The sequence below is a fragment of the Vombatus ursinus genome, unplaced genomic scaffold, assembly GCF_900497805.2.
Source record: "Vombatus ursinus unplaced genomic scaffold, bare-nosed wombat genome assembly UNPS02014789.1, whole genome shotgun sequence".
In the NCBI taxonomy this organism is placed as follows: Eukaryota; Metazoa; Chordata; class Mammalia; order Diprotodontia; family Vombatidae; genus Vombatus; species Vombatus ursinus.
The window spans coordinates 15316131-15388219 of record NW_020954567.1 but is presented as its reverse complement, the minus strand read 5'-3'; positions in this window follow the sequence as shown (position 1 = coordinate 15388219).

The window sequence follows — 72089 nt, the reverse complement described above, 5'->3', positions numbered from 1 at the left end:
TAACACCAGTGAGTATGTGAGTTGTAGTGCACCATAGAGTTGGGTCCCAGGGACTTCATCCTTTCTCATCTCTCCTTCACTGGGGGAGGGGTGGGATAGGGTTAGGAAGACGTGGCAGGATGAAACTTCCAGGTCTGGTGGGGTTGGAGGTAATCACTTAATATGGGATTTTTTCTACCATCCTTACCCTCAATACCTCCTTTCACTCTGGAGATTTGCTCAGTCATACCCTGTGGCAACAATTAGCTTGATTTTTAGCCAAGGAGCAACATGGGAAGAAAAGAAGGAAGGAAGAAAGGAAGGAAGGAAGGAAGGAGGAGGGTGAGAGGGAGAAAAGAAGGATAACTCCTAGTTGAAATGATCTGTTGCCTTTTCCTCCATCTTCTGATAAAACAGGGCTCTTCTTTTTTTTTTTTGGTTCTTTTCAAGTATATGCAAAATATATCAGCCTGAATAATTTTGTCATCCATCATGCAAATTTTTCAGCTCCTGACTGAATGGTTGTATCTTGTTCCTATTATCAGTCCCTCCTTTAGGAGCCATGGGGGATTTCAAACCCAATCTTCTATTTGGAAAACAGACATAAAACATTATCAATCAAGGGGAGTAGAAGAGTAATAAAAGAAATGTGGAAAGTGCCAATCAATCAAACAAACTTATTAGATCATAAGGTCATAGAATCAGAGCTGGAAAAGACCTCAAAGTCGTCTATTACAATATTTTATTTTACAGGTGAGGAAACTGAGGCCAAGAAAAGCTAAGTGATTTGCCCAAAGTCAAACAGTTAGCAGGGAGAAATCTCACCTCCTCTGACTCCAAATCCAGGATTTATTTGTTTGTTTCCTTGCTGGCTTGCATGTTTTTCCCCATTGAAAACACTGGTGAGATTTCTGAACTCCCTAACCTACATGGTGAGGTAGTGAACATTCCTAGGTTTCTGCTGCTTAACTGGGTACCCTACTGAGATACCATTAGATGGTAGAAAGAGTACTGGACTTGAAGTCAGAAGATCTAGGTTCAAGTTTTGGATCTGTCACTAATTGTGTGACCATGGAGAAGGCACTTTACTGAGCTATTTCATCTGCTACCTACTGAAAAGATTATTTATTTGTTTGAAATATAGATCTTCATAAATTTTAAAGCACTGTAGAAATGTAAGTTATCAGTAATGAGAAATCTTTCACTGACCCAAAATTTTATGTTAATGTAGCCTTTGTAAGCTTTTAAGATCCTTATCCCAGATGAATCAGGTCCCTGAGCAATACTACTTCTTCTCTTTAGGGTTCTAGGGTACCTCTAGTGGTTGGAAATCTTCCCTCTAATGCCATTAGCTGGAGTCCCTATTTTGGTATGTTTTCCTCATTATCAATCACCAGTATCATTAAGCCATTTAGTATCATTAGCTTGTACAAAGGAATATTGACTGAGATTTAGCAAGAACAAAATCATCTCCCCCACCAACATCTGAGGGAGGGCCCACTCTTCCCTATACTACCTTGGATATTGGGGAGAGTGAGCTCAAACTTAAAACAGTTATTACAAAGCATTGCCCACCAAGCTCAATTCTGAATACGACTTGGCCAACTCTTGTAGTATCCAGCATCTTGGCTAGGGCGTCAATCCTTTGCTGGGCTGGGTCCTGGTCACTCCTTGGGACTATGCTAGCAGAATGAGAATTCTGACCTGTACTCTGGCTTCTAGACTGGTAGCTCAAAGTGTGAATAGACACAACAGGGACAGAAGCAACGGGGGGGTCATGCACTCATGGTCCACAAGATGGCAGCCTGAGTGGAGGGATAAAGTTCCTTTTCTCACATGGGGCTTACAGTGGTCTTTGCCTCCTCACTTGAATGAAGCCATGTAGGAAAAAGAAAATGCCTTGCATTCCTAGTTCCAACTCAGCAGTCAACTGGGAAAGGCTCTTTTCATTCATGTGGTAAGTGGTCCATAAACAATGTCTGCCCTTGCTCTTTAGTCCACATAGGGATAGAATCAGAAGAGAATGCTTTGCAACCTCTTAAGGACTAGGCTCATTGATCACTCCCAGTCTCTTGTATCATTAGACTTCCAGGAAAGACCTTTGCCTCTGCTGCCTTTGCCTCTGCCGTCAGAGAAAGCTATTGGGAATCAGTGTGGGAAAGGGGAGGAGGTGCCTCTCAGTGAAAAGAAACAAAGCCTTGGGGTTAACTCCTAGGTAGGTTAGGCAGGAATAGAAGGTAGCTCCAGCTACTGGACCAGAGAGGAAATGCTAAAGTAAACTGACTCCTGAAGATGATGGTGACTTCTTGGCACATTAATGTCTCTCCACAAACCTAAATCCTCCTCAACCTCTGAAGTGACTGATGAAGATGTTACATTTTTTCCCACTTTCCCTAGAAGACACCTGAAATAACTAGAAAACAAGAGACAATTTTAGGCCTTCACTGGAGTACTAAGCTGTGTAGACAATAAGTCTCCCAGGTTTATTACTTGATCCCAGAAACATATGTAGCTCAATCTTTTGGGTACTACATGCAGAAGCTTAGCTGTAGACATGGACATGGGTTGGAGAAAGCAGTGAATTTACTCCTAGGGCCCACTTTTTGTCCAGCATTCAAGGTCCTGTATCTTTAGATTTGACCTGGGGATAAACTACCTAGATTGCCACAGACCTTGACCTTGGAGAGAGGAAGGAGAAGTATAAACCCATGGGAATATGGGAAGCATATAAATGGAAAGCAGGAGACCAGCACAAGTAACAGGAAAAAGGTGCTAGAGTAGAGATGTGTTGAGCTAATAAAGGCTACAGTGATTCCTAGGGGAGTACAGTGGAGCATGATCTAAGTGCAAACTACTAACTAGGTGAAAATCTACACTGAAGATCAAGCCTGGGGTGGGGGCGGGGTGGGGGGTGGAGAAGAGAGATGATGATACACTCTTTCCCTCTCTCTCTCTCTCTGTCTGTCTCTCTCTCTCTCATTCTCTTTCTCTCTGCCTCTCTCTGTAAGAGACACCTGGATGTATCTATGGGTTACTTACTTATTTTAACATCATCCCACCGTCTATCACCAGGCTATTTTAAAAAGACACCTGGGAATTTGTAAGTACTGCTTTTCCCTAAATGTTTATTTTTTTATGCCTAAACTTAACATGTGATAAAACCTTATTGACCAACAAAAACTCTAAGCTATATGCTGTATTTTAGTTAATATTTACAAATGTAGAGTAAGAGTTGAGGAAGGTAGAACCCCTTTCTGAAAAGAGATATCTTGCCTAGATGACCTGAACTGGGGGTTTGGATTTCCTATATGACAAGAGCAAAGAGGAGTAACCTATGTTGGACTTCTAAAAGCTTCGCAAAATAATTTGAAACCAAATATACTCCTATACTCTTAGATTCATTTCCTATGAATCTTACCATAGTTTGGGAGCAAGCAAGTTGGGGAGTCATTTTCTTTCCTCAGGAAGGCCCATAAGCTGGGTTTGAAAGGAAAACCATGCCCCAAGAACAAGTTGCCAAGGAGGCACCACCCATGAAAAGGGAGGGGGATTGAGTTCCCCAGGTATGAGTAATCATTCCAGGCAAAATCACAATTCAAACATTTCAGGTCTTTGTCAATCTAACCTGTTTTTCCCACTCCCAATTCACTCACTCCCCTCATGTAAAACTCTCTCAATACCTAAAATAGAAGAGTTCTGAAATTCCTTGAAAGGAGATCCATTCTTTTGACATAAAGCTTCTTATCCTCAGTTAAAATGCAATAGCCCTGGGCAATGTAATCCATTAACCTTTATCGATGTCGAAGAGTGAATGAGTGAGTATATTTGATACTATCTAGGGAGAGAGTTTGCTTGTTTTCTCTTTTGGGGGGTTGGGGAAGGAACGGGAAGAGAGAGAACCCAGGAATACTAGGGACCTGGGACAACAAAGCACACAGAAAGGGGGCAACCAGACATGTCAAAGATACTTAGAATCCTTTATAGATTTGCTTTGGCAGGAAGGGGAAAGGAAGGCAAGAGGGTGAGGAAAGGGGCAAAAAAGCCAGAAAGGGATCCTTCCTAATTGGAGGAACAGAAAGGGAAAGATGACCTCTTTCCAAAAAGGCAAAAATGTAAACTTATATTGCTCCCTATGTGTTCTCATTAAGAGTATTTGGGGGCAACTAGTTATTTAACACCATTTTTTGTCCCTGGCACCAAAATAACCTATCAGAAGAAAGTAAACCTACTATGAGACCTTACAGCTGACAAGCCTAATGATATTCAGTCTTCTTACAATCCAAGAAACAGGGATCTCACGCCAGCCTTGTGCTAGACATGCCCTAGGACTCTTCTTAAGTGAATCGTTGACCTTTCCAGGCTTCAGTGGGGAAAGTACTAGATCTGAAGCCAGAAAACCAGGACTCAAGTGCTGTTTACAATACTTGAACTCATTGTATGACTGTGGATGTGTCTTTGGATGAGGCCTTTTCCAGGCCTCAGTTTCCTCATCTATAAATGGGTGGGGGAGGGGAAGGGAAGGAGGAGGGAAAACAGAGAAGAGGTTAATTATAAGCTCTCACTACCTACCTCACAGAAATGTTTTGAAGAAAGCACTTGTTAAAATATAAAGTACAACATTATTATTTTTGGTGGTGTTATGGCCAAGCAGGAACTATATTAACTTGCCAGCTATAACAAGCCACCTACCTCACAAGAGCATTGAGTAGATCAATATGTTGACGTCTAGAAAATGTTTTAAGATCCTTGGGTGAAAGCCACTAAGTGCAAAGCATGATTTGCCAAGAATATTTTACTCACGGCCCTGCAGACGACTGACTGACTGCCTTTGGGATGTATTTCCATTCATCAGAAGCGTGGAAATTTAGAAACAGAAGGGACCTTGGAGATCACTTTATCTAGACACTTCTCTTTACAATTTATGAAACTGAAACCAAACGAGATTAAGTGACTTCTTAGGATCATCCATTGATCGAGAGATAGAAGGGACTGAAAATGTCATCTAGTACAACCAACTTCATTGTTTTATAGGTGAGGAAACTGAGGCCCAAAGAGGAAAAAAGATCCACCCAGTGGCAGAGGTGGGTCCTCTGATTCTAAATTCAGCACCATTTTCTATTATGCCATTAAGGCAGATAATGGCATAGAGGATAGAGCACAGCCCTTGCAATCTGGAGGTTGTTGTTTAGTCATTTCCAGTCGTGTCTGACTCTTTGTGCCCCATTGGGGTTTTCTTGGCAAAGATACTCCAGTGGTTTGCCATTTCCTTCTCCAGCACATTTTACAGATGAGGAAACTGAGGCAAACAGGATTAAGTGACTTGATCATGGTCACCCAAGTACTAAGTGTCTAAGGCCAGATTTGAACTCAGATCTTCCTGACTCCAGGGACTCTGGCATTTCATCCACTGTGTCCCCTAGCTGTTCAGAGTTAAAAAGACCTGAATTCAAATCCTGCCTCAGACACTGATTAGGTATGTGATGCAGGGCAAGTTACTTAAACTCTCTATGTCTTGATTTCTTGATCTATAAAATAGGTAATAATAACAATCGCCTCCCAGGGTTGTTGGATCAAATGAGATAATCTAATCAAAGCAGTTGCAAATTTTAAAGCACTATATAAATGGTAACTATGATAGATGATGAGATGGTGATGGTGATGATGATGATGATGATGATGATGATGATGACAACGATGATGATGATGATGATGATGATGATGGTATCAAGCTATCTCTAAGCCTCCTGATTCTTAGGCCACTGCACTGCCTCTCAGGCCTCTTTCCTGTCTCTGGATGGTTGTTTGGGCTGCTTTGATAACTTTGATACAGTATGTCAGTTTCCTCCCATCAGCCAAACACTAACTTCAGCCTAATTCCAGACTTCCATATGGGCAGGTTTTTCCTCTTACTTGCCCATATGAGATATAAAAAAGGTTTGGGGTGTGTGTGTGGGTGTGTGTGTGTGTGTGTGTGTGTGTGTGTTTTCTAAATTCTCACTACAGTCTATTACCCACAGTCAATCATTTGCCAAGTGTTGTTAATTCCATATACGCAACATCTGCCCCTTTCTCTCTACTAACACAGCATCCTTCCTAGTTTTGAATTTGCCATTGATGGCCTAGATTATTGTAATAGTCTCCTATGACTCCATTCTCTCCCCACTCCCATCCATCTGCCACATAGCTGCCAAAATGATCTTGCTAAAATATAGATGTGACCATGCCATTCTTCTGCTCACAGTCATCAGTGACTCCCTACCACCTTTAGGATGAAATACAAACTTCTCAACCTGGCATTGAAGGCCCTCTACAATCTGTTTCCAATTACCTTTCCAGACTTATCCTACATTATTTTCCTTCATGGTCTCTATATTAGAACCAAAATGTATTTGTAAGTCTTCTCTTAATTTACATTTCATTTCCCATCCCCATGTTTCTGCACAGGCTGGCCTCAATCTTGAAAAGTAATCAATCTCTCCTCATCTTCACCCCTTAAAGAATTCTTAACTTCCTTATGGCTTATGTCATGTGCTGCTGCCTCCCCTTCTTATTCCAACTGTCAAGGAACTCTCCCTCCACATGCTACCTTGTATTTATACATGTTGTATTTCCTCCAGTAAAGAACCTTACTTCCTCGAGGGCAGGAAATATTTCCATTTTACCTTTGTATCACTAGTGGCTAGTACACAGGAAAAAGCTTAATAAATGTGTGTTGAATTTGATTTTAGACACATACACATACATATATTTTTTATCTGTAAATATATATACACACATATGTGTGTGTGTGTGTATGTGTGTATGTATATATGTGTGTGTGTGTGCATGTATTTGTTGTTCAGTCCTTTCAGTCATGTCAGACTCTTCATGACCCCTTTTGGGGTTTTCTTGTCAGAGATACTGGAATGGTTTGCTGTTTCCTCCCCCAGCTCATTTTACTGATGAGGAAACTGATCAAACAGGGCTAAGTGATTTGCCCAGGGTCACACAGTTAGTAAGTATCTGAGGTCACACTTGGATTTAGGTCTCCCTGACTCCAGGCCTCTAGTTCTATCCATTGTGCCACCTAGCTACTATCTATCTATCTACCTTTCTATCTGTCTATCTATCAATACATATATATATATATATATATATACACACACACACACATATCTATCTATACATATATATATAACATACATATACATATATTGTCATATCCATATATACACATATGTATATTGTGTATGTGTATAAGCATATATACATACATGCTTTAATATATTTTCATATAATAAATATGTATTTTATAAAACAATTAAATATATGCATATGTGTATATAAATATATATGTGTATAATATATATATGTGTATACATACACATACACATACACATATATGGATAGAAAGTAGACTTGTGATTTCATTGGTAAAAGGACCTACCAGGTGAGGAAACTCCCTCTATCAATATAAGCTGAAACCTTCTTTGCAACTTATATTTTTCTTTTTTTTAATTAATTTTTTCAATCAACAAAATCAATCTCCCTCTCACCTGTACCTCTTTGAGATAGCAAGAAAAACAAAACTTCTGCTACAGACATGTATAATTGAGCAAAATTGACCATGTCCAAAGACCATGTCCCTGAGTCTATCACCTCTATCTGAAGGTGGGTAGCATACTTTATCCTGAGTCTTTTGAAATCGTAGTTGGTTGTTGCATAGCAACCATGTAACCTTGGGCAAGTCACTTAATCTCTGTTGCCCTTAGTTTCCTCATATGTTAAATGGATACAATATAGCATCTACCTCCCAGGGTTGTTGGGACGATTAAAAAAAAAAAAAAAGGAAATTAGGAAACTAGCATTTATTATGTGCCAAGCATTGGGCTAAGTGCTTTACAAATATTATCTCACCTGATATCTCATCATAAAATGTGATATTTGTAAAGGACTTTGCAAACCTCAAAGTGCTATATAAGAGTTGTTATTATTATTATTAACAACATTTTTTCATATTGCTATTGAAAGCTTAGACTCCTTGCTCTGAAAATTGTCTATTTATATCCTTTGACCATTTACTAATTGGGGAATGGCTCTTATTTTTATGCATTTGCATCAATTCCCTACATTTCGATGAAATGAGACTTTTATCAGAGAAACTTGTTGCAAAGATTTTTTATCCCATTTATCTGCATCTCTTCTAATTTTAGCTGGATTGGCTTTGATTATGCAAAAACTTTTTAATTGTATGTAATCAAAATTGTCCATTTTACCTTTTGTGTTCCTCTCTATCTCTTGTTTGGTCATGAACTCTTTTCCTGTTGGTAGATCTATCAAGTAATTTCTTCCTTGCTCCTCAATTTGTTTGTTATCACCCTTTATCTCTAAATTACATACCCATTTAGAGCTTGTCTTGGTCTACGTTATGACATATCGGTCTAGGCCTTGTTTCTATCAGACTGCTGCCCAGTTTTCCCAGTAGTTTATGCAGAATATTGCGTTCTTACCCCAATAGCTGGGATCTCTGGGTCTATCACAGACTAGGATACTGTGCTCATTTGCTTCTGTTTATTGTATACCTAATCTGTTCCACCAATCACTCTGTTTCTTAACTAGTATCAAATCATTACACATACTTCAGTAGGAATGTAGGTATTTTTCACCTGAGACTGAGGACTGGGCAAGAGGGTTTTCACAAACTATCAAGAAGAAGAACATAGGTTTCCCTCTCCATCAATAATATATAAATTCCTTAAAGAGAGGGACTATTTCATTTTCTGTCTTTGTATCCCCATCACATGGCAAAGCACCTGTCCCATAGTATGTTTTTTTGTTTTTTTGTTTTAGTAAATGAAAGACCAAGAAAAATGGTACAATCCTTTTTTTTTACATTAATTAGTAAAAGTGTAGGGAATTAAAAAAAAATGCAGGCAACTGTCTTTCAGGAATGGTCCAGTCCTACATACACTAAGAATGATAGACTAATTGACATCTTAATATCCCTTCCATCTCTAAAAAAGTAATAATTAAACCCTATTTTCCATCCTTCTTTAATTCAGATACAGGTTACCCCCCAGAACTGGAAGACCCTAAATCCAATAACGATAATATTCCTCAGACCAACTTTGAACCTCTACTGTTTGTCTCCAAGAAATTCTAGCCCTACCTCCAGCAGGAGACATTCCCAATTAGACATAAATTTTGACATCCCCATGTGTCCAATGGCTCCATCTCCCAGCTGTCATGACATCATTCCCAAGGAAAGAGAAGCAGCTAAGTACCAGGAACTTGAGGAGAATGAGGACCCTCCCCCCAAGAAGGTGCTTTGTCTGGTTTCTTAAAAAAAAAAAATCAAAGCTTAAATCAAACAATGAAATATTCATGGGGTGCTAAAGTAGTGGGCTGGCTAACTGCTTTATTATGGGGATATCGATAATCCTGGAGCCAGTCTTAATTCAATATTCAGAGCTCTCCTCCCCTCTGTCACTTTGGGCACAGACTTATTTTCAGAAACCTCTCTTCCCCTTTCACATTCCTGCTCCATTAGCAGGTTGGCTGAGGGGGGAGGGGAGCTGGTGGGAAGAGGACAGAGTAGGATGGCAAGGACAAGGGGGAGAAACAAAGGCTAAGTGGAAACAACCATCTTGGGTAAAACTAGACTAAAAGGCCACTCATAAAGACCATTTTGAGGACCAAAAGTGAGAAGGAGACAGTTTCACAGGCCAAGACTGCAGGTCACCAGAGGAGAAGGTGTTTCCAAGGGACAGCTCTGGGATGATGGAAAACTTTGAGTCCAGTCATGTGACTGGCGTGAGTGTTTTCGTCTGGTCTATGATTCTAGGTGTATGTAGGATTTTCCTTCTTGGAAAGAGCTACAGGGAGGAGTAGGGAAAGGGGAAAAGGGGGAGGTCACAAGACTAGTCTCACTGGAGAAAATTGCATCAGGGGGAAGAAAGAAAATCTTTTCCACCATCAGTCTGTCCCCAATTGTGAGTGTCCATCCTTCCTATGTGCAGGAAAGGGCATGGAAAGAAGGGCTACAGAGACATTGATTGCTCAGAGGATACCACAGGCAAAGCAATGTCTGCAACAGTATAGCTCCCTGCATGGTTCCCACACTCCACTCCCTGCCTCCACCCCCATCACCACCCCTAACCCCTTATAATACACATGTTTTCCCTAAAGGTGAAGTAGGACCTCACATTCTTCCTTTCCATTCTTGGCATTGTACTTTAGCCTGCCAAGAAGGGGGCCAGTTAAGACAGTGGTTTCCTCGTGTGGGTACCTGTCCCTTAGAACTGGAATGACACCAGCCAACTCATTCCAGGCCTTGCCTCCCCAAAGCAATAGAGCTGCCCTCTCCCCCAAGAGCTGCTCTAAGCCAGGCTAAAAAGCAGAAAGTCATCTGATGCTTCCCTTTCAGGTGCCTCAAATGCTGGGGAGGCTCAGAGACTTCTTGGAGACCGGAGCCTGGAGAAGCAACGCTTGCCAAGCCAAGCCAGAAACCAAGGAGGCCCAGCTGCGGCCCTAGGCAAAGGAGGTAGCTGTGGAGAGAAGGGTTGAGGCAGGGAGCAGGGAGCAGGGAGCAGGGCCCAGGGCCCAGGCTTTCAAGCTGTCATTCATCCAGCCAGAGCTGTGGAGCAACAATGTTCAATCCTTTTCCTGAGAGTTGCTGCCCAGCAACTCTCTGCTTCCCAGATAAAATGAAAATCTGTTGCCCCGATAAAATGCTCTTTGGCCAGGGACGGGAAAAGAAACAGCTCTCATCCTGTTAGCTCCCTAGTTACCTAATGTGCACCCTTTGGGGCCCCCTAGCCTTCCCTTCTTTGCTCTCCTATTCCCTCCCTTCCTCTGTTCTCTTCTTCCCCATCTCTCTTTACTTCCCTTCTTCTCTCCTTCCTTCCCTTTCTCTCCCTTCCCTCCCTCCCTTTCTTTTCTCTTTCATTCAACAATGATTTAGTATATACTAAATATTTGAATAGAGGAGGGGAGAGGGATAATTAAGGCAGACTTCCTGCCTTCACAGAGTTTATCATTGAGCAAAAGGGAAGCAGAAGTTATTATGATAGACTTATTATGATAGTTACTATGATAGCTCATTTTCAGTTGTGTCAGAATCTTTAGGTTTTCTTGGCAAAGATACTAGAGTGGTTTGCCGTTTCCTTCTTCAGCTCATTTGACAGATGAGGAAACTGAGGCCAGCAGGGTTAAGTGGCTTGCCCAGGGTCACACAGCTAGTAAGTATCTGAGGCCAGATTTGAATTCTTCCTGAATTTAAAGATGAGTCTTCTTGACTCCCAGCCCAGCACTCCATACACTGTGCCACCTAGCTGCCCCAAGGGAAAGAGAACATATGTCCAAATACACAGCATTATAGTGTAGAACAGAGTTGTCAGACATACAGCCCTCAGACACATGCAGTCCACGACACACAGAACCAGATAAAAATGCAATTGGGGAATATTTAACAAAATAAATATATAATGCAACATAGATAATGTTAATTTGAGGTTTTCTAAGTCAATCTGCTACCTGCAGGAATCCATTTCTATTTGAGTTTGACAACATCAGGGTAGGGTAGAACATATTTGTAATAATTCTGTCATCTAATTAGGCCAAGGATGGAGGAAGAGAAGATAATTTCTGTTTGGAGAGATCATAGAAGACTTCATGGAAGATAGTGCTATTTGAACTAGTCCTTAAAAAAAGAGTAGAACTTCAAAGAAAAAATGGTTGCAAGCACTCTGGACAGTTTATACAGAGGAGTCACATGAGCAAGCCACTATGGCAGGCAAATGCTAGGTATATTCAAGAGAAAGCAAGTAGTGTGATTTTACTGGAGAAGTTCATATGTACAGGAAAGCAGTGTGGGGTCAGGTTGAAAAGTCAAGAGCATCAAATACAGTAGCATATTATTGAATAAGTCCAAGGACACCAAAGTCAGGGGTAAGGACTCCCTAATTGGCAAAACCTACAGGGAAAACAAATTAGGGTTAAAGACCAACATCTTACACTATATGCCATAACAAGCTCCAAAAGGATATATGACCTAAATATAAAAAGTTGTATTATTAATAAAAATAGAGAAGAGATGTTTCACAGCTATTGTCAGGGAAAGGATTTAAAACTAAACAAGGTCTCAGGTAATCATAAAAGACAACCAATTAATTTGAGAGCTAAAATAGTTCCTGCCCTCAAGCAGCTTACAGTATAGTTGGGAGCAACACATACATGTAAAATAGATACAAATTTGACATAAGATGATTGAGGGCAGGAGAAGCACTAGCACCTGGGAGAATCCAGATAAAATGGACAATTTCAATTATATAAAATAAAAACCTTTTGTACACATAAAATGAACATATTTTTAATTGGAAGAGAAGCAGTTAACTGGGAACACATCTTCATAGTAAATTACTCAGATAAAATTCTTCTGTCCAAGATATATAGGAAATGGATGCAAATATACAAGAACAAGGGCAATTGTCCAATAGATATAATGGTCATATGATATGAACAGGTAGTTTTCAAGTGAAAAAATGAGAACAAATGACAACTTTATAAAACTATTCCAAATAACTAATAATAAATGCATATTAAAATAACTCTAAGTTTCCATGCTGTACTCCTCATATTGGCAAAGTTGACCAAAAAAAAAAATGAAAATGGAGATCATTGCAGGGGATATACAAGCACAAACATGACACACTAATATCGGATAGGTGGGGCTGTCAATTGTTCCCACTATTCTGGAAAACAATTTGGAGCTGTACCCCTAAATTCACTGAAGTCTATTTGCCCTTTGATCCAGAAATACCACTATTGGATAAAACTCCAAAGAGATTAAAGATGTAGGGAAAGGACCCATACATACAAAAAATATTTACAGAAGCACTTTCTATCAGAGCAAAGAACTGGAAGATAAGGGAATGCCTATCACTTATACAATGTCAGAAGAAATGGTGGCATATGAATGCAATAGAATATTATTGTACCATAAAATATGAATAGGAAGGATTCAGGAAAAGCTTAGAAAAACTTATATGAAGGATGCAGAGTACAATAAGCAGAACGAAAACACAATTTGCATGATGATCACAATAGAGTAAAGGAAAACAACCTGAAAGACTTCAGAAGGCTTATCAGCCCAGTGACTAATCGTGATTTTAGAAGAATGATTATAAAGCATACCTTCTACCTCTTGGCAGACAGTCGATAGGAGGGAGATGCAAAATGAGACAGTTGTTTTCGGTCATCACCTATGTATTGGTTTGGTTGAGTTTTTTTTAACTGGTTTAATTTATTACAAGGGAAGGCTTATCAGGGAGGAGGGTGCTTGAGTACATAAGGATAGAAATGTAAATAAATAAATAATAACATTAAAAATACATGGCTAAAAAGATAAGCAGGGGATGCAAACAGCAATTTTATTACTACCTTATTAAATTTAACATATATTTTTTAAAACAAGCTGTAGATGGTAGTCAGTTTCCGATAAGATTCCCTTTTTGGGTCTTGAAATTTCATCTTTTTGATGATCATTAAGCTCATAAGGAAAAAATTAAAAAAAAAAAACAGAAAAGTAGGGAGGCATCAGATCATGCAGGACCTTGAATGACAGGCTACAGAGTTTGGACTTTCTTTGGGAAGCAATCAAGAACCATTTTGAGATTTTGAGAGGAGGAGTGACGTGAGCTGTGCTTGAAGAAGCAGCCTGAAGGATGGATCAGAAGGATCCATCAATATCAGAAGGGAGAAGAATGGATGAGAAAGGGGATAGAATGGAAGAAAGGAGATTAAATTTTCATTATTAGAACCATCTGAGAAGCTTATGACACATGTGCTATCCTTGTCCTCCAGGCCAACTTTATAACAGAGAACTATGGGACTATTGAACTCTCTGATCTATTGCACTAAGGCAAAGATTGCATTAAGTTATGATAACTAAAGATAATAGCCCAAAACAGTGAGCCACCTGGACTAGAAGGAACAGTTCTCATGGTCGGTCATGCCTGGGGTTTCCTTTCTATTTTTTTCTTTGACTACTAATACAGGTTGATATCCCTAAGTTAGCTATATAGTGCCCTATTTGGCACTTCCCACCAAATTCCAAGGTCTTGGCTTCCAGGCACTATTTATCTATCACATTGGCAAGGCCACATCTGTCAACAGCAAAGGAGTTCTCATTCCTTTCACATCTAGTACTTCCTGATTTACTGAAAGACGAAAGTTTAACTGTACAGCTTCCCTCAAAGCAGCTCAAAATTGGAAGGCACCATATTTTCTAGCAGCGATTACCACTGAGGAGAGAGCTATAACTTTATGCTTTATGGAGTAAAAATGTAAAGGGAGACAATTCCAGTCTTTTTTATTATGAATCAATCATTTGTTATTTTTTTAAGTTCCTACTACTCTATGTGCAAGTCACTGTACTAGGCAAAAAAATTGGAAACAAAGATAGAACCCACCAATTGCAAAATGACTGAACAAATTGTGGTATATAAATATGGAATGTAAGCACCTTGATGTCAGGGGTTATCTTGCTTTTGTATTTGTACTTCCAGCATTTAGCACACTGCCTGACACAAAATAGGCAATTAATGAATGCTTAAAGTTGATTGGTTGACTGAATATAAGGAATTTTTTTTGTTATAAGAAGTGACCAATTTGATGAATTCAAATTGAAGAAAAATGTGTAAACTGAGTCAGTAGCAAATAAGCAATTGTAGAAAAGCAATATATATAATGACTAAAACTTAAATGAACATAAAGATAAAGGTCAGTCCAGACTCAGATTCATTAAAATGCCCATTTATGGTCCTGAAGATCAGATTATGAAATATACACCCTTCTCTTGAAAGAAATGGGTAAGGGAGCAAAATATGATGTGTATCTCCTTACAAAGGGATTTCCACATATGATACCACTCAGTCCTCACAATAACCTCAGAAATAGAGCAAATATTGCTAACTCCATTATATGGATGAGAAAACTAAGGCTTGAAAAGACTAAGGGACTTGTTTGAGGCCACCTAGTTTAATACAGTGGTCTCCAAATGGTTTGGATTGTTCACTCCAAACAGTAAATCAATTTTGAAACACACCCTTACTCTGTCTATAGTTGAGGGACTGAGCAATGAGAAACCATTCTTTAGGGCATGTGCTATACGCCTTGATTAAGTATCAATCCACATGAAGACTTGATGAGCCTACTTCCAATCATAGGACTACTTGGCCCACTATTTCATGTCTGCTTATTATGTAGGGACAAAAAAGCTATTCAATTTGCTGCCAAATTGGAATTGAGTGTGCACATGAAAAGTTCTATCAGCCAGTGTCTCTCTCCTCCTGGATGACTTTCAAGGGGGAAGAATTGGTGTAATCCTCCCACCTGGCTACCACATGCCATGAACAAATGGAATTTCCGTTCTTAGTGTGCTTCATTCTTGCCTGATCATAAATGGAGAAACAGTCTTTGATGGGAGCACCCAGTTGATTGATGAGACCAAGAGATCCATCAAAACTATCTGAGGTCCCAAGGCCAACCAGAGTCTTAAAGTCAATGGCAGCAGCCAACACCAGCAAAGAGCCAGCCCAGCTAAGAAAGGCATTAACTCACCTGTCAGTCATGCCACACCCAGAAGTGAACTTGGCAGAGGCTACAAAAAGAGCAAAATGACTCCCAGGCTCACATGTTTCAGTACCTTCATACTTTACAGTTGAGCCCATTCTTCCTAAGGACCTTGCCTATGTGCAGGAGGGAGAGTATGTCCACTTTGGTGGTAAAAGGAAGAAGGATTGGGAAGTACCAACTATTCTAACTTTGAATTCACTTTCCTCAGGGTCTGAATAGGTATGTAGAGCCAAGAATGCACTCCTGCCCCACTTGGGTGGGAGGCAAATTTTGTTGTACTTCAGTCCTTGCTAAAAAACTAATCATTATTACAGTTATCCCTTCCACATTGTAGGGGTTAGAGGTGTGGTGCTCTTGCAATTTAGAAAATCCAAGTAAAATTTTTTGGCCCTCCCTTCACACCAGAGAAGAAGACTGAATTATTATGGTATTGAAAGATAAAATACATGGATATTATACAATATTATACATATATTTTATACATTTTTGAATTTCTAAACTTTTCCTGTGACATCTACTGACCATCACATGTCATTTGCAGCTTCTGCAAAATTCCCCCGAAATTTTCATTTCATTTCTTATGTCAACCCATGATATATCAAAACCTCAATGTGTAAAGTTGCAAGGTGGAAGGGATAACTGTAATTGGTTACTTGATATATGAGAGATGCTAACTTATAAAGGAGAATATATTAAATGGGGATTCCAAGGTGATAGAATATGAAAAGCATCCCTAACCACTCATGGTTACTGAGCTCTAAAACTATGAGAAGAGAAGTAGTCAATTGCTTTCTGGGACCCAACCTACAAGATCAAATGGGGGCTAGGAAGTAGCCCCAGAGAAAGTGTTACTTGTATATATTTATTTACTTATTTATAAATTATATACACATATTACTGAACTAACAATTATGTGCATCATAGTAGAATGTTATAATGTTATTAGTGGTCACTATGATGACCAAAAATAGAAATGAAAAAGGATACAGTAAAGAGGAAATAACACAATCCTAGAATCAATAAAAATGCCACTGAAGTTTACTAACTAAGAGACTGACACGGCAGACCATCACATTAGGAAAATTACGTGGCAGTGTCTGGAGGATGTATTGAAAAAGAGACCAATTAAGAGGTTACTACAATAGCCTACGCGAGGGTATAAAGGCCTAAATAATGGTGTTGGCGGTGTGAGTAGAGAAAAAAGAAACAGATATAAAACTGTTGTGAAGAGGCAGAAAGGACAAGGTTTAACAACTGATTTATAAGTGTCATAAGAAAGAATAAGAAGTCAAAAATGGCACAAGGGTATGAGCCTGGGTGTCTGAAAAGATGATCATGCCTTAGCCAGTAATAGGGAAGTATGCAAGAAGGGTGGGTTTAGGCTGAAAAATAACATAGTAAGATCCACAAGACATAATCCATCCCTGCTTGCACCTCCTGTGCTGCTTACTTTATCTCACCCAAAATGAAAGAGAGAGAAGTAGTGCTCTCTAATAAAATGTAATTTTATTTTTTTCAATGAACAAAAATAGATTTTTCTCTCCCTCCCATCTCCCCCCACTCATTGGAGGGTAGGTGGGGGAGGAGAGGATATCCTTATAACAGTTATGCATACTTGAGTAAAACTAATTCTCATGGGATTTTTTACTATAGAAAAAAATGTTTAAATCTGCACCCCAAAGTCCCAAGGACAACCACAGTCTTGAAGTCAATGGCAGCAGCCAACGCCAGCAAGGAGGCAGCCCAGCTAGGGAAGACATTAACTCACTCATCAGGGATGCCATACCCAGAAGTGAACTTGGCAGGGACTACCAGAAGAGTAAAAAAGACTCCCAGACTCATGTATTTCAGTACTATCACCACTCCCTCAGGAGGTAAGGAGCATGCTTCATCATGTGCCCTTTGGAATCGTGTTTGGTCATTGTGTTGATCAGAGTTCTTAAGTCTTTTGGAGGTATGGCTCCCAAACATGAAATATAACTTCCAAAAAATATACACACATTGCCATGAGGGGTTTTAAGAGTCAAGGAGGTTTGGGGAGGGCATCAGTAAGAGGGAAGTTGGGAGATTTTATGCAATGGAGGGAGAGGGGTGAGTGGAGGACAATTGGGGAATAAGGATAAGTGAGGTCGTGTTGAAGACAAGCCCCACAACATCATGGGAATGGTGGGATGGGGCTCATCTTCCCATTTTCTGACTGCTTGATCACATACCCCTTGAGTTAAGGCTTCGGCCTCTTAGCAGGCTCTGGGTCCCATTATAGAGACAGTCCTTCCTTGTACCTAGGTAGCAAGATGTGTGTGGTGCTTGACTTGGAGTCAGGAAGACCTCAGTTAAAATCTTACCTCAGATACTCACTAGCTGAGAAACCCTTAGCAAATTAACCTCTTTCTGCCTCCATTTCCTCAAATGTAAAATGAGGATAATAGTAGCACTTGCCTTCCAGGGTTGTTGTGAGAATCAAAGGAGCTTATATTTGTAAAGTGATTAGCACAGTGCCTGACATATGATAGGCATTTAATAAATACTTTCTCCCTTTCCTTCTCTTCCCCCTTTGATCCTGTGCAATTCTCAGTCACATCCTTTCATAGACCTCCCATAAAAGACATATTGTACTTTTAGGAAACTACTGTCTGATTCTCCTGCTATCTGAAGACTAATGTAGCATACAGGTTATCCATTTATTGTTTCTCGTTATCATTATGCAGTGTAACAGAAGTTCAGAATTCAAATGAGTCACAAAGCTCCAAGTTGAATCTTTATCTTGAAAACTGCTGACAAACAGTGGCTACTATTTCCTGTGTCAGTATTCCACTTCTGAGAGTTCTAATACAAAGTTTTCCTTATAAATACTCAAATGGATCTGTGATTTCACTTATTTGGAAACTTCTTCCAATAATACAGATTGTGGGTTGGTACAATGGTAAATGATATTGTGCTTTGGAGTCAAAGGACCTTGGTTCAAATCTCACCTTTGACATTTACTGCCTGTGTGACCTCGGCAAAGTCAATTAACCTCTTTGGACTTTGGTTTCCCCATCTGTTAAATGGGGAGGGTTGGATTAGATGGCGTCTGAGATCTCTTCAAGTTCTAGATCTATGATCCTATGATCTTTGCATGCCTGCCTGTCCTGAATGTCTCTTATCCACGGCCACCCATAAGTTCACCAAAAGGTGGTCTACCCAATGTGCAAGAAATCTTCCTTGTTTCCTCCTGACATCATGAAGTTACCAGAAGAACACTCTGTTATTGACACTAAATCAGCCTCTCTCTATAGTCCACCCGTTGCTCCTACTTCTGACTACTGGGGCTAAACAAAACAAATTTAACTACTTTCCCACATGATAGGCCATTCAAATGAGCTATTAAGTTCCAAGTTTTCTTTTTGACAGACTAAACGTCCTAGGTCCTGCAACCAATCTTTGCATGGCATGGTCTCCAGTCTCCTCCCCATTTTGACTAGTCTCATCTGGTCTTGTTTCATTTAACCTATATCCTTCCCAAATTGTAGCCCCAGAAGTGTGGACCATACTCCAGATGTGGGGTGGTAAGAGCAGACTACAGCAGTCCTGTAGCACACCTCTTTTGTTCTGGACACTATGCTTCTGTAAATGAGTCTTAATAGCGCATTAGCTCTTTTGGCTGTCATGTTGCTTGATATTGATATCAGAATTCTTTAAATGAACAGACCTTTTATTATATAAACTATTTCCTAGTCATATCAACTTTATCCTGAACTTGTGTTGTTGATTTCTTTATACCGTAAGGGTAAGAGTAGAGGATTTTATCATTATTCTTACTAAATTTTATCATTCTAGTCTGTTGAGATATTTTGGGTGCCTGGTTCTGCCATTCGTCAGGTGAGCTATCCCTTCAAGTTTTGTATCACCTGAATATTTGATATGCTTTCTTTCAAGTTGTTGATAAACATTTTAATAGCCCAGGACCAAGGATAAATCCCTGGGACACTCCATTAGATACCCTCTTCCTAATTGGTACCTACCATTAATGTCTACTCTTTGGGTCTAGTCAGTCAGCTAGTTGTAAATCCATCTAAAATTGTACTATTTATTGGTCACATCAGTCCATTACATCCACAGTCATCAAATGGGAGACTTTCTTAAATCTTTGAGAAAATATGGGTAGAATCACAGTATCATAGAATCTTAAATTTAGAGCTAGAAGGGAACTTACAGGTCATCAAGTTCAACTCCCTCATTTTACATATGAGGAAACCAAGGCCTAAAGAAGTTGAATTGACACCTTCTAATGCTCAGTGTCTTCTCTCTGTTGATTATTGCTAATTTATCCTGTCTATATCTGATTTGTACATAGTTGGTGTTTTTTTTTTTTGCATGTTATCTCCCCCATTAGAATGTAAGCTTCTTGAAAGCACGAACTGTCTTTTGTCTTTCTTTGTATCCCCAGGACTTAGCACAGTGCTTGGCACATAGGAGGCACTTAAAAATGCTTTTTGACTAACTTGTGACTTGCCCAAGGCCACATTAGTAAGACTAAGGCAGGATTTGAAACCAGATCTTCCTGAGTCCAATTCTAGCTCCCTACCCACTAATTTCCTCAATGCAATTTTGACTTATCTCTTACTACTCAACCTTTGTCCTGATTCACATATGTATGTGAGTGTATATGTACATATGTATACATGTTTATTCGAACACACATATGGACAGAGAGAGAAAGACATAGAGACACACAGAGAGTCAGAGAGAGGTAGATCACATAACTCAATCAGTTATATAGAAATATATTATCATAAATATTACTCTGTAATAAAGTCTAAGCAGCATGTATCTTTTTTCCACTTTGTTTTTCCAACATAAATTGTTAAACTTGTCCCTTTTGAATAAGTATGAAATTCACTCAGTACACTTTGTAGTGTTCCAGGGCTTAATGTAATTTATGCAATAGAATGTGTGCTATCTATGAATTCAAAGTCATTTAGAGAACCTTGCTATTAATAGGAAACCTTTCTTAGTTTGAATTCGACATAGAATGTAATCCTTAACACTGTCAAACACCATTGGCCATATGTCTCTATTTTATGCCTCACTTGATATTAAAACTAAGACTGTTATTGGTCAAAATTATTTCTGTAACTGTAGAATCACGGCATAAGAGTCAAAGGGGGCCTTATCAAATCCAACCCATGCACACACACTCAAAAAAAAAATCATCACTATGCCATATCTGACAAGTGGTGGTCCATTCTCTTCTTTGCAGACCTCCAAGGAAAGGGAACTTATCATCTCTCACATTTGGAGGCATGTGCAATACAATTATGTATTATTTTAAAATCTGTATATGAGGAGAGCCTTTAAAACTATATTTTGCTCTACTGAAGTCAAGCATTTCTCTTATCCTTAGCAACAAGCAAAGGCCCCTTCTTAATTAGCTGTGTCACTAACAATATAGTTTGTTGTAGAAAATTGTCTGTTAAATCCTACTTGTTCCCTTCTCATATTTTCATCAAGGTTATCCTTGAAGCACGTGTAGATCATTTTCATAAGGCTATTACAGAAATGAGAAAGTCAGAAGATGAGTTAGTAGCTTCTGATTGTACTTTAGAGGTAAAAGTATTATCCATTATCTTTTTTAATTTTTTAAAAAAATGTTCCCATCTTTCAGATATCTTGAAAATCCCTGGGTACCTTTAAGATTTCATCATCTTCTATGTGGATTTATTTTCTGTATGTATTTACTTAGGTCTTGCCGCTTTTCCTGACTTCATCTTATATAGTGCATATGGTATTGAGGTGGCAGAGTTCAAATTCTACTGTTTTCACCAATAAGAATGGATCACCATAGAAATCCAATCAGATCAGTTCCATTTTGCATCTGTCCTTATACCCCTCCTGGATTCATCTACAAATGCTTTGGAGATGGAGATGATCTAGCTTAGATAAAATTCCCATCAAGCTCTCTGCATCAGAGGTTGGTACATAAATTGCAATTTCTGTCATGGTGGTCTGCTTATGTTCAATCCTGACCACTGAAAGGCAAATTGACCCAGAGCTCCATGAAATGATTTTTTAAATTAAATGTTCTTTTATTTTCAATTAGAAAGCATTCTCTTCTCTCCCTCCTACCTCTCCCTTCACTGAAAAAGAAAAAAAGAAAATCCTTGTAACAAATATGCAGGATCAAACAAAATAAATTTCTACATTTGCCATTTCCAAAAACTGTATGTTTCATTTTGCATATTCAGTCCACCATCACTCTATCAAGAGGATTTTCTTTCTTCTGGTATGAAATTGACCTACCAACTCCCATTTTTTTTCTTTTGCTTATCCAAATGGAATCTGTGACACATTGTTCCATTTAGCAACAACTTAATGTTTGTGGTTGGTCTAAGAACTGCCTCACTTCCTATAACTCTTCCACCATCATGTCAAAAGTAGAATGGGATTCCAGAGGACTAAGGACCATTTTGAATTTTTTTGTCCCTTTTATTTGTGACTGTGTTTAGGAGAAAAATCATCACCCGGTGGTTAACATTCTGATGATAAACTTCTCCATGCTTAGCCTTATCTTGGGTCATCAGACAGCAGAGACCTATTATCTTAGCAATTATATTGCTGCTGCTACTACTACTACTGCTGCTATTGTTGTTGTTGTTGTTCTTCTTCTTCTTCCTCCTCTCCTTCTTCTCCAAGAGGACCAATGACACCACGAGAGTTATATCTCGACTTGCTCATGGACTGGCTTTGAGGCAAAGCTGAACAAAGTTGTCAGCCTCTCTCTAGGTCCATATTCAAAGCCTGTGTCTATATTAGTAGAAACTGACACAGTTTGTGTGCTATTGAAATGGCCTTCAAAATTTCATTTGTAATGCCTCTATTGAGGCATTGTAGTAGCGTTTTTATGGAAAAAAGAAAGATACACATTAAAAATACCTTACTACTGGTCTATACATATATATATATATATATATAAAATCAGATTGTTAATGTAGATAATAAGTGCTATAACCTTCAGAAGAGGGAATAATCACTCTGTACTAGGGGAGTCATGTTAAATGTCACGTGGCAAAAAGGATATGATCTGGACATTGAAGGCAGATTAGGATATGATATATAATGAGTGTAGTAGTGAGTATAAAGATATGATGAGAGATGGAGAAGAGAAATATGAGTGTAACTATCCAGATCATATAAAAAATCAGGACCCTGGTGGCATATGGCTATCAATGACCCTGAAATAATTTAGAGTTTTTTTTAAAAACTCTGTCACTAGTGTGACCCCCACCTACTTGAGCACACCCCATATTTTTCACAAGAAGTGGTATATATTGTGTGCTACAGGACAGGCACTGTACTAGGCACTGGAAATATACAGGCAAAAAATGAAATAATTCTTGACCTCAAGAAGCTTAAATTCTATTGGAAGAAAACAAAATGAATCCATCAATCAAGCATCTCTCGAACACCTATGTGCAAAAAAAAAAAAAAAAAAAAAAAAAAAGCACTGTGCTGCTAAACACCAGGAACACTAAAAGAAAAGCAGAACAAACCTAGCTTTCAAAGAAGTTTAGATTCTAACGGGGAGATAACATATATAGGAGGTCTCTTCCCTTCATTGGCAATTAGTCAGTGGCTAGTGTTGGGAACAGTAGTGTGAGAATGATGGGTTCATTCTCCCCGGTGGCTGCTTTCTTAGGTAATGGCTATGGAAGGCTGGAAGCAAGACTGTTAGTCTGGAGGTGGAAGGTGGAAGGTTAATGGCTATTCTCAGGGCTCTTAGTCTGAGGGTCTCTAACAGGGTCTGAAGGGCATGGGTAGTAGAGGTGATAGTAGTAGTTTGATTTATCTGGCACATGCCGCCTCTTGTCTCACCCTCCAAGTGCCTTGCTGCCTCATTTAAGCTGACTTGCTTGACTGGTAGGTAGGTGGCAGTTGGTTGGCACTTGGTAAAGAGAGGCAGCCCCTTCTCCACATATATACATATATATATATATATATATATATATATATATATATATATATATAAACAAATACAAAGTAGTTTCCAGGAAAAAGGGAACTAACAACTTGGGAGATCGAAACAGGCTTCCTATAAGAAGTAGCACTTTGAGCTTAGTTTGAAGAAAGCTAAGAATTTGATGGGGATGGGAGTGAGGAGGGAATGTGTTCCAGGCATGGTGGATAGTCTGTGGAAAAGCATAAAGATGGAAGATGGAAGGTCGGGGGTGGGGTAGGGTGGGGAAATCAACAATTAGGCCATTTGGGTTAGAATGTAGAATGAATAAAGAGGAGAAAGGTGCACTAAATCTAGAAAGGACTTTAAAAGTCCCACAGCCTGTTTGCTCTTGCCCTTCAGTCAGTCAGTCAACAAACACTTATTAAGCACCTACTATGTGCCAGGCACTGTGCTAAGTAAGCATTGGTGATACAAAAATAGACAAAAGACAGTCCCTGTCCTCAAGGAACTCACAGTCCACTAGGGGTGACAACAAGCAAATAAATATGTACAAACAAGCTAGATACAGGATAAATGGGAAATAATTAAGAGACAGGAGGCATGAGAAGTAAGAGAAATTAGGGAAGGATTCCTATGTAGAAGATAGGATTTTAGCTGGGACTTAAAGAAAACCAGAAAAGCCTTTGCAGCCTCCTAGAGGCAAGAGGGAGTTTCCTGAGTAGGGAAATGACAAATTAGACTCATACAGAGGCTGGATTAGCAAGGGAAAAGATTGTAGAGAGGATACCAATTAGGGAGCTGTTTCGGTAGCACAGGTGAGAGGGGATGCAAGCTGAAATCAGAGAAGTGTCTGTGTGAGTGGAGAAAAGGGGGTAGATATGTGAGAAAGAGATTGTAAAGGGAGAAGAAATTGTTGAGGATGACGTCCAGGTTGTGAAACTGAGTGACTGACTGGAGGGATAGTGGTGCTCTCAATGGAAACAAAAAGTGGGGAACTGAGGTCTATGCAGCTTTGGCCAGTCACCCCACAAATCCAATTAAAGTTTAAGAGAAGGCAGTGTATTCATTTGCCTTATCTCACCTGGGGTGGGGAGGGGGGAGCCACAGGCACTCTAGAAAGAGACTGACCCAAACTCAAAGGAGAATCCAGGTCCTTGTGACCCCTCTCTGGGAATGGCCTCAATAGCCTGGAAAACCAATCCGATGGATCCCAGAGTCCATCTTGTCTCTCCCCTGAGTCCTACCTGTTTTCTACCCCTTCCACAGGTCTCCAGTACTACGGTGAAGCAGCCACTGCCCCTCCCACGTTCCTGTTGGCTTCAAGTCCCAATCTTTTTTTTTTTTTAATTTATTTATTTATTTTTAGTTTTCAATATTCACTTCCCCAAGATTTTGAGTTCCAAATTTTCTCCCCTTCTCTCCCCTCCCCCAACCCCATGGCAGTGTTCATTCTGATTACCCCTTCCCCCAATCTGCCCTCCCTTCTATCACCCATCCTACTCTTATCCCCTTCCCCTTCTATTTTCCTGTAGGGTAAGGTAGATTTCTATGCCCCATTGTTCAGGCCCCAATCTTGACCCAAATTGCCCCAAGCCTCTCCTTTTAAGAGACAATTTGACATAATGAAAAAAGCATCAGATACTGAATCAGACCACTTGGGTTTGAGACCCCATCTTGAGATTTCTCAATTCTTTGCCCATAAGCTAGACACTTAACTCCTCTAAGCCTTGGTTTCCTCATCTCTAAAATGGAGATAATCGTATTTGCCAGTGGCCTAGCTCTCAGGGTCACTGTGAACCTCTTGCAAACCTTTAAGAGCTATTTGAATATGAGCTATTATGTTATTAAACCAGCAGCCAAAGAAGAGAAAGCCCACAAGCCTCCAACATCCAGTCTGGCTCCAGCTCTCTGGAAAAGAAAGAAGCAGGTGACCTCTGAACCAAGAAGCCACTTGGGGCTGTAAACTGAGCCAGGGAGATGCCATCTATTCTATTCTAACTCAAAGCTTAAAAAAGAGACAGACAAAGGTCATGGCCCCCAGACTGTAAACCAGATATAATGGCTCTTAGGAGAGAAGTCTCTTGGGGAGAGCTGGTGCAAAGTTGATAAACATCAATATTATTCTTCTTGAAATTATCACATTCTTCTTCTCCTCCTACTCCTCCCCTCTCCCATCCCCCCACCATTTCCCCCCTCTATTTTGCTTTCTCATTCTCCTTATTTCTGTCACATTTCCATATGGGGGTTGAATTTTTCTCCTTATTTTCATTTCTCCCCCCCTGAAGAGACCTGAAATGTCCCTTCGGGAAAAGCATTCTTGACGCCATTCTGTTCTCTTTTCTCCTGTCTAGACTTACCAACTAGGCTGCAGACAGCCTGTTTCTCTGGCTGATCTCTCCTGACCTTATCATCCCCTCCCCATTGGTTCTGTTGTCTGTGCTATTTCCAGTTCTGTCTTTCAGGGCGGGAGCCAGGTGAAGGGCTTGGGTGGATTTGGAATGGGACCCCAGAAAAACTGAGGCACAGGGAGGTAGAGAATCTGTTCCAGGCTATAGAAGCAGGCCAGTAGGGTAGCCCAGGACAAAGCTTTGGTCTTCTGACCCTTAAACCTAGGTTCGCCTGAAGTTTGTCTTCAGCAGGGATCCCATATTCCACCCCTAACCCCTATTTTGGGGAAATTCCATGATTTGAAGTGCTGTCTCTCTGTCTTTGTCTGTGTGTGTGTGTGTCTCTGTCTTTGTCTCTCTCTCTCTCTCTCTCTCTCTCTCTCTCTCTCTCTCTCTCTCTCTAACTCTAACTCTCTTCATTCATATGGAAAATTGTACTCTAGAAAGCATCTTATATGTGTCACACTGTAGGATGAATTAAGTCAATATATGCCTCCTGGTCAGAAAGGCAAGAGTGGTAGAGTAGATAGGGAACACACCTGAGGGTCAGGAAAACCTGGGCTCAAGTCCTAATGGACACATAGGAGCTGTGTGGCCATGAGCAAATCCCTTCACCTCTTGCTTGCAACAGGGCAACTCTCTAAGACTGTAAGTTACAGATGAGTTGGGAGATCTGCACCAGTGGAAGGAATTTCCACATTGCAAAGTTCCCTCTCTGGGATGAAATCATAGGTGTCCTCCAAAACCCCTAAGAAAAGTCTCTTTTAGACATGTTTGGACTATAAGTTTTATCTACTTAGAGAGAGAGAAAAAAAAAAGTTTTCTCCCAGCTAGGTGACTGAGTGAATAAGAGTGCTAAATGCAGAGTCAGGAAGACTTGAGCTCAAATCCCACCCCAGATACTTACTTTGTGTGACCCAAGGCCAGTCACTTCATCTTTCTGTCTCAGTTTCCTCATCTGTAAAATGGGGATGATAATAATAGTACCTACATCACAGGGTTGTTAAGAGGAAAAGTGAGACAATATAACGTGCTTTACAAATATTAAATCTTCATATAAATGCTAGCTATTATTATGATCCCTAGTAAAAGAATTTGGGGCATCAGCCAGGAGATTGAAGGGGAGGAAGTACTAGAGAAACGGGGCATCACTCCAGAGCCCTTGCTCACAAAAGGAGGTGGTGACAAGGATAAATGTATGGCAAGGATGTTGCTGGGCCTTGTGAAATGCAGATGGAAAGTAAGGGGGCCACTTGCAAATGTTTGCTTGTAGTCTTGGAATTCCTACTTCCGCTACTCTGTAGACCACTTCTGACTCATCCCAGAGGATCTTGGGTTACTTCAGAAGCCTTGGGGAATAAAAGGTCTCTGGGGAAGGCCAGAGGCTAGGAGGTGAGAGAAGAGGCCCATTGTATTCCATCCCAGGACCTCTGGCCTCTGGCCTCACCGATATTCTAGCCAAGCAGTCATACTTGGGCCTATTCCTCAGGCATACCATAGTAGGCTTTTTTGGGTTTTTTTTCCCCCCTTTCCTGGTGAGGGCTGCTCTTTTGTCCTTAGGGGTAGGGCACATGATTGCAAATGCAATCACTTGGAGACATGCAGTCCAGAAACAGGGTTTCCCAAGGTGCATTCCACAGTAACCGAGCCCTAGAGGAAGTCTGCCAGACACACCTCTACCCACAATCCAGTTAGTGTTGGACCATCTTCCATTTATCATTCATAAATACTTGTTCACAGCCCAGACCACCGGAGGGATTGTGTGTGTTACACACAATATGCCTAGACCCTGTGCCAGGAAAGTTAACTACATTTCTACTCTGGGGGGAGAAACACAGTGGGAGTGACTACATTTGGAAGAGAACTGGAAACAGGTCAAGGACTACACTATTTCTTTGTCAGTAGTAAAAAGTACCTTTTTTTGGCAGTTAGGTTTGAGGTAGAGCCACTGAACAGAGGCAGTTAAGAGAAGAATGACTTTTGAAGGCATCAGACCCCACAGCACTATCAAGTAAGCAAAGGCAGAGGAAAAGTTCCCCTCACCACCTGTATTTTTCTTTTCTCATCAGTTCTCCTTAGGGAAACTCAGACACTAGTTGTGTGACCCTGGGCAAGTTAGTTAACCCTAATTGCCCCCCCCATCCAAAAAAGAGTGTGTTAAAAGAGAATTAACCCAAAGGTAGCCATAAGAGACCAAGACAAGGTGCTGGAAGGGGAGCACAGCTATTCACATCCTCACAAAAGAAAGGTATTCCAATCTCTATCTGGAGAGGTCATTTCTCTTTGCTGGGGTTCAACACTGTTTCCATAGCAATGTTCAGGAAATAGGGAAGGAGCAAACAGAGACTTACCTAGCCAGCTGCATTAGTTTGACTCAACCTTGGCTTTCAATGGGAAGGTCAACATCAGAGCCAGACTCCTCTCATATCTGAAAGAGAAAGAGTGAGAGGAAAATAAGGAAATAAAAACAGAATATAGGCCCACCAAAGACCCAGGGAAAGCATAAAATCTAGAACACAAGGCTCAAAGACTATTAACTCTCAAGGGAATTGTAGAGATTGTTGAGGTCAACCTTCCCATTTTATACATGAGGGAACTGAGACTCAGAAAGGTGAAAGACTTACCCAAAGTCTCAGAGCTATTGATATGGCAGAGTTAGGACTTAATTCCAGGCTTTCCAATGCTTCTTACAGAGCTCTTTATATTACAACTCAATGGCTCCTAATATGTTGTACTCAGGTAGCTCAGTGGCACAGTAGATAGAGTGCCAGACCTGGAGTCAGGAAGACTCATCTTTCTGAGTTCAAATCTGGTCTCAGACACTTACTAGCTGGGTGACCTTGAGCAAGTCGCTTAACCTTGTTTGCCTCAGTTCCTCATCTGTAAAATGAGCTGGAGAAGGAAATAGCAAACCACTCCATTATCTTTGCTAAGAAAACCTCAAATGAGATCATGAGAAGTTGGACATAAATGAAAAATGACTCAATGGCAACGACAAATGTTGTACTCAAATTATCAAGTTGCAATTCAATTCAATTTAATGTGGCCAGAATTAAGATTTAGGTTTGGACTGAGTTATAAGATTTGGAGACTGCTCCTAAACATCTCTATTTTGGCTTATCTCCCCTCGTCCTACCACATTTGTTGTTCAGTCATTTCTCAGTTGTGTACAACTCTCTGTGACCCCATTCGGGATTTTCTTGGCAGAGATGTTGAAGTGGTTTGTCATTTCTTTCTCCAGCTCATTTTACAGATGAGGAGACTAAGGCAAATAGGGTTAAGTAACTTGCTTAGGGTCACACAGCTAGTAAGTGTCTGAGGTCAGATTTGAATTCAGGAGGATGAGTCTCCCTGACTCCAAGCCCAGTGCTCTAGCCACTGTGCCACCTAGCTGCTCCAATACTGTCCTCCAAATGCATAGTATGATCTTGAGCTCATAATACCACCACCCCCAGCCAGGGGGAAATACTCAGGGTCTCTGGAAAGTCAACCACCTTCCATGAAGCTGCACAGCCTATGTAACCCAAAGTACTAATGAAAGTCAAGGCCAAGGTTTCGCTCGTCTACATTGTAGCTGTCACTTGCTGATCCTCAGTTCTATCTCTAGCTTGGTCCAGGAACTCTTCCATTCAATCCAGGAGACTTGGTCTAGACCTGCCTCAGCTAGTGCAGAAGTTCTTCCATCATTCTATCAGAGCAGCTCCATTGTGACCAGTTAGGACTTCTGTAGCTCTTGGTGGGCACAGAAGCTGCCCCAGTTCTATCACTGTCCCCACGTACTAACATTCTTGGAGCTATGTGGTTCCCTCTTTCTCCTAAAATGCCTTTCTTCTGTTAATTATTTCCTATTTATCCTGTAGATAGCTTGTTTTGTATATATTTATTTTTGCATGTTGTCTCCCCCATTAGATTGTAAACTTTGAGGGCAGGGATGATCTTTTGCCTGTATCCCCAGTGCTTAGCACAATGCCTGGAACATAGTAAGCTCAATAAATATTTATTGAGTAAGTAAGTTAGTGCTACATGGCTCTCTAATGAGGATTCCCTGGTATTCATGATTTTCCCTGAAGGGGCTGTGTGGCTATGTTGGCTTCCTTCCAGAGAAACAAATCCATGTTTCTGATAATCTTCTTTCTGTCCAATCTATCAGCTCATACTCTTCTCCTCTGTTTTCCAGCTTCTCTTTTAAGGTTCAACTCTATAACCCACATATTAACTGGCTATGATTCAACCATCCTCAATAAGGCAGCATACAATCACAATTAGATGTCAAAATACATCAAAACCCTTATCAGATATTAGAAATTTTATAGTCGTACCTGAACTAAAAAATAATCTATCTACAATATACAGACTAAGCAGTGTTCCATCCCCAGATGGGGGAACCTTGTCCCAAGGCAGTCCATTCCTTTTCTGAACAATTCTAATGATTAGTAAGTTTTTCCTTTCTTTGAATCTAAATCTGCCTCACAGAAACTTCTACCCATGGCGCCTCACTCCAACCTCTGAGCCAAAGCAAAACCAATCTAAATCCCTCTAGGTCCCCCATATACCAGTCTTTAAAATACTCAAAGACAGCTATCATGTCCCTTCTAATTTTTTTCTTTTCTCCAGGCTCAACATTAATGTTCTTTCAATGAGATTTCATATGGCAGAGTCTCAAGGTCCTTAACTATCTTGATCATCCTCCTCCAGAAGCCCTCTAACTTAAAAATAACAATAATAATAAATGAAATTGCTATAACATTTTAAGATTAGCAAAATACAAGTACAAATAAACATATATGGATACATTTGTGTATATATACATAACATGTGTGTTACACACACGAATACATATGCAACCTTGACTCACATCTAGAGCTCTGAGTCTGGAATCAGGAAGACCTGAGTTCAAATCTAGCCTCAGACACTTACTGGCTGTGTGATCTGGGGAAAGTCATTTAACCTGTTTGCCTCGTTTCCTCATCTGTGAAATAGTAATAATAATATTACCTACCTTGCAGGGTTGTTGGAGTTCTGAAGATCAAATTAGATAATGGTTGTAAGGTACATAGCACAGTGCCTGGCACATAGTCAGCAGTACATAAATGTTTTTCAGTTATTTTTAGTCATGTCTGACTCTTTGTGACCCCATTTGGGGTTTTCTTGGCAAAGGGGGAAGAAAGGGAAATTTACATGATAACTTTATTGTGTATTTAAAAGGAAAAGCAAGTTGTACATAGTAGATTTGCAGTTTCATGTGCAATCATCTTTTTCTGTTGTACTATGTTATGGAAATACCTGTTTCCTTCCATAAAGTAATAAATAAACAAAAGTACTAGAGTGGTTTGCTATTTCCTTCTCCAGGGTGTAAATGTTAGCTATCATCACCATCATCATTATTGTTGAACACATCCTGAATTTGTAGTAATTCTGTACTTAGAAGGACAGTTATGAAACAGTTCATGTTTATACCCCCAGTTAGAGACCTAACATTGGGCTAGAGTTTGAGCTCTCAGCCCTGTGCTAAAAAGGTCCCTCTGTCCTTCATGGCTTCTATTGTGCCCTCATGCCATGAACAAATGGACATCAAGCAACATAAGGAACGGGTAAACCCCAGGTATTTTTTGAGAAATAATATTAAATCCAGCAAATATATTCTTTACCAGAATAAATTTGAGAAAACAAACACAGAAGTAAGGCTAGGACAGGGTAGGGCTTTAGCAAACTCTTCTTTTTTAACTACATACTTTCTAAGTCATGGTTTGCTCCTTTCTGGTACTGAAAAGAGCTTGACCTGAATAGGCCAGAATATCTGTCTGGACCAGACGTTCCCAAACTTATTTGGCCTTCCATCCCCTTTTCAAAAAAAAAAAAATTACTCAGTGCCCCCCTGGAAATCTACTTTCTTTAACCCTTTAATCTTTTTTTAAATCTGCGTCATTTCAAAAAAGTACAAAATATTGTAAAATGATGCACCTTAAATTTAATAATTTGTTGTAAATTTGTGGGTTTTTCCCGCATTGAAATTTTGATGATGCAATATTGCATCACATTACCATATAGTATCATATTGTAAACAAGTCATTACATGCACAAATTCCTGCCTATGCATGCTGGACTTCCCAACAATACATGACATGCTCACCTGCCAACGCTTGCTTGTTAAGACCTATTGGTGGACTTGACCGCTGATCAATTATAACTTGCATTTTATGTGTTTATTTGTAAAATAATGAAATCACTACAACTTTAACTCTGTTACACAACAGATGAAACATGTATGAATAGTTTTCCAAAATTTTCTTATCTTCTCTTCTCTCCTTAGGCTTCCACTGCCCCCCTTATTTTCATTCAATGCCCGTCAATTGCACCCGAGGCTACTACTGCCTCCCCCCATCATTCCAGCACCTGTAGGAGGCTGTATCCCCCACTTTTGGAACCTATGGACTCTGCACTGTTTCAAAAGCAAAAAGGAGGTTTGAATCTGACTCCACAGCATTTTTGAAAAATAAATAGGTAAACACCCATAAAAACAGATAAATACACATAAAAATAAATGTATATACACATAAATCTTCATATATACATATACATTGGAATACATATATAGGCATACATATGTAGATATACATATAAATGTAGATATATGGAAAAAGAGAGAGAAAGAAAGAAAGAAAGAAAGAAAGAAAGAAAGAAAGAAAGAAAGAAAGAAAGAAAGAAAGAAAGAAAGAAAGAAAGAAAGAAAGAAAGAGACACTTTTCTCTTGTGACCCTTGAGCTTGGCAGTAAGGATATCCCTAGTCCCCTCTCCCCTAGTGATCTTACAAGCCAGCTGAATAGAAGATGAATATGAGAAGATGTCTGGCCAGGATATGAACAACCAACACCATGATATTCCCCATGATCATCCCACATCCTGGGCTTGCCAAAGCCCAAAGGAATTGTTGTCGCCAGCTCACTGAAGTAGCTACAGTCTGAGAGGAGAGCAGACAGCCAGGGGTCATTACTTATCAAGGAAAAATGAGACAATTTGAAGCAATTTATATGACTGGGGGAAACTGAGCCTTTAAGTGGAAACTGGACCCTTCAATGGGGAATATGCTAAAGAAGAGAACCTGCCATCCTAATCGCTGAAGTACATAACCCATTCCTTTGTATCCAAGAAAAATATGAGAATGTCTACCACATGTATCTACAAGTGTGCTTGTGTACATACACGCTTAAGCATGCACACACACACACACACATACACACACACACACTCCATAGAGCCAGATGATGCAAAAGCAGGACTCGCAGTCTCTTTATCCTTGACTGAAGGATCAGTAAGCTTGAAGCTGGGTGAAAACATTGCTATTTCATAGTTAGACTGGCCCTCTCTAAGATAACCACTCCATGAGAGTCTTTGAGAGAAAGGAGCAAACGTGAGGTAAGAACCAGAAGTAGGTCAAGGGGGAGAAGAGCAGGAAGAGAAGAAAAAATTACAAGGTTGACTTTTAGCAATTTACCTGGCAAATAGGCAACTGTAGATCAACTTTCAAGTAGTCACACTAATAACTGACACATATGTAGAATTTTAAAACTTGCAAAATACTTAACAACCATTATCCCATTTGATCCTTACAAACCTGTGAGGCAAACACTAGAGGTATTATGCTAACCATTTTTCAGATGTGTAAACTGAGGCTCAGAAGGGATTTGATGATGGTCATGCAACAATTAAGTGTCAGAGCAGGATTAGAGTTCATTTCTCTTTTGGCTCCAAGTCCTGTGTTCTTTCTGCTCAGCCACATTCAGTTCAATTAATTCAACAAGCATTTGTTAGATGCCTGTCGTATTGCAAAGCCCTGGTAGGTGCTGGGAATACAAAAACAACAAAGTCCCTGCCCTCAAGGTGTTTACATTCTATTGGAGTAAATAGTATACAAGTGAGTAAATATATATCATATATGTATGTTATGCACATTACATATAATAACTAAATATATTACATACATATTGTATAACATATTGTCTATTAAGTATATTATATGTACAAAGTTTATACATTGGGGGGAGAGCTCTAGTAATTGGCAGAATCAGGATAGGCTTCTTGTAGGAGGTGAGATGAGCCAAGCTTTAAAGAAAGCTAGAGATTCCGTGAGGAAAGGAGAAAGTGCACTCCAGGCAGGGGAAACAGATAGGACAAAGTCTTTTAAGAGGGTGGTGGAATGTCACATTCAGGGAACAGCAAAAAGACCAGTTTGACCAACCATAGAGTGCATGAAGGAAAGTAATGAGTAGTAAGTTCGGAAGCTTAGACTGGAATGAAACAGAAAGGCTTTAAAATGAAAATATACAGCCTCCTCTAATGGAGGCTGGATAAGCCCAAAGAGTATTCCAAAATTTTAGAATATTTCAACAGAGACAAATGCTTCCTTAACACTATTCATTTTTTCTGCATAAGTAATTGGTGAAATAAGCAGTTGGGTCTATAGGAACATGCTATAAATGTGGTCAGGTAGTGATCAAGAATCACAATTGTAACTAGGTATTTGGCTTTGGGGTCAAGCAGCAAAAAACATACCCTCCAATCAAGTTTTTTAAGAAAAATTCAGTTAAAGGTAGTGGAGGTGAAAGACCTAAATTCTCACATCCCCTTGGGGCTAGAGACTCAAAATATTTCGCTCTATCTAGGAGACTGAAACCCAGGACACTGAGCCTGTGGGTGGAAAGGAATTCATCTTATATATGGATGCTCAGGGAGGAAGTACACCATCTGGTAGCATTCTATTTTAGCACACTCTTCTTTTTTAACTAGATACTTTCTAATACTTCCTAATAACTAGATACTTTGTCTAATTCTCTAGCTTGAGTGTAATTCTTCTCCATCAGAAGGTGGGTGGCATGCTTTATCATTCTTCCTCCAGAATCATGGTTGATCATTACATCTATTGGAGTTTGGAAGTCTTTCAAAGTTCTTTGTTTTTTACGTTACAATATAAATTGTTCTCCTGCTTCTGCTCACTTCATGCTGCATCAATTCATTCAAGTCTGCAGATTTCACCAAAAATGTCATTCATCATTTCTTACAGCATAATAGTATGCCATTGCATTTATTTTACCAGCATTTGTTTAAATGCCTTCCAATTGATAGCTATTACCTTATTTGCCCATTCTTTATCACCACAAAAAATAGCTACTATATTTTTGTACATATGAGTCCTTTTCCTCTTTGATCTCTTTGGGATATAGGCCTAGGAATGGTATCCCAGGGCCAAAAGGAATGACCAGTTTAATAACTTTAGGATTACATTTTCAGTTTGCCTTCTAGATTGGCCAGACCAATTCTCAGCTCCACCAAGAGTGCATTAATGTGCCTATTTTCTTGCAGACCCCTCAGTATTTGCTAGTTTCCTTTTATGTCAACTTTGCCTATCTGATAGGTATAAAGTAGAATCTCAACATTGTTTAATTTTCATTTTTCTATTAGTGAAAATTTTTTTTCATATGGCTTCCTCTTCATTTTCTAAAAATAACTTTTCTCCATCCCCTATCCAGCAAAGTGGTGTAATGGATAGAGCACTGGGCCTGAAGTCAGGAAGGTCTGAGTTCAAATCTGGATGACACTTATTAGCTGTGTGACCCTAGGCAAGTCACTTAAAAAAACAACAACCTCTGTTTGCCTCAGTTTCCCCATCTGTTAAATTGGGATAAAAATAGTACCTATATCCCAGGGTTGTTGTGAAGATCAAAAGAGATAATACTTGCAAAGTACTTAGCACAATGCCTGAAACATAGTAAGCACTATATAAATGTTAGCTATTACTATTATCATCATCGTTGTTGTTATGACAAAGAATTTAAAAAGGAAAAAAAGAGATCTCAGAGAAACCAAACAGTGCACTAACTGTGTGTGTGACAGTATATGAAATATTCCAGGATATGAACATTTTAGTGAGGGAAAAATCAGGATAACAACAAAGAGGCAAGAGCAAAAACCACAGTGTTTTAAAATATAATTATTTGCTTCATGAAAAATTTCAGCTTTGGTCAGTTACTTTTATCCATCTAACTTCTAGCCTTTCCCTATGCTAATTCTTTCCACTGAAGGCAATACAACTCTGGGCTCAGACTTTACCATATAGCAGCTTACAAAGTAGACATTCAATAAATACTTGTTTAATTGAGTTGAGCTAGATCACTATCTAGTTTCATCATTTGAAATGAAGTAAATTCCCAGAATATTAGAAACACTTTTTTATACAGTTCTGAGGTTTTATTTCATATCTATCAAACTGCCAAAGACAAAAGGTGAAAATAGTCAGTGTTGGAAGTGCTGAGGAAAGACAAACATACTAATACATTCTTGGCAGAGATGTTAACATGTCCAAATAATTTAGAAAGAAATTTGGAATTATGCTAAATAGCACCCCCCCCATTCCCAAATGGTACTCACAGGTTTTGTGCACCAGGGTATGACTATTCTAGGTTCAAAGTACTCTGTGATTCATCACTCCTAAAACTATACCTCAGGAGCCCCCACTGGTCTGTTTACCTTTAATAGTTAGTCAGTTGACACAGTTAGCTCCAAAAAAAGTCATTTATTGAAATGACATAATAACAAAACATTCCCCCTATAAACCTGTGGCTTGTGCTCCCACAAAAACACACAACATCAGTGGGAAGAGTGAACACACATTGAGTGCACTAGTAGAGAGGCACACATGTAGAACATACACACTGCTGAGCCCATTCATGCCTCTGGCACTCTAGAACCTCATCGCCCTTTTCCTTCTCATGATATTCTCATGCTGCTCCCCCTGGAAAAAGCATCTCTGCTAAGTGGAGCTAGTGTCCCATATGTCTTTCTAAAATACTAGGAACATAGGACAATATATTTAGACCTGAAAGGGACTTTAGAAGTCACCAAGCCCAGGCCCCTCATTTTGTAGAATGAGGAAACTGAGGCTCAGAGTGGTTAAGTAACATTTCCACAGCTAGCATATCTTACTAAGGGTTCCAACCCAGGTCTTCCTGACTCTAAATCTAGTGTTGCATCCATTAAACCATGCCTCTCAGTACTCCTGACTGCCAGAGAGAGTTCTCCAACGATGCTATAGATTGACTATCTGAACCTGCTCTTGTTTGGGCTCAGCTCATCCTACTAAGTGGGCTGTATCACTGATAAATGCCACCGTTGATAGAGGCAAAGAGAAAAGAGAGAGAAATCTCCCCAGCTCTATCTCTTCACCTCCGCTGCTCAGATTTCAGAAGAAACACAAGGGAAGAAACAACACCTCTCAAGATCTAGGTCCTTCTTCCATAAAGACCTCTCTTTTGAGTGACAAGAGTTGACTCCTTTAGAGGATAAGGCAGAGCTCCTTCTGTCTCAAATAACTCCAGAGCTGGAAAGCTTGCTTTTCCACAGGCACTAATCATGTGGCTAATCCTTTATATTTGTTTGTTTTTTGCTAGGTAATTGGGGTTAAGTGACTTGCCCAGGGTCATACAGCTAGTAAGTGTCAAGTGTCTGAGGCTGGATTTGAACTCAGGTCCCTTAGACTTCAGGGCCATTGCTGTACCCACTGCACCACCTAGCTGCCACAATATGGCTAATCCTTGAACAAGCCAATGGCTAGCCACCCTCTATTGCCGTCATTGATTCAGGCTCTTCCTCTAGACAAAGGATCTGGACCCTCTCTGGAGGAGGTAGCTTCTTGTGCTCCAAGGAATGATGACATAGATCCACAAGATTCATCAAGTGAAAGACCATCTGATAATGGTCAATAAAATAAAGGAAGAGTAGGGATGGTTGGTGGTTTCCTCCTGAGGGAGGATTGTACAATTAATTAATTAATTAATTACATTTATAATGTTTCCTCATCAGTAAAACTGGGTTTATAATAATACTGTGTCCTCAGACTTGTAGAACACATTAGGGCTGTTGCAAGACTCAGATGATGTAATATACATAAAGCATTTTGCTCACATAAAAAGCCATATTAATATCAGTCATTGTCATGAGTATTATAAGACAACATGACCTAGGGTCCTATGAATTTATATGGTCTTTGGATGCACAAGGAAACAAACTCAGACAGCTCCTCAATTGCCTTTCAGAGGAAAACCTGTAAGCCTTCCTTCCATCTAGCTGCCAATTCTTTTTGCCTTCTGGTTTCAAAAATTGTGAGATTACTTGTATTTATGTAGTTGGTTTCTTCTCATACTGTGTCAATCTCATGGTTATTGGACAAAGATCTCATATTAGCAGTATCCCTGATTAAATTCATGTTAAAAGATGGGCTAAAAAATGGAATAACTCTTAACCTTCATTTTGCTGCTTTACTTTGGGTTGGCATTACTGGCATTATTAGGCAGCTGTCTTAAGACTCCAGGTTGCAGAGAAGGTATCAGCACGCATTAGTAGAAGGAGATTCCTCATTTGGGAGTTCCCTATGCCAGTGAAATACAAGTCCAGTCCCTAACTCCCTTATATTATTTTATATATTATTATTTTCATTTTTTAGGTAAGTAAAAGAGGCTTCACCAGTGAGGCATAAAGAAGATGAAAAGGAAGAGTAAAGAAATGGTAATACTTTCTTTTTCTCTTTTAGGAGAATTTGGGACATTAAGATACTCATTAAGATAATCTTTGTTGACCCAACATCTACCATACAAAATAAAGTAGAGAAATTCTGTGTAAAACGTCATGAGGTTCTCCAAATCCAGTCTGCATATATTTTAGTGGTATCTTCAATGTTCAGTGGATAGACTATCAGACTAGGAATCAAGAAGACCTGAGTTCAAATCTAGCTAATGCCCTTACTATCTCTGTGACTCTGGGCAAATCACTTAATCTTTGCGTACTTTGCTTTACTTTTTGGTAAAATAAGAAAAATAATAGTACCTGCCTTCCAGGGTTATTCTGAGGATAAAATGAGATATTTGTAAAGTGCTTTGCAAACTTTAAAACATTATATAAATGGTAGCTATAATAATGATTACGATAATTGTTGTTATAATAATATTGTTATTATTAATGCCAAGGTGGGCATAAGGGAAGATGATTTTTCAAATATGTTGGAAAAGATGATTTAAGTATAGGATTATAGGTGGCATCAACACATAAAACAGCAATAAGCAGTAGAAGCTGCTAGTCTATAGAAAACAAGTCTATAGAAAGTAAGATTTGACATTCAATTCTCTCTCTCTGTCTCTCCACCCATCAAAACTCTAGACACCTTGTACAATGCAAGTATAGCACTGCCCTGCTCAAAATGAGGAAGAAAAAGGAGTCAAAAGTTGAGCTCAAAGCCAGGGAGTACTCTCAGCCCCAACAACTAAACACCTGGTTTTTGTGGGTATTTTTTGTAAGATATTACAGCCTTACTTAGGGACAGTAACAACCTCAGTGAAGAAGCTTCCTGGGGAATAATTATCCACAGAGAGGAAGAATACCTCAAACCATTAACCCCAGTCAGCCATAAATCCCCAGGAATTGCATGGCACAGAGGCTGGTCCTGCTATATTTAGATAAAAAATGTATTTTTATCAGGAGTATGGATTTTTTAAATGGATGATGATGTCATTGGTATAAACTGGGTATTTCCAGGACAAAAATGCACTGGTGACCCACCACTCCAGTTTCTTTGGCCAACTATTCCAATTTTAATATTTCTTTTCCCTTCCTCATACCACCTTCTTCTACTTTTTTCCTTGCAACCATAAACTGGCCAAAGACAGAAAATTTTTTTAAAAAAAGAATATATGAACTGAAAAGGGAGAGAAAAAAAAGTCCCAGTATTGTGTGGGTTGTGGAAGTTTGTGTTTCATTTTTTCAGTAATGCCATTTTCCTAAGACTTGTTGTCATGGGCTCTTATTATACAAGTCAATTTATTAGAAAGACCCAAGCCTCAGCATTGGTCTGACCTTAGGCTTCAGCAGTTGGTAATATCTAAGAGCTACTGAATGGTTTCTGCTCAAAAGTATTTCTCCCATTGACTCAAAAGTACATGCATTCCTTACCCCAATAATTTCTTACCCTTTCTTTTGACATTTGACAAGACTCTACCAGGGGTAATGAACTATCAGCTATTAACACCTGTGTTCTAATAGTTTCCTAGATTATCTAGTAAGTCACTTAGATGAATCATGAGGCATACCTGGGGGGAGGAGGCAGTTAGAAGTCATTGAGATAATGAGGTAGTGTCCAGATGGATCACCAGTAGGCAGAATGAGGGCACTGAACACATAGGAGTGGAAATACCAAAAGGAGGAAGATGGTAAAGGAAATAAACTAAAGGGTCACCAACAACTTCACCTAATTCACTTCACCACTTTGCCTAGAATGGACCCTGGTGAGAGATCAGGAAATTGAGAAGCCAGAACCGAAGGAAAAGTCAGGCAGAAGATGAAGGACAGAAGTTCAAAGGAATTAGAATAAAAGGGATAAATGTGACAGTCATAACTAGAGCCAATGACCAAGTCTTGGCACTAGGACACCAGACAGTTACAAGCTACCAACAGCCCTCTCAGGACATCAGCAAGTAGGATCTTCTGAGTTTAACCCCTAACAGGGATTAAGAATTAGTTACATTATGAAAGTACCAAATGGTTGTCTTTCTTCCCCTCCCCCCAATCCGTAGTAGCCACACCCCGGGTGAGTTCTTCCCTGACCCATCCTTTCCCTCAGAAATATCCTACCTAGCAGTGGCCTCTCAGTAGAGAATCTATACTGAGAGGCCACTGCTAGGTAGGATTTTAATAGACTTTGTGTTCCAAAGTATCTCTTCAATGGGGTATATGGGGTGTTCAAGGAAGACTAGCACCTCTGAGGTGAGCCCTTTTCAAGGCTGCTCATCCATCTTTGGTGTCCACCTGACACTTAACTCTCAACTGTGACTTCAAGAAGCTATATCATGCACAGCAGCTAGATCCCAGCAAACCATCTAGGCAGATGGGCTAAACCAGGTTGAGGGTAACCAATGAACCTTAAATCTGTTAGTGAGTGAGGAGGGATGTCTATCACCCCAAGCATATGAAGCCTTCCCCTGGCAGAATGGGTGATGAGAACAATTTGTTCTAACGGCATGAAAGAGGATGAAGCAGGCTCCACTCTGTGGAGTGCTTCGATTTGGTCAGACACCAAAGATGTCAAAGTCATCCACTGCATCCCAGGCCACTACCAATCATCTAGACTTTTATCCTGCCCCTTGTCTTTGTGACTCTGGAAGAGAGAGTGAGGCTGACAACTTTGTGCAATTCTGCCTCATTATATCTAATTCATGTTCAAGTCAAGACATTACCCATGATGTCATTAGTCCTCTTTGAAAATGAAGGACAAACAACAACATTTCTTCAATGTTTCTTCTCCCATCTCCCAACCAAATCTGTCTTTAACAGTTGGTATGAAAATAACTTCCATGTTACTTCTCCTGGATATATTTTGCATTGCTTGCCCCAGGCACCAGAATTGCTGGTTAAGTTTTGGATATTGGTGGCAACAGATTACTAGGATTCCTGAGGGATTCTCTAGCTATTGCTTGGCCCTTTACCAAATCATACCCTCTACTGCACTTTCCTGTTTGAAGAGTCCTGGCTTAGGTGACCTTCAGAAGGATAATAACTTCACCAAGAGTACCCCTTTGGGATATACACTTATTGGAGCATATTCAATTCAGCAAACATTTATTAAGCACCTACTATACACATGTATAAGGAATATGGTGTGCAATGAGGCAGCATGGCCTAGAGGATAGAGAAGCCAAACTCTGAGTCAGGAAGCTCTAGGTTCAAGTCTCACCTTTATAAATACTGGGTAAGTGATTCTTGGCCAATCACCTAACCTCTTAGCGTCCCACTTTTTAAGATTGTAAAAAGCAGAGAAGGTGCCACCTACATTGATAGGAGGAATTTATTCATTTAAATTAATCATTCATCTGCTAATGAAATCACAAGTGCTTTCTAGTGTGCCAGACACTATACGAGGGGCTAGAGATGCAAAGACAAAAATAAACAGTCCGACTGGAAGAAAAACTTACATATTACTGGAGAGGAGATGACATGTGCACGACTAAATTCATACAAAGTATTAGTCAGTCAACTAGCATTTATTAAGTACCTACTATGCACCAGGAACTGTACAACATGCTATGTACACATGGGTTGGAGGTACAGCTCTAACACTAGCACTCTCTTGGTTCAAGTTTGATTTTGAGACAAGATGAGGTACTTCCAAGCCGCTGAGTGGTTAACACAAGGAGGTTTACTTTACCCTAACACAGCAAGGATATGGTGACAATTATCTTCAGCTTTGGTAAACATGGTCTCCCTCACCTCCTCATGGAAATGCATCAAGTCAGCATGTCATCAGAGTATGGTGACTTACGGGATCTTGGGGTCCCCCAAGTCTGACAGACCTAGACTACATGGCCTGACAAAAGTACCATGGCTAGCACATTTTAATGCCTCTACATCAGTGATGTCAAATTCAGACAGAAACAGGGGCCACTAAGCCATACATGAGGAGCCCACAGGGTCACATAGTGACTCAGAAAACCACATCTGTTTAAACTTTTTTATTGATATGTCAACACTTCAAAATCAGATAGGAACTATTTTAATCTAAGTCAGACATCACTGAAGAGTGCTGGGGGCTACATGTTTGACATATCTGCCTCATATGACCGGGAAACTGCATCAGGAAAGCCAGCGCCAATCAGGGCCCAGGGCCATCTTCGTCATCTTTCAAGCAAAGCCTCCTCCTGTTGTGGGTGGGAAGGAAAACTACTGGAGGAAAACACCAATCCTATCAAACATGTATGGATATATGTAAGTATGTATACATATAAATATATATGTGCACATAGCTGATCCTCTTGAGAGCGTGCACTGTCTTATAGAAACTTTGTACCTCCTGCATCCCATGTTTGGCATAGTGCTCTGCACACAGTAGGTGTTTGATATGAATGAGAATTTATTCTGGGGGACTAGGAGTTAATGTCTGTGAATCACACTGTGATTCTGGAAAACAATCCCTCCAAAGCGAGGGATTACTATTATAAGAAATTCTGTACATAGACAATATTGAATGGCCTCTCCATCAACATCTAACCATAATCCTTCTCTTTTCACAAAAAAGTCCAAAAATAAAGACCAGATGTCTTCAGACTGCTGACGTTGGTTGAGTATGTTCCACTACTCAGTGATTGCTAAACCAAGCTTCCACTGGAGGCAAAGCATCACTGTATTATTGGTTTTTTGGCCACAACTTTCCTGTTCACAAATATGGGCACCCTGTCTGTCTCCTTGGGTCTAGGATGGAGTTTTCCACTCCTTGTAAGTTATATCCAGAATAGCAGAGTGACGTTGAGTGAATGTGGATTAAAGTGTTCAGGTCTCACCTATTCTTTGACAGAAATAGCCAAGCAAACCAGAAACCATCCTGTCATGAGCTCATGTCAGTCCAACTACCTTTACAGTGGGGACCAAGTGACCCCCACTAATGGCAGTGCTTACGTTCTGGGTGCCTGAGTGGCCACAGATCTTTGAAATATCCTTGCCAATGGGTTCTAATCACACTGGAATATTGGGGGGTATTTTCTGATTTTCAGACACTGGGACCTGAGTAGTACTCTCTCTCTCTCTCTCTCTCTCTCTCTCTCTCATTTCCCCTCCTTCTTTCCCTCCCCCCCTTCTCTTTCTGTGTGTCTCTCTGTCTGTCTCTCTCTCTTTCTCCCTCTCTTCCTCATATTTTGTATGCCTCATAACTGTTTCAAGCACCCATTAGTAACAAAAAACCCTGCCTCCTCTGGGGTAGTAGCTACCATTTAACACAGTGCATGGCACATAGTAAGTGCTTAATAAACGCTTTTTTTATTTCATGGACTTCCCGTTCATTATCCCATCACTCCTTGCATTGTTCCCTCAGTACTTATTCCTAGAATTCTTTATGACTCTGAGTAGTTTCTTAGTATTGGTTCTTGTATCTCAAAGGGTTGAAAGAGACTTTATAATTCAATTCCAAACCTTCCATGATGCCCTTTTCTAATAATACTAACATTGAATTATAAGAAAATAGATTTATAGCTAGAAAGGACTTTGGAGATCTTCTAATCCAAACTTTTATAGTTGAAGAAACTGAGAAGAGGGTGGTAAAGTGAAGGTCGCATGAGTAGAAGGTGACAGATTCGGGATTCAAATCCTAATTCTGGTTCCAAATTTTATGCTCTTTCCACTATGCCATGTTCCCTCCCCCAAATCAGAAGCATTGTTCCCTGACTTTGAATAGGCAGAAATGAATGAAAAGGGGAAGACCAAGAAAAATGTGTGTCTGTGCGTGTGTCTCTGTGTGTGTGTGTGTGTGTGTGCATGCACACATGGGTATGTTTGTTTGAATTACACTTTCCTTACCTCAGAAGCCCCTGGGAGGCTTTATACTGGGCATAGCTGGCAAGGTCTGCACTCAGGGGCCTCATGGTGTTTGTTGTTTGTCGGGCTCACTTTGTGCTGCTGAAAGCTGCCAGATGGGCAGTCTGGGAGAGGAAGACCTATAGTTCTGGAATGAATGGCTGCAGTGTGTTTGCTATACATACGGTGTGTGTGAATCTGAGCCATGAGAGAACGGGTGAGCATGTCTGTGTCCTGCTAGAGTACATATGATTGTGCTCTGTGTGAAGAGAAGACACCTTTCAGAGCCCAATGCCTGTCAGTCTGACATATGACTGTTTTACCACAAACCACTGAGGAAGCATGCTGAAATTTACATATGTGTGTATATGTCTGTGGATATTGATCAGTGCAGCCAAGACTTGCATACCACGGAATATTTCAGGCCACCAACAGCCTGCATGTTACTATTAAAACAGAGAAGATGATTCTGGGCCAAGGTCTGTAGACAACAAACACTTTGACTTCCAGCGAGTTGTTTGCTTGTCTTAATATAAAATTCCTCCTTAATCATAAGGGCAGAAACCTTGAGTTCATATTGCTCTACTTTCCAAGGAACTAAAAGTACTTTAAAAATGGGATCTGATTTCACCCCCACAGCATGAGGGAGAAGGGAGGGAGGAAAGGGTATAGATTATTCTCTCCCTCTCATGAATAGAAAAGTTCAGATCACACTGGTAGGGTAGCAAGCCAAGCTTGGGTGGCCCACTTGTTAAGGTAAGTCAATTAAGTTCAATAAACTTTTATTAAGCATATTCTATATGCCAGGCATTGTGCAAGGCCCCAGGTATACAAAGACAAAAAAGGCAATAGTCCCTAATCTCAAAGGGCTTATATTCTAAGAGGGAAGGGGGAGGAAACAGACAACATGTATAAAAATAAGGGAATAAAAAAATATTAACAAGCCATAATAAGTAATTTTAAGATGGAGAGAACCCTGAAAACAAGAGGGAATTAAGAAAGGTCTCCTGTAGGAAAGGGCATTTAAACCGTGCTTTGAAGAAAGATACATATTCTAGTGGGCCTATGTTTTGAGAGAGTACATTCCAGACATGGAGGATGGGCTGTAAAAAGGCAGGTACACATGCCTATGGATTTCTCCATCAGAGTATCTTTTCCCCTCTTCCCCTAGCCCCAGCCTTTCCTCAATTCTTTTTCTGTGTTGTCTTCCCCATTGGATCATAAGTTCCTTACTGTCCTTCTTCTTTGTATTTATATACTCAGCACTTAGTATAGTGCTTGGCACATAGTAGGTGCTTAATAAATGTTTATTGAATGATCAACAGAAGATGAGATGCCAGTATCTGAGATTCAGCTAGCAGGACAGTTTATATGGAACTGGGAACCTTCATATTACTAAGAGCAATATGAAATAACACTAGAAAGGTAGCTGGGAGTCATGCTGTCAAGGGCTTCAAATGTCAGAAAAGGGATTTTCAGTTCTAGGGACTTTTTGTCTTAGAAGTACTAGGGATCCCCCGAAGATCTTTGAATAAAGAAGTGAGATGTTTAGATCTGTGTTTAGGAATATCAATTTGACAACAGTAAAGAGGATGGATGGGAGAAAGGAGAGTCAAAGCAAGAGACCAGTTAGAAGGCTATTGCATTAACCCCAGATGCCTCACCAAAAAAAAAAAAAAAAGAAAGAAAGAAGGTTATTGCAGTAGACCAGCCAAGAGGCAATGTGAACCTGACTGTAAAGTAATGGCTTTGTAAGCATTGAGAAGTGAAAAGTTTCAAGAGACATTGTGGAGGTAGGATCAAGAAGATTTACTTGTTCACTGGTTGGATAATGGGGGATCTAAAGTGATGGGGAGGGAAGGGTCAATGTTGTGAACCTGGGTGACTAAAAAGATGATGGGGCCCTGAACAGAAAGTTAGGTTTATAGACAAATATGATGAGCAGCTAGGTGGCACAGTGGATAGAATGCCAGCCCTGGAGTCAAGAGGACCTGAGCTCAAATATGGCCTCAGACACTTACTAGATATGTGACACTGGGCAAGTCAATTAACTCCATTTGCCTCAGTTTTCTCAACTATGAAAATGAACTGGAGAAGGAAATGGCAAACCACTCCAGTATCTTTGCCAAGAAAGCCCCAAATGGGGTCATGAAGAGTTGGTCATGACTGAAATGACTGAATGACAATATGATGAGTTCCATTTTAGATATGTTGAATTTAAGATTCCTATGGGACATATATGTGGAAGGGTCCAATAGGCAGGTGGTATGTGTTCTACTCCCTGGGTCACCTTCTTATATCTATCTTTTGAAGAATATGTGTCTTTTTTAAGTTTGACAGAAATGAAGAACAAAAAATCAAACAGGGTCAAGCTACCTCAGAGGAAAACCAAGCATTTACTTGAGTGTTGTCTAAAGGGAATCTATTCTTCCAGCAAACTTAGGAGAAAGCAAAGGGAGAACGAATGGCATTCTTACCATGGAAGAACTCTTATATAGAGCCACAGAGATAGGAGAATGTTATGTATGGGGAAAAGCTAGTAGGTTAATTTAGCTGAGACAGAGAGCGCAAAAGAGATTCACATGAAGTCAGTCTGGAAAGATATGTTGCTGCCAGATTGTAAAAGGAGTTAAATACCAAACACAGAGTTTATATTTTATACTGGAAGTACTAAGAAGCTACTCAAGCTGGTTGAGAAGCATATTCCATGAGGATACAATGCTAATTTAGTTGAGCCTGTCTGTGGCCAATGGTGTTGTTCATCCTTCATTTTCTGAGGACCAATGACATTGAGGGTGATGTCTTGACTTGACCATAAGGTGGATCCAAGGGAGGCAGAGTTGCACAAAGTCATCAGCCTCTCTCTTTCAGAGTCATCAATCCAGTGGCAGGACAAAAGTCAAGATGACTGGCAAAGGCCTTGGCATCTTTGATGTCTGACCAATCTCTAAGTGTTCCACAGAGCCTGTGTCAGCCACCTTCATGGTTGTTGGAAGAAATTGTTCTCATTCACCCATTCCACTGGTGAAAGAGATCACATGCTTGAGGTAGACATCCCTTTTACTCTTCTGACAGGTTTGAAGCCTTTCAGTTACCTTCAACCTTGTTTAGCCTGTCTGCTAAGATGTTTTTTCACCAGTTTCTAGCCACTGTGCATGCTATTCTGTGCATCAGAACAGAGCAGCCCCTTTCTAAATGCTTAGTTACTTGGCTTGTGGAATGATAAAGGGGAGGGATCCAGGAAGACCTGGAAAGACTTGTGTTACCTAAGGAGGAAGGAAATCAGCAGAATCAGGAGGCTAGCTTCTGTTCTGAGACAACACCATCAGGTACAACAGCTAGGGAAGCCTTCAGGGCTTTACTCAGCCGGTCCAGATGAGAAACGAATGTGAAGGGATTTTCCTTGACCTTCAGTTGCTGCAATGGAGTTGTTGTTCAATCGTTTCAGTCATGTCTGACTCTATATGGCCCCATTTGGGATTTTCTGGCCAAAGATATTGGAGTGGTGTGCCATTTCCTTCTCTGGCTCATTTTACAAATGAGGAAACTGAGGTAAACAGGGCTAATTGACTGGCCCAGGGTCACACAGTTAGTAAGTGTCTGAGGTTAGATTTGAAATAAGGAAGATAAGTTTTCCTGTGCTCCAGATCCCTTGCTTAATCCACTGTGCCATGTCTGGGCCAAAAGAAACAAAGAGGAAGAGGAAGAAGCTGGGGATGGGGGTAGGGGATAGTACTAGGCATGCAAAAAGATAACAAAGACATGTTCACTAGATAATAGAAACTAATAAGTCAAGAAGTTGCCCTTGCCAGTCAGTTTTAACGAAGAAGGGCTTAAAACAAACGTGAGAGGCCGGCAATCTGGAGGGAGGAAAGAGTTAGTGCTCAAGATGCCAAAGTGCCTATGAATCAGTCTAGAACAGAAGAAGAAAGCCAGTGTTGTTAGTACTGCATTCACTTTCATGTCCGTTTATATAGAGAAGCGATCTCTAAGTAAGATATTACCAGCTTCATAGACGATCCTCTCTGTCTATGGAAATGGCCTCAGTTGCTGATGTTGGTCAAGTCTGTCTGTGGATGGACTTCACTCATCTGGGTGGGGGTCTGTGACTCCCAGGGGCCATTCTCTCTGGCTCCAGGCTCCCTGGGATCTGCCCCAGGTGTTCTGCCAGTCAAGCCTAAGGAGGAAACTAGGACTCCTCATGTCCTGGCTTTAGTTCCCTGAGCCAACTTGAACCTCAAAGGCAGTTTAAATTTCTTTTAAAGAAAAAACCTAACCTAACGTATATGGTGGGAGAAGATATTCTCCCTAGCACACCTGTAGTATTGCGATTGCATCCTAAATGGTCTTTGTACTTCAAATTCCTGCCTTCTCCAATCCATACCTAATACAGCTGCCAAATTGATCTTCCTAAAGCACAGGTCTGTCCACGTCGCTGCACTAACTCAAGAAGTTGTAATAGCTCTCTCTCACCTCTAATATAAAATATTAACGTATTTGTTTAGTTTTTAAAGCCCTTCATAATCTGTCTCCAGCCTCTCCATTAAGGCTTCTTCTGTATCGCTATCTGCTGGAGGAAAGAGTGAGGCTGACAACTTTGCACAGCTCTGCCTCACTTAAATTCAATTTATGAGCAAGTCAAGACATTTCCCATGATGTTATTGGTCCTCTTTGACAAGGAAAGACAAACAATCTGTCAGTAGTAGTAACTGCCCTCTGGGGACCCAACCTGCCAGTTTGAGTTGGGGAATGCTGCTATTTTTTTTTCTCCTTCTCCTTCTCTTTTCTCCATTGCCACATATGGTCCCTCTCACTTGGGGCTTCATAATGTTACATGTGGGTGCTCTGTTCAAAAGAATATAAATTTTGGTTGCTTATATTTTGTAAGATATTTTGGGGTTTGGGGGCTAGATTTTTTTAAAATTTTCTATTTATTTAATTTTTTTTTTCAAAAAGCTGGGACGATTTATTTTTTGTCCTGTGCATTTGTGATTTCTTGAAATATAGCTCTGAAAAAAACAGATTTTGGAAAAAGCCTATTGTGATTCAAATGGAGCTACTTGACTATGCCTTTAAACCCAAAACACTCTGGCTTTCATTGAATGACCAATAATGGGCCCCAGCCCAAGTCTCTTTTGCTCGTTTTTGGGGTTTTGATGGCTCAGAGTGAGTGTTAATAGCAATTGTTTTCTGTTCTGGACAGAAACTGAAGAACCTCCCCTCCCAGACTGATGCTTTTGTGATGGTAAACTAGGCCATGTTTTGTCTCAATTCTGACCTAACCCTTCGTCGTTGGATGGACACTGCCTCAGATAAACTGAGACCCGGGAAAGACCTTAATATTTAAAGGCCAAGGTCACCCACTGCATTATGGGCCATTACCAATCATTTTGACTTTTGTCTTGCTACTTGACTCAGATGACTCTGGAGAAGAGAGTGAGGCCAATAACTTTGTGCAGCCCTGCCTCACTTAAATCCAATTCACTTGCAAATCCAGACATTGGTCCTCTGGTGTCATTGGTCCTCTTTATTCACATACTCTGCGGTCCTACAGAAATGACCTACTTGTGAATCCCTGTACATGGTAACTGATCTCCCACTTCAGCACTTTTTGCACAGGTTGTCCCCCCCACACACAGAAATTCACTCTTTTATCACCTTAACCTTGTAGAATCTTTATCTTTCTTCAAAGCTCCACTCAAGTTCCATTTCTTTCATGAAGCCTATCTTGATTCCCCTAGTTGCTTATGCATATCCCATTCCTCTAATTATTTTTCATTTATTTTTATCTACTTTTTTTATGCATGTTGTTTATTGCCAATAGAATGTAAGCTCCTTAAGGGTCTTGGACTGTGCTTATCACAGTGCCTGGCACATAGTAGGTACTGACTAAATACTTGTTGGTAGGAGAAATGAATGATAAGAATTAATTAAGAGACTCTTGCCATAGATGAGAGATGATGAGAGCCTGGTCTAGTGTGGTTGCAGTGTGATTGGAGAATAGGGAGATAGATATAAGAAATGTCATGAATATAAAATTGACAAGTTATAGCAGCCGATTTGAACTTACAGGCCAGAAAGAGGGAAGCTGTGAAAATGTTCCTAAGGTTGTAAACCTGAATAACTGCAAATGATGAGGTAGAAAGGAGGGCTTGAGGCAGACCGAGCGAGTTAGGAGAGCAGATGCAGGATGTGACCAGCCAGAAAAGTGATCAAAGAAGACTATGCATTGAAGCCCCCACCATGGACTTCTCTGTGTGCTTTCACAAAGCACCCTCAATTCCAGAACAATTCTTCCCCTCCTCTTTCCTGTTCTCTTTGCTTATCACCTCTGGACTACCTGATATCCCAGGCTTCTCGGAGCCATCCTTGCTCCTCTCATTCTCTTGTCCCCTTTCCACTAGTCCATAAAATTGTATTTAAGACATCCCTTTGACCTGGCTAACTGCCTTTGCCTCCTACATGAAGCAAAGCTCCCCTAGGGGAGCAGGGCCTACGGCCTATGCTCTGCCTCCCATGTGGAGTACAGCCCAATGGAGCCCATTGGGAGCAGGTCCACTTGGGTACATCACCCTAGTAAATGCCTTTCTTTAACTTGGAGACTGTCCAAGTGAATTCTTTCAGGACACTAGGGCCTGCACGTCTATTCCTCATCATTTCAGGTAGCACTCCAACATTCTTGGGGTCCACCCTGAATTCATCACCAATGGCTACAGAGAAGGTCTAAGTGAATTCTTTCACACCTAAACCTGCTCTCCCAACTCTAACCTCAACAAAAGGAAGACTGTGCTTTCTTCAGAAATTGAATGTGAGGAAGAGAGATAAGTTGAGGGGAAGGGAGGCAGGAAGAGAGTTGTTTTGCATGTGTTTGAGGTACCTTTGGAACAACCAGGGGGAGATGTTTAGCAGGTCTGGGATGATGTGGAACTGGAGTTCAGGAGAGAGATAGTACTTGGATGGATGGATTTGGGCTTCATGTGTATTGTAATGATAATTAAACACATAGAAGCTAATGACATCACAAAGACAATATGTGTCATGACACATCCTTTTGGCAATCCTTTTGGCAATCTAGTAAAGCATATGGGCTCTTTCACAAAATAATTTTAAGTGTATAAAACAAAATGCACACACAAGAGATCAGTTACATTAAAATACAGTTACAAAATGTTAAAAAAAAAAAAAAGAACAAGTTCATGGGCACCTGGCTAGTAACCCCTAACATAGAGAGAAAAGAAAAGAGGAACCAGGAATGAGTTTACGGGACATGCATACATAAGGGACAGACAGATGGTGGTCTAGCAAAGCACGCTGATAAGAAGCATTCAAACAGAAGGAGAATGAGGAGATGGTCGATTTCCAAATCATATGTAGGAGAGAGTAGCTAAGGGGAAGAGGTGGCCAATGGTGTCAAATGCTACAGAGAGGTCAATAAAAATGAGGACTGAGAAAATGTCATTGGATTTAGCAATTAAGAAAATGTTGGTAACCTTAGAAGAGAGCAGTTTTAATCCATCAGTGGTATAAAAAGAAAGGGAATGATTGATGGAGCAAGGTCATGGAGAAGGCCGTAGATAATGAGATCAAGGGCATAAGCTCAAGGTAGAAAGTCAAAAGGTGAGGATTCTGAAGTTGCTATTTAAAGTGTCACTGACATAACCAACTGTGGGGTAGAAAGGATGAGAAACCCAAAAAGGACTGACCTATTACTGAGGACCAGAAAAAAAAAAATAGAGGAAGGAGGGTTGTCATGGTTTTATAGGTCACAAGGAATAGAATGAGCGGGTTCATCTTCCATAAAATAGGCACTTAGTAAATGTTTTTTGCACTAGGATGGAGTGAAGTGGAGAAAAGTGGGGTGAAATAGAATTTAGGATGTGGTCAGAGTAGAGAATTTCAAAGTTCATAATCTTGGAAGAGGAGAAGTTCTGAGCAATAATGAGTTTTAAAGAGTGTTTCTTGCTGATGAGTAACTGAGTAGCTAGGTGGAGGCTACAAATCGCTGGAGTAACTGTGAGATCTAGATGTTGTATGAGCTGTCTGACATTCATATGTTAACACATCCAGGAATGTGCTGGAGCCAACTCCTATAGGCTATGCCTGTTTCTAAATTTTATGTGAGCATTTACACCTTGAAAATCAGAAAACCTACCGATCAGGGTTTAATTTATTGTTTCATTGATTGTTTAGACTGAAGAAAATGATGGGACTGATATTAATAAAGAAGATTAAACTAAAAGTGTGCCATGGGTACTTTTTTGGGGGGAGGGAGCTGGTTGTTAAACCTTTGCCAACATACCACTCACTAACTATATAACCCATGGATACATGATATATAAACTGAAAAAAAAAAATATACCACTCTCTCTACCTTTTACCACCATCTATAGGTTCATTGTCCTCTGAGGAAACCTCAGAAAGCATTGTGATTTGTTATCAAAATTTAAGCTCACACTGAATTCTTAGAATGATCTGAGGAAAGTTTATTTTGAATGAAAAGCCTCAACCCATTCTCAAACTACCACTCAATGTGGTTAATCTGGTCTTGTTTGTTTTTTGTTTTGTTTTTAGTGAGGCAATGGGTGTGGGGTGGATTGAGGGGTTAAGTGACTTGCCCAGGGTCACACAGCTACCTAGTAATTATCTGAGGCCAGATTTGAACTCAAGTCCTCCTGACTCCAGGGCCGGTGCTCTATCCACTGCACCACCTAGCTGCCCCATATGTAATACGTATTAAAGGCAACAGAGATAAAGAGCTGGCCTCCAAGTCAAGAAAAACCTGGGTTACAGTCCTTCCTCTGGTACATACTAGCCATGTGACCCAGGGCAAATCAATTAATTTCTTCAGGTTCTAGGCAATAATCGAAGACTACAAGTTACAGAGAATGCCAACCTACATTGGTAAAGTGAGTTAGTTCCTCACTTGGAGCTCACAACACTAATGAAATCACAGGTTCAGTTCCTGTCCCTGTCCCTGTCCCTATCCTTGTTTCTGTCCCTGTCCCTGTCTCTATCCCCGTCCTATTTCTATAATACATATGAAACTCTTCCTCTAGAGGAAGGATCTGCACCCTCTCTGGAGGAAGTAGCTTCTTGTGCTCCAAGGAATGATGACGTAGATCCACAAGAGCCATCAAGTAAAAGACCATCTAATAATGGTCAATAAAATAAAGGAAGAGTAGGGATGGCTGGTAGTTTCCTCCTGAGGGATATCAATGGAGTTATTTGTTGAACTAACAAACAGAGAGATCTTCTGTCTTCCTGAAACAATAATGATAGAGCACGCTTTTGTGGTCCATCTTACTGTCCCAGCGCCCTGCATTACTCTAGCATCTTTAAGAAAAGATTAGGATGATATGAATTCTGGGTCCATTACACATTAAGTATGTCTGGATGTTTATGCTAAATTGGAATTTGATTTTTAAAATATGGAGCTCATTGTTGAGAGTAGGTATGGAAATGAAATTGAAAACTGAATCCTATTACAGCCAGGTTCCCATCAATGAAGTAGCTGCATTATTCAAATTTTCGTTGCATATTTTCATTGGACTGGAACCAATTACCATATTTTGCATATAATTATACCTTCAAATAGTATGAATTTGAATAATGCAACCACTTTGCAAGATTATTATTTGTGCTGATGGGACCCAGCAATAGTCTTATTTCTACTAGCAGGTGGATTCAAGTCTACTCACACTGTAGCAATAGAAAGTACTTTGTTGTGGGGAGAAAATCTGCATTCACTAGGTGAGGTATTGAAAGGACATCCACATCTCCAAGCCAGCTGAGGAGTCCTGGGCTTCAGTGTATGGGGGCCACAACTCAAGTGGGTTTGCAGCTGGTTCCTTTAAGATAGGTTGCTAATATGGTAAACACTCTGATGTTTTCCATGTTCCTTTCTCTTGTGTACTCATTGCATTGCTGCCAAACAGCTGGAACACAATTAAACACAATTATAGAAACATAAGGTGTGGACAGACTAGTTGAATGGGGTGTGGATTCCCTACTAACCTAATCATCTGCATGAAGTCTTTCCCCATACCATACACATTAATTCTACTAAATAAGAAAAGCTAAAATATGCAAATTGAGATGGACAAGCTAGAATGAGGTATGGGGAGGGGATCTGAATTCAGAAGGTAACCAAAAAAAAAGATTCTGTTCTTTGAATTCATTCATTGAGCTAACATTTATTAAGTTCCTATTCCATTCAAGTGAGAGGGATAAAAGATAAATAAGCCATAGTCTCCAACTTCATGTAGTTTACAATCTAATTAGGAAGATAAGATGTGGCCACACAGAATTAGAATACTAGGTAGTGTCGAAAGTGTGATGGGAAGAACAAAGGACTATGAGAATTCAGAGGGAAGGCGAAACTGATCCCTTATAGCTGGGAAGAAACAAAGAAGGTTTTCTGAAAGAGCTAACATTGAACTTGTCCTTATTAATTCACATGACCCGTAAAGGGAGGAATGAAGCGGGGCATAACTCTTCCCAGGACTTGGTCTAGACCTCTGATTTCATGGATGTAGAGCGCTCCCCATGGGGAAATTCTCTCCACCAATGCCCACACTGCTGCAGCTTATAGTCCTAGATGACTAGAAGACCATTGAGAGGTGTTGCCCAGAGTCACACAGCCAATATGGATCAGAGGTAAGGCTTCAACCCAAGTTCTACTAACTCCAAGGATTCCCAAGGACTATGGGCTGATTAAAAAGCATAATTTTTTAAAAAAGAAAAATAGAGGATTTGAACTTGGAAGAGCAATATTCAAGTTCACCTACTGTCACCTACTCTCTATAACACTTTAGGCAAGTTGTACTCTTTCTGACTCAGTTTCCTTGCCTATTGAATAAGGGGCTTGGACTGGTGACCTCCAAGTTTCCTTTTAACTCTGAATCTATAATTCCATGATCCTCTGCATCAGTCCAAAGTGTTAGGTTGTCAACTAAGTCGGAGAAGAAAAGCTGAGTCGAGTGAGAATACAAAACCGGATTACAGAAATCAAGGTAAAAGTGATAGCACCATCTAAAGGCCAAAGCCAGAAACTCAATAATCTATGAGATACCAGATTGAGAGATCTTTCACTGGGGTTGGTAGAACAAGGTGATTGGAGTTCATGGACCAAGGGAGATACAAACAGATCAGGGACAGAAGAACAATATGGAAACAAGTGGAGGGAAGGTGCTTTGGATACTGAGAAATTTGCCTCATCAATCAATCAATAAGCATTTATTAAGTACTTACTATGTGCCAGGCATTGTACTAAGCTCTGGGGATACAAAGAAAGGCAAAAGATGGTCCCTGCCTTCAAGGAGCTCATAGTCTCATGGGGGAAACAATATGCAAATAACTCTGTGCATACAAGAGAGATATTATTTTTCTTCTTGTTGTTCAGTCGTTTTTCAGTCGTGTCTGACTCTTCATGACCCTATTTGAGGTTTTCTTGACAAAGGTACTGGAATAGTTTGCCATTTCCTTTTTCAGCTTATTTTATAGATGAGGAAAATGAGGCAAACAAGGTTAAGTGATTTGCCCAAGGACACTCAGCTAGTGTCTGAGGCCAGATTGAACTCAAGAAGATAAGTCTTCCTGATTCCAAGCCTGGCACTTTATCCACTGCACCACCTTGCTGCCTATGACATATCCTGGATGTGTGTATTTGTGTATTCATAGATACACATATAAACATATAACACACACACACACACACACACACACACACACACATCATACATAAGACCATATCAGAGGGAAGGAACTAGAAAGAGGAATGCAAGAGAACAGTCCTCATGTAAAAGATCAGCCTCTCCCCAGAGAGCAGCATTGTATGGTATCCTAGCCACATACCACTCAGCTGAAGGCAATACCATGCAGCTGATGGGCTAGGAAACACTGGCAGAACATTAATAACATTTGTATCCCTGACATATACTAATTATATGGCACATGAAAATCATTAACCGTTCTTTGTGCATTCATTTCGGTTTGCCAAATGCTGATCACTTACTACTGTTTCTTCTCTAGGCCTACCGGTGATTGATGTGAATCAACCCATCCCCTAGGCTTTTATAGAAACTCTCTCAGGGCTACCCCATCAAATTCTCAGGTTGGATCCCCAGGGAAACAACCACCCTCAGGTTCCAAGCACTCTGTGGGGCAACACTTCTAATACTATAGCTTACGAGAACCTATCAGTGTGCTTGCTTTTAATAATAAGTCTGCAGTAACAATTAGCTGGGGCAGCTAGGTGGCCCAGTGGATAGAGTGCTAGGCCTGGAGGCAGGAAGACTCATCTTCTTTAGTTCAAAATGTCCTCAGACACTTACTAGCTGTGTGACCCTGTTTGCCTCAGTTTTCTCATCTATAAAATGAGCTGGAGAAGGAAATGGCAAACCACTCCACTACTTTTGCCAAGAGAACCCCAAATGGGGGGTCAGACATGACTGAAAAATGAACACAAAGCACAGTGGATAGATCACTGGGCCTTGAGTCAGGAAGACCCAAGTTCAAATTGTGATGCAGATATTTACTGCCTGTGTGATCTTGGGCAAGTCACTTAAATTGTCTGCCTCAGTTTCCTCAACTGTAAAATGGGGATAAAAACAGCACCTACTTCACAGGATCAAATGACGTAATGGCCATAATATGCTTCACAAACCTTAAAGCATGGTATAAATCCTAGTTATTAGTATTAATCCTTTACAGAGAGTTGGGGATGCTGCCTGGCAGTTAGCTCAGAGGGCTCTAGGTAGCACACACCACAAGTAGAGCCCCAGAAATAAGGACAAACAACAGTAACAACAACAAGTCCAAGGATAGGAATACCTTCTAGCTCCACTTTGAGCTCTCTCCCCTTTTCTAAGGACCATCTATTCCAAATGGGACATAAGTTCCTATTTTCTGGAGAGTTGTGTGGGGGCTGGTTTGTAAAAGGCCAGCTGCATTCAACTAATTGACAAACAAGTCCCAGACAATGATTCCCACTAATGCCAAAGTTGTGGTAGGCTTTTAATAAGTTCATTGGACTTTATTCTTGTTACTATGCTTTACTCATTAACTCCTTGAAAGTTCACTGATTGGGCCTCTGGGTAAAGCAACTGAAATCTCTAGGCTTAGGGTTCTCTTAAAGGGACTTACTACCCAACGAGGTAGAAAGAGCAGGAAGAGATCCCATAACCTCGGAGAAGGAACTGACTACCCTGTTCTTATTCCTGCAGGTGAGGAGGAGGGAGGAAAGGGAAGGGGAATGAGCCTGGTGAAGAGTCAGTAGCAAAATTCCCAAGACAGAATTCCAAGGTGGGTATGGGATGGAACCAGGGAACAGTACTGAGGCGGGAGGTTCAGGGACCACCACCAATGACTATTTCCTGAGTGTGGAACATCCTAGAATCCAGCCGAGCTTCTTTGGAGCTGTGCTATGTAAGCCAACCCAAACAGACTTTCCACAGGGATCTTTCTGCTGCCCAAAGCCTTCGTTAGTCCCTAAATATGATTTGGGTTAACTGAGAAAAGGGCTACCAATGGAATGGGATGAGAAGACGACTCCTATAAGAATTCCCCTCCTGGTGTTCTTAGCAGGCTGATGATGTAAATTATAGCAAATGCCAGCTCGGGAGTCAGATGACCAAGGTTCAGTACCTGTCTTCACTTCTTATTCCTTGTATGACCTTACACAGGTCAGCTAAATATCCCTTGACTTCAGTTTCCTCTGAGAGGAAAGAGGAGGAGGTGGATTGGAGAGCTTTGAGGTTCCTTACGGTGTTAGCATTATGGTCCTATGATCCTTACTGTGTTGATCAGAAATTCCCAAATCAATCAAAATGGATGCATTGAGCACCTGTCATGAGCTCAAACTACAGGCTAGAGAAACATGCATCAAGAGGGCAGTCAAGAGAGAAGGAAACCCAGTAAGCAGAAAATAGATGTATCTATCTTGAATATAGGGATTAAGTTTGGGAGAAGGCAAAGAAACGGGAGCAAATGGAGTCAGGAACTGAGTGGTGAAGGCCCTTAGGGGAGAGGACAAGAAATTTAAATTGGATCCGGAAAGCAATGGAGAAATAGTGAAGGAACTAATTCAATTAGCCTAATATAATAATGGCATCATAAGCATACTATTATGTCAATGTGGTGATGGAAGGGCAGGGCAGGGAGAGAAGAGCCTTAAACTATGTGGCAGAGTAACTGCGGTAGAGTAAATGTGTGGGAAGGTCTCAAGGGGTGCCCCTGTTTTATGAAGAATCTATTATTCAGGCATTCTTTCATTTGCTCTATAGTATTGGCTCTGCCATAGAATTTAGTGATTCTCTTTGGTGTCATTTGCTAATTTAGTCTTGCCTCTGGGGTAAGTAAAGTCCTCAATAACATGGACTGGGCTTCATACTGCCCTGGTATCATACGCAGGGTATCACCTAATCTTATCAAACAACCACATTACCCCAGACCTCTGTTCAGTCCCTCCAGACTTAGGTCTTCCACTATACCTATCTTGAGGCCCTTCAGATTCCTTGAGGCAAATAGGTCAACCTTACTGTCTGGCAGTATAGGAATAGAAGATGTCTCCCTATGACCTTGGAAATGAGAAATGCTTGCTCTCTAAAACAAAGAGAAGAATGAGACCAAAGCATGGTCGTACCATAATGCTCTGAGGCAACTAGGAACATTTTATTTTTTAGGCAATTGGGGTTAAGTGACTTGCCCAGGGTCACACAGCTAGTAAGTGTCAAGTGTTTGGTCTGAGGTTGGAGTTCAACTCAGGTCCTCCTGACTTCAGGGCCAGTGCTCTATCCACTGCACCACCTAGCTGTCCTGAACATTTTTTATAAATGGAGAAACTGAGACACAGACAGGTAAGTGACTTGCCCATTTAGCCTACACTGGAATTGCTGTCTCTAGAACCAGTTTTCCCTTTATTGGGAAATGTGCCAAGGATTGGCTTGCCTGTCAGTGGAGTAGACATTGGAATGATTTTAGGAGCACAGGGAATTGTGAGAATGGGGTGAACCACTGACTCCATCTTGTGACTCCAATCTGGAGCTAGCTCAGTTCCCTTTCTATTCAATTTTGGGTCTATTCCAATTTCTGTCTTATGAGAAAACTTTATTCATTTATGGGAATTGGGGGAAAACTCTATTGCATTGTTTGAACCTAGGCCTGTGTGGCTGGGAAGCTGGACCACCTCTACCTGCTGCTTAGAGACCCTTAATTAAGGATCTAGGCTATGCTGACCAGAAACCCAGTCAGATCCAAAGATCAATACAAGGAGTTTTCTCACAATTATACATCTCAAGCTACTCATGTGTCTTATCTGAAAACTGGTACCATATTGGTAAGTTACTGCTTCCTTGTTCCTTTAATTAAATACAGACACTTGTGGGGAGTGGGACACTTCTTTTCTGATTTCAGGGAATTGCACCTGGTCACTCTCCCCTCCCAGCTTGGAAAGTCCCTAATATTTCCACCAATGACAAATCAGATGACCTAATCTTGTATCCTGGTTTGTATCCTGTTAACTGTTTTATTTTAATGCATAAACATCTGTCTTCCCCTGTATTCAGGGTCCAGTACCAAGCTGAGGAGGCCTGGTCCAGATGTGTTATGTGATTGGCAAGCATTGCTTAATAAACAGATATGCTTGGAAGCTCAAATCTTTGTTTCTTCAGTCATTTCAGATTTTACCTCTCACAGTGCACTGAAAGCCCCTCTCCTATGACTCCCCAGTCCTTACCTACCTGTATTTTTCTCACCAGCCTGCCATAATGTGCAGAATTCCACCATTAGAGTTTTGTTCTTTTGTATTAAACTAACTTAGCTGCCTTTATTGAAAAGCAAATACACTTGGGGTGGGGATGGGGGGTAATAGACTAATCCATTAACAGTGGGAATTAGCTCATTAGATAATTAACTATCACCAGGACAAATAAAGAATTGGGCCCTAAGGGGATTAGAAAAGGTAGTAAATTTTTATGTTGGGTAACAAAGAAAAATTCTGAAGCAAGGGCTATTGTCCATGGAAGGGAAGTGGAGAATAGGGCCCTACTGGGCAGTCAGGGGTCAGCAGGAGGGCACTGTATCTCCAAACTCTGTCAAAAGAAAAGATACCCCCCAAAAGTGGAAGGAAAACTGCATATAGTATCCAGAGAAGTCCTGTCAAGAGAAATAGAGACAAATGATGATTAATCCCATAAATGTTATATGACACGCAGTTGGCGGGGCTCTGAGGTCTGCCCTACTCCAGTTTGGCTCCCTTGTTATAATGATCATGATGGTGACCATCAAAAACTTTTAGTAAACATCAAATCACCTTAGACATTCTGCCAAATGCTATGCATCTGAAGAAGCAAGATGTAGCTGAAAGAAACTTTTGACTGAGAATCCGAAGAAATGAGTTTGGGTCATGGCTCTGTTGAGAATTAGCTGAGATAACATGGGCAGATCATTTCATCTTTGTAAGCATCAGTTTCTGTTTCTGTAAAACAGGAATAGTGATAGTATCTGTGTAGCCAACCTCACAGAATCACTGTGGGCGAAGTGCTTTGCAAACTATAAATCACTATAGAAATTGAAGCTATTATGATTGTAAACAGTAAATTAAATTAAAAAGACCTCTGGTCTGACACTGGGGCATCATGGGACCTGCTAGAAAGGGAATTCTAAGTGATTGCAGGCCTCCTCCTCTAAACATCAAAGCTATGGCAAAGTCCATCTCAGATTCCAAGCCTCAAACACATCAAAGGTACTCAGAGGTAAGGATCTCTTCTCCTGGAGATTCAGATATCACAAATAGGGTGTCTATGCCACCTAGGCTTTCTCCTAGGTATGCCCCATCACTACGATTCTTCTCTGGCAGGAGAAGCAACCTCTGTCAAATTGGCTCTTTCCTTGGGTGACTGTCTTTCCACATCTGTTAGGTCTGGGTGTGTCACTCTCCTCCTGGCTACTGTCTGCCTCTACCACCAGCCCAGTCTTTCCAATGACATGGTTATTGAGATGGGGGAGGCAAAAGAGAAAAAAACATTGCCCCCTTTCTAAAAACAATCCCTCTCAGAGGCCTGGTTCCAAAACTGGAATCCTCAGACTTTCAATTGGGAGCCTCCCACCACTGGATTGGTCCACTGCTAGCCTGACTGCTATTTTTTATACATAGGCCCAAAACATGTCCGATTCAGTCAGTAATGGTGTGTTTCCCAAGTAGATCCTCTACCTTCATCTAGAGGCCAAAATCCTACCATCCTCTCAAATTTAACAATGGCTTATTCACACATTACAGAGAGGTTATAGAAAAATTCCTTGCTACCTACTTTACATTGTTGATTGGTTAAATTAAGTCTCTGGGCTATTATGATTACATTAAATGAGGTATGGATTTAACTACCATCCTTACAATGGAAAACCTGGATCTCCCTAGAAGACGCCACATCGATGCCTACCATCTTGAGTGCTATATCCTCCTTCTGTAATGTAAAACAAAGCACTGGGTTAGGAGAAGAAGCAGGGACGCTGTTCAGTTCTCATTACCACTTCCAGAATGTCCCTTTGTCACCATTACTCAGTGACTATTTCGAGGTTCTCTCCATGCACCTTTACCTTACATTCCAACCTCTTTTCACAGTCACCCACTGGCTTCCAAGTCATTCTTCATCCTTTCTCAATTACTTCCTCAAATTGCCAATTGTCCATTCTACCTCTATAATAATCAGTCTCTGACTCTTTTTTTCCAGTCATAAGACTCTACCTAGATCAGGTCCTTATCACCTCTGGAAGGGACAATAAGAACAGCCTCCTAATTGGCCTCCCTGATTCTAATTTCTTTCCTCTCTGATCCATCCACCACACAGTTGCTAAATTGATATTCCTAAAATACAGATCTTATCAAGTCACTCCTCTATTCAAAAATCTTCCATGGCTCCCTAATGCCTCTAGGATAAAATAAAAATTCTCCAGTCTGGCACTTACAAAATATGGTTCTTATATACCTTTCCAGTATTATTTCACATTACTTCCTTTTACACACTCTCTATTTCAGTCAATCTGTTTGCTGTTTCCCATGTATGTCATCACACCTCCCATCACTATAACTTTACCCAAGTAGTTTCCTATGTCTGGAAGATATTCCCTCCTCATCTCCACCTTAAAGAATTCCTCACTTCCTTCAAAGCATAGCTCAGGTATGTTAACCTACATACTATCTTTTCTGATTCTCTCAGATGTTAGCACTATCTTCCTCTTGAAATAATTTTTATTGCTTTGAATATACTTGATAGTTACACATTTGCAAATATGATATGTGCCCCCACCTTTAGAAGGTATGCTTCTTGAAGACAGTTACAAATTTCATTTTTGCCTTGGTATCTCCAGTGCAGTACACATACTAGGTGTTAAATAAATGGTGATTTGGATTGAAAAGCCTCTAGGAGTTTAATTTAAAATAGGCTATGGTACTAACATACAAATGCATTCTTTTTTTAGTACTTAATAGATATTAGAATGAAAATTGGAAATAGAGTTATAAGGATATGGTGACAGAATCCTACAACAAACTTTTCCGTTGTCATATCTAGCCCTCAAATCATAGAGCTTTGTTGTACAATAGCTACATTTAGTTAACATCCCATGGACTCCATGGAACATGTCCTAAACTCAGCTTGGAGCCCTTGGTCAAGATCAATAAATTAATAAGCATTTATTAGATAAATAGAAAGCCTGGAAAACCACAATTAGGCCCTCCTGAATTTATCAGCAATGGCTCTCCAAGCTGAGGAAAGAAGTCAGAGGCCAAGAAAATTCCAGTTCTGATGGGGACATGGGGAACCTCCATAAATTGCAAAGGGACTTTCTACGAATTGTGAGTGTATAGATGAGATCACAACTCTTATGGAAATTGACAATCCACAACTAGCCTCTAGTAGTCTCCTTCCCTGGCTGAGTAGCCTCATTACAAACTCTTCCAAGTTCCCCCACAGTACTGCCCTGATCTTTAAAAGTAGGAAAGATGCCCATCAGAAGGTCCATTCCAGTTTTATGATTTCATCTCCTTTCTATCCACCCTCCTTCTTCTGGCTTTTCTCTTCATTACTTATTTCATGTTCAGTGCCTGCTCCTGACTCCAACTTTCCTTTCTTGTCCTTTGGAATCTCACTCCAGCGGTGGGGACTAGGAACTTTCCTATACCACCTTCAGTGGGATTTCAACTACCCCTTGAAAATGATACTTACTCCCCTGTCTTAGTCCTTCATTCTTCTTCTTACATGGGACAGCTCATTCTTTCAGACTGGAATCTCCTCAGGGCAAAGATTTTTCCCCCTAGTGCAGTCTCCATTGCCATGTACATCCGTGGCACTATGTTAATACTGAAGGATAATCAAATGTTCTGCAGCTGAAATACAACGAGTGAGTCAGTGAGAAGTGTCCTTCTATTGTGTGATTAAATAAGACACAAAATATTACATGTTGTCATAATAAAGCGAGGTCAATGGTAATCTAGATTAATGTGGATGTTACTGGTTTGTCTATGTCCAGAATGGATGGGAAATCTGGCATTGTCCTTGGGCAGTAGGGAGAAAAAGAAGTCGAAAAAACTTCTGAAGCTAATGTTTTTTGATCCTTACACCATAAAACCCCAAGGTCCATTTCCCACTACTGTGGACTGAGAAGAAGGTAGAATTATTCAGAACACATGGAGCACTTGGGGAAGAGAACATGAAGTGCTGAAAACTCAACTTTGACAAATACAAAACTTGCGTTCTGCCAACAGAAAAATACAGATTTTCCAAGATACAAATTTCATGGATAAAGTCAGGGATCCAAAGGGACATTTGATCAGTTGTCAACTGTGTTCAACTGGTTCTGGGTCCAAATTTTTTTCTCAAATCTTCACATCCAACTTCCCCCATCCTTTGGTATCCAGTGGTGTCAAATTCAGCCTTTAGATTCTTTTATATGCTTTTTATTTGTAAGGTCTGAATAGTAAGGAAAAACAAAGAAACTAATATGGGCTCTTCTTTCTCCCCTCTCCCATCAGAGTAAACATTGTCTGGCTTCTTTGTGGCAATGTCAATTCAATGCAATAAAGACAATAATATTTATTAAGCAGCTATTCTGTGAAAGGCATTGTGCTAAATGTTGGTGATAGAATAAAAAACTTGACCTCAATAAGCTTAGAGTCTACTGGGGGGAGGAGCAGACATGTACAAAGATATATGTAATTTAAGGTAGGTAAAAACGAGATATTGACAAAGTGCTCTAAAAAAAATGTGAGGAAGGAGTGATCGCTTTCATCTAGAGGCATCAGGGAAGGTCTCATAAAAGAGATGACACCTGAACGGACCTTTGAATTGGAAGAGAAGGGTTTTGAAAAGTGAAGATAAGGAAGGAGTGAATTCCAGGCATATAGAGTGTTGCCTGAGCAACTTTACAGAGGTAGAAAACAATGTATCAGATTTCAGAACCATTATTAATCTATTTTGGTTGGAACATAAAATGCATGAAGGGTAATAATATGAAACAGTGCTGGACAGGTAGGTTGGACCCAGATTATGGAAAATGCTAAGGTAAGAAGTTTCTATTTTATCATATAGACAATAGACAGGCACTGAATAGTTTTGAGTGTGGAAGTAAAATGATGAGATTTATGCCTCAGGAACATCATTTTGGCAACTATATGAAAAATGAATGAGAGAGAGAGAAGGGAGACCAGTTAAGAATATATTACTCTCATCAAGGTAAGATATTATGAGTACTTAAGATCTAGTGTGAGTGGAGAGAAGTTGATAGGATAGGAGAGTCTGTGTAGGAAGAATTGACAGTACTTGGTAATTATACTACAATGCTATCGTGAATATTGAGAGAGAAGAGGGAAAGGAAGAAGGAAAGGTAACTTCAGTTTTTGAACTTTAGTACTGTGGACAGAAAGATGGAAATTGGCCAGGGGGGTAGATGTCCTGGAAAATGGTTTTGAATCATGAGGAAGGAGAAGAGTGAGAAGTAGAAGACATAAAATAAGGAGAAAAAGGAAAAGAGGAAAAAGAAGGAGCAGAAGAAAGAGGAGAACTTTTGCTAATTGTGTTTAAATAATCCAATCTGAAATCCTATAAAATAACAAGATATCCTACATGAATCCTTAGATATAAGTAGGAATTATTTCATTCATTATATTTGTATTCCTAGCATAGTACCTGGTACATAGCAAGTATTTAATAATTTGTTGATTTATTTATTGATTAATGCTATGAAGGATGGATTGGAAAGAAAAAAAAACTTCAAGAAAGGGGACAAATTAGGAATCTATTGTAATGGTCAGGCAAGATATGAGTCCAGTTGTCTGGAAGCCAAAATATATACACTAGCCTTATGCCAGGGCACCAGAATTGGAATCCTAATAATTATTTCTAAAGCTCTCAAGTATACTCTCAAATTGGTGGGCCAGTCTCAAACAATTGCTGTCTTAAAGATGCTACCTCAGGTGCCTCTGAATGCTGTTATCATCACTCACTCATCAGCAGCAGAAAGCTTCCCCTGTTCCCAGGTATAAGAGATACACCAAGCATAGCTGCAGCACCAAGATGCCCAGGGATAAGGAAAATGGACTCTTCCCTTGGATGTCTTTCCATGGGTCAGAATATTAGGAAAGACACATAGAAGCACACTCATGTGAGAGAAATTCCCCAATGCCCCAAATAATGTAGACACTGGGGTGTCATCTGAGCGTGAATCATTCTGTCACTCTGAAAAACACTGGACGAAAGGTTTCACAATAGTGACCAGTTCAGCAACTACTGGAAGCAGGCACCACACTTCCTCTTCTTCATATCATACATACCACCACTACCACATACATACTCACCCATCCCACTTCCATAATAGCAGCAAAATGTAGCCCAACTATGGCTGGTTTAATAGCTTTCCCATGCCTTCCTGTTGACTGTTCTCTACTAGTGTTTGCTGTTTTCCCTGACCATGGTGCTGACATAAACTCTACGATTTGCTTTGTGATCTTTCTTTCTCTCTCTCTTCTTCTTCCTCTTCTTTTTTTTTTGGTGAGGTAATTGGAGTTATTTGTGACTATGTTCCCACAGTCACACAGCTAGTGAGTGTTATATGTCTGAGGCCGGATTTGTACTCAGGTCCTCCTGATTCCAAGGCCAGCGCTCTATCCACTGAGCCACCTAGCTGCCCCTTGCTTTGTGATCTTAAGCAAGTCACTTGTCTTCTCTGAACCAGTTTATTCATCTGCAAAATGAAACTAACAATAGTACTACTATTTAAAAAGCTAGCTGTGATGACTGAATTAAAGAATAAATGTAAAACATTATATAATCTTATAATGCTATATAAATGTTGCTATTACTGAAAATGTCCCTTGTGATGAGTCATTGGCATATAGTTAATAAAGATTTTAGAAGCTATTTAGTTCAGTTCAGTCCCTTTATTTTCCAGATGTGGAAACTAAGACCCAGAGAGTTTAAGTGACTTGTCAGAGGTCTCCTAAGTAGTAAGAGGTAGAGCTATGTCCTGCCTCTGAGTCTAATAGTCTTTCCTTTACCCTTGTTACATGTTTAATGTCTCCATGACCTAAAGTCTTTTGGATCAGAAGCATTAACATGAATGATTATGAAGGTGATGATGATGATGATGATGACAATGATGATGATGATTGCTATAATTATCTTTAAAAGTCATCAGTATTGATTATCATCATCCTGATTATTATCACTCAGTCAAAGCTTTTGTAGACTCACATGTCATAGATTTAGAGCTGCAAGGACCCTTAGAGATCACTGATTATAAATCCCTAATGGTAAAGGTGAGAAAATTGAAACACAGGGAGAGTTAACAGTAATTTGATCAGGTCCATACAACTGGCAGGTATCTATGATGGGATTAGAATACATTATCTTCCTATTCCAAGTCAAGTTCCCATCTTGCTATGTCACGCTGCCTCTTATCACTGTAAGAATTCCTTAAATTGGGGCAGCTAGGTGGCACAGTGGATAGAGCACTGGCCCTGGAATCAGGAGGACCTGAATTCAAATCCGGCCTCAGACACACAACACTCACCAGCTGTGTGGCTCTGGGCAAGTCACTTAACCCCAATTGCCCCATCAAAAAAAAAAAGAATTCCTTAAATCAATTACATTACAATGCAATTTTGTTAAGGTAAAGATCTCCTAGTTCTATGGCAAATATCTGAAATAAGCACCAACAGTTTATGGCAGTGGTTTTACAGAGATCTAGGAGATGCTATCCAATAACTCTCAAGGAGTTGCTCCCAGGGCCCCAGACAAAATGGCAAAGCTTTGAAGCTCCTCTTCATTTGGAAGTATAAAAGACTGCTATTAACCTTTCTAGTTAACATTTGCATCATTTTAGTGGAGCTTATTAACTGCTAAATGAATTACTAAAGGATAAAATTTGTGAGGAAAATATTTGTGATTATAAAAGTAATTTACATACATACATACACATCGACATAAACACACAAATGTGTGTATGTGTATGTGTCTGTGTGTGCCTTAAGATTCCCAGAATATTTAATATATATTGCCTTGATTGATGGTCATAACAACTCCATGAAATAGAAACTACAGGTATCATTATCACTATTTTACAAATAAAGAAACTGAGACTCTTGCCCATAAACACCAAGCTGGCATGCACCAGAAGTGGGATTTGAACCAAAGTTTCTCATGATATGAATTCTTTTTTGGGAGGAGAGTGGAGGCAGTCAAGGTTAAGTGACTTGCCCAGGGTCTAGTAAGTGTCTGAGGCCAGATTTGAACTCAGGTCTTCTTGACTCCACAGCTGATACTCTATCCACTGTACCAGCTAGCTGCTCTCATGATTTTAATTCTAACAATCTTTTCATTGCTCCATGTTGCCTCTCTCAGGAGCCTGTTTAAGTACCAATAGCTACCTGATGGAACTATCCAACCCACATTCTAGAAAATCAAGAACAGCAACTTGCCACAATCCATCCTAAAAGGTTGGTATTACAAGTATTGTCTTTTGTGTTGCAAAAGCATAAATAATTCCAAATTCATTCTGTAAGGTCCCCAGTAGCTAAATACATTGGAACAAGTATTAGACATGAAAAATGGGAGATCTGTTTGCAAATCATGGCTCTTGTACTTAAGAGCTGTATAGCAGTAGTCATTTTTTAAGGTCATGAATCTTTAACTCTAACACTGTCTAGTTAAAATATAAGCAGAAAGTATCTTGCTGAAAGGAGGGAAATTAAAACATCAAGCAAAAGTCCTCTTTGGAGAAAACTAAAGCACCAATGCCTAATTATACAGGGATAACAAACTCTCCTGGGGCCCAGGACTTTGGGAAGCCATATTTGTCTGAACAACAGCAATAAATGGAGACCATTCCCATAACTTGCTTGGGAAACAATTGAATGTAATGACTAGAAACAGCAATGTAGGAAACTTTCTTGTCTACAGCTGGTGTGGAAAGAAGGTTCAGGAAAAGATCAGGCATGTGTGAGCCATCCCTTGTGAGGCGCCAATATTCATTTGCTAGGTCTAAATTTGATACTGGATCCAAAGTGCACATTACATAAGATCCTGAACACTCAGCCCTTGAGTTCATGGCTGGGCCTTCTGCAACATCCTCCTGGCTGCAGAGGTGAATGGCCCTTAAGGCAAAAGGACATATGATCTAGAAAGCTGATACTCACATGCCTTAACTGAAGTCTGAATTTTAAACAAGTTTGCCAACATTCAAGCTTCCTTAGTTATGGCGCTTGGAGCTAGGTTTAAATCTTAACCTTATGCCACTGGTTCTGGCTATGGATACATTTATGAGCATGATATCTGATACTTTCACTAAAGACAGAGACACTTTGACAATGACCTGTTCCAAAAAGAATTGATTTTTTCCTTCATCCCCTCAAGCAGGGCACTAGCCTGCCACTGCCACCTTAAGCCTCAAATATTCCATATCCTGGATAAATTCCAGGATTGGCACTAAAACAAGAGTTCCCACAAACAACCTTTTTTTTTTACTGGACCTAAATTTCATGGGCATAAGGAATTCCTAATAATTAAACTCCTCCCACCAATCAAAAGTGGCACCTCTTCTGTAATTTATAGTGTCAAAGAGGTGCCAAGAACACTTAGAGATTAAGGGACCTGCCCAAGGTCACACAGCCAGTGTATGTCAGAGGAATAACTTGAACCCAGGTCTTCCTGATTCCAAGGGCAGCCCTTGGGCAAGGGTTTGTACCCACCAGCATACTGTTTTTCATATAATTTAAATAAGCATTATTTGGAGTCATTGGACACAGACACACTCCCTCCTTTCTGGAACATAGCAAAAAGAATATCCCATTAAGATTATTAGGAGACTGCATGATAGAATGGAAAACCTGTTGGAGTCAAAGATCCTAGCTTCAAATTCTGTCATTGTTATTACCTATATGACCTTGGTCACATCACCTTACCACATTTCATATTTCTTATCTGTAAAGTGATAGAGGGGGCAGACAAGACAATAATAACTAGCACTTATATAATAGTTAGTATTTGAAAAGTGCTTTATAAATATCATCTCATTTGATCCTCTTGACAACCCTGGGAGGTAGGTGCTGTTATTATCCTTATTTTACAGATTACAAAACTGAAGCTGGCAAAGGTTGTGTTACTTGTCTACTATCACACTGCTATTAAGTATCTGAGGCTGGATTTGAACTCAGGCTGCTATTAAGGGTCTGAGGCTGCGTATGAACTCAGGTCTTTATGAACAATCCGTCCACTGTACCACCTAGCACCCTAGGCACTCTCTGCTATTAGTCTATGATCTTGTAATGTAAAATAAGAGCAAATTACAACTTTAGAATGGGAAGGGACTTTAAAGGTCATCAAATCCAACCGCACCCTCCTCCTCTGCATTGTACAGATGAGAAAACTGAGAACCAGGGGAATTAAATATTTGACCAGTGTCCCATAATTATGACTGAAGCATGATTTTTAACCTGGCTCTCCTTTACTAGAATTCTTTTACTCTATTCATTGCACCACACGGCAAAGTGATTTTGAACATCCTTTCACAGACTGGGATGGGGTGGAGGGGTGGGGAGGGGGGAGGACTGTGGGTTTACTGTGGCTCTCCTCCTGCCACTTTGTCCTGCTCTTCACAGGTCTACCAATCCTTGCTCCTATTTCCCTTGTAGTCCTTTGGACCATCTGCTTTGACTCATTCACCCTTTAGTACTGATATTTTTCTGGTTCCTATATACAGCCTAACTCTTTCAACCAATCTTGTTCAGACCCATGTTACCTGTTTGCAGTCCTGGCTTCGCCCTCGCTCTAAACTTCCATGTATTTCTCTGGGTCTGCTCCCCTCATGCATTCTCAGCCCTGCCTAGACACTACCAATCCTAGCTCCTCACCTTGGGACCATGATGAAGGCCCAACACTGACAATAATAGGCTCCTTCAGACCAGAACCATGCAATTTCCTATATGCCTGAAATACACTTCCTTTCTCACCTCTACCCCCTAAGAATCCCTAGCTTCCCTCAAAGCTCAGCTCAAGTATTGAGACCTTTCCTAACTACCCATCATGGCTGCTAGTGCCTCCATTCTGAAATTACATTGCATATATTTGGTATATATTTTGTATATACTTAGATATGTACATGTTGTTTTCCCTGAAAAACTGTAAGCTCTATGAGGGCAAGGATTTTTTTTTCATTTTTGTCTTTGTATTCCTAGCACCTCTCACGGTGCTTAGCAATTAATAAGTGCTTATTTATTGTTTGAAAATCAATGGCAGAAATTATCATATCCTCCAGATTTTAATGTAAGAACTCAAGAGATCATAAACTCTTAGAGCTGAAAAAGACCTTAGAAACTACCTCCGCTAACCTCTTGCTCAAAGAGAATGTCTACCACAGCATCCCTGGTGAAGTAGGCTCTGCTTAAATATCTTGATCTTGCAGAGATCTTGATTTTTTTAAAAAGTCGTGACTGTGGGCCAAGGTCGGAAGTAGGAGCTAAAGATTTTCTGACCATAAGAACTGTTTTAAATTAGACTGTATTACCTATTGAGATTCTCAGATGTCTTCTGGATGTCATGGTTCTCATCTATCTGTGAAGGTTTAGTTCAGGTTCATACTGAAGTCAGGAGAGTGTAGCTGATCTCCCAAAGACCCTTCAAACCTGTGATTCTATCTCTGTGATCATCAGCCTCTTTAAAGACATTTACCATTATTCACTAACAGTCTTTGAGGCTACTGGACCAGATCCTCATTCCTGATGAGATCTATGGGGATTCCCCCACTGAGGTTCCTTCAAATTTTGGAGTCTGATGCATTTGTGTGTGTGTGTGTTTGTATATCTGCTGAATACAAGACCACTGCTTTAGAAGCATTGAAATGTTTTCTCAGTCAGTGCTTCTGGCATCTTCTAGGCACAAGGTGAGTCCTGGCCTAAACTTAATTATGAATTACCAAGGCTTCCATTGCAAAGGAGCCATCCCTCAGTGATATTCTCCTAGATTAATCCAAGGCAGACTGTGATGGAAACTTTTGCACTGGGGTCCAGAGGTCACACAAGAAATGCATATGTCTCAACTCTGGAAAATGATGATCTACATTCCAGCAGCAAACTGTTTTGGAAATGTCCTTTCTCAGAGGAGTTCATGCCAGACCCAATTAAAGTCATAGTCTGAAAGATTGTGGAAACATGACGCAAATGGACAGAAAGAATCAAAGACTCGTTTTTTGGGGCTTTTTGTTTTTTAAGCTGATAGTGACCAAAGAGATCATCTCATCTAAACCCTTCA